This window comes from Phaseolus vulgaris, chromosome 9 (assembly GCF_000499845.2).
Source record: "Phaseolus vulgaris cultivar G19833 chromosome 9, P. vulgaris v2.0, whole genome shotgun sequence".
In the NCBI taxonomy this organism is placed as follows: domain Eukaryota; kingdom Viridiplantae; phylum Streptophyta; class Magnoliopsida; order Fabales; family Fabaceae; genus Phaseolus; species Phaseolus vulgaris.
Genome location: NC_023751.2, coordinates 22320950 through 22384298, shown reverse-complemented (window position 1 = coordinate 22384298; position 63349 = coordinate 22320950). Strand labels below are relative to the sequence as shown.

Below are 63349 nucleotides of genomic sequence, written 5' to 3'. Positions count from 1 at the left end.
ATATATAAAAACCTAACGTTATATATTTTTTAGTGGATTGAGCATTTGCCTAAATTTTAGGCAACCCAACCATTTAACCATGTGCCACTTTTCTTTAGGTTTTTATATTAACTTATTGGAAAAATATCCTTTGACACCTACTTTTCTAGCTACATTCATTTGTCAAATACTTTTCAGAATAAAATATTATATTAAAATAATAATAATAAAAAAAAATATAAATAAAATATAATAATTTATAGAATTTTAATTTAAATATATAAAAAAAGTGATAGTTACAAATCATCATCCCCTAACTTAATACTCGTACCTTTTTTTTTATAAGAGTTGAGGTGACTATTCTTGGGCACTTTCTCACACATATATGAGTGATTCTTCTACCCAGAATTAATTACTCAAATTGATCTATCATAATGAATTAGATGAAATTGAGTTTTAAAATATGAGATTAAAAAAAGTAAGTGAAACAGGTGAATTTATGAAGACTAAATTCAAACAATTAATCCATCTATTTAATTTGATATTATAATTGTTTAAATTTAAAATAAATTGAGAAAAAACATTTGCCAATAAATATGTAGTGCATAAAGAATTAAAATTTGTTTGATTCAACCTTACTTTTATATTCCCCAATCATTTTCCACCAAAAATTGAACATTTTCTGTCTTACATATAGAGATTAGATATAATACTGGGAGTGCTGTTACTTAGCAGTTAGTTTCTGTTGTAGTGGGTTATTTACATAGGCCCTTCCCATATATAACTAAAGGGTTCAGCCCTATGTAATTTTTACTTTTACTGAATAATATTCACTCTTTTACAGTTTCACCTTTACTCATCTTCTTCCTCTTACATGGTATCAAGAGCAGGTTCCTTTTTTTCTTGAATCTGATCATGTCTTCTTCATCTTCTCCTGCTTCCGAGAACGAAACGCCTTCATCCTCTTCCTCTCCTTCTTCTCAACTTCATACCTTTCCTACGTCTCTCTCCCTGAAACTCACCGATGACAACTTCCTGATTTGGAGTCAACAGGTTCTTGCGCAGGTTGAAGGCCTCAATTTACTCAAATTTTTGGAATCGTCTTCCACTCCTCCGCCGTTTCTATCTTCTGGCAAAGAAAACCCTAATCCCCTTTTTCTTCTACATAAACAACAAGATAATCTTCTGGTTGCTTGGCTGTTGGCTTCTATGTCGAGTTCTTTGTTAACCAAAATGGTGGGTTTACGACCGGCATATCAAATTTGGGACAAGCTGAATGTCTATTTTGCGTCCAATACCCGTGCGCGTGTTCGCAAGCTCAAAACCCAGTTGAAAACCCCTAAGAGGGATCGGTCTATCAGCATTTATCTTATTGACATCAAGCGGGTTATCGATTCTCTTGCGGCTGTTGGCTCTAAGGTTTCCACCGAAGATCATCTTGAAGCCATCTTGGATGGTCTTCCTGAGGAGTATGATTCGTTCATCACCTCTGTCACGTCCCGTCTTGATCCCTACACTGTTGAGGACATTGAAGCTTTGCTCCTGGCTCAAGAAGAGAGGTTTGACAAACATAAGTCTCTTGATCGTCCTTTCATTCAAGCTAATACTGCATCCACTCAATGGAACCCTTCGGCCCCTTCACGATCTTCGTTTCGTGGAACCAATTTGCGTGGCAGCCGTGGCTCTGCCCGTCATTCCTTCAATAAACGACAACCACAGTTTCGGGATTCACAGAAGAGTTCATGGAGTGGGGTTTTCGATTCTTCTTCTTCTCAACCTCTTCGGGTTCAATGCCAACTCTGTTTCAAATTTGGCCACACTGCTCTTCATTGCTGGCACAGGTCTGCTCCTATTTTACCATCCAATGTTTCTGCTAATACTGCCAGTTTTCAGCATTCCTCTGTAGGTGACCCTGAACCTTCAGTTTTGGGAACCCCTTCCATCGTCACTGACCCTCTGTGGTATCCCGATAGCGGCGCCACTCATCATATCACGCATGATTCCTCTGTTTTCTCCAAGAAAATGAACTATTCTGGTAATGATACTGTGCAACTGGGAAATGGGTCAGGTATGAATATTCAACATCTTGGTTCTGCTTCTTTGTGTTCTTCTGGTTCTAATGCTTCCTTTCGTTTACATAACCTTTTGCATGTTCCTTCCATTAACAAAAATCTTATTAGTGTCTCTAAGTTTGCACGTGATAATAATGTGTTCTTTGAATTTTATCCTAATCAGTGCTTTGTCAAAAATCAGGATACCAAGGAGATTCTTCTCCAAGGAAACATACGTGATGGCTTGTATGTTTTTCCCTCATTACATCGCTCATTGCTACCCTTTGTGAATATTAGTTCTCACAACTCTGTTATGACTCCTTACGAATTGTGGCATAAAAGACTTAGTCATGCTTCATCTAGGACTGTTCAATGTGTAATGCGAATGAACAATATATTGTGTAATAAAAATTCTCTCTTTTGTGATTCGTGTGTTATTGCCAAAAGTCATCAATTGCCTTTTCCTCTTTCACACACTGTTTATACTGCTCCTCTTCAGTTAGCTTTTGTTGATATCTGGGGTCCCTCCCATGTTACTGCACGTGATGGATCTATGTATTACATTGCTTTTCTTGATGCTTTTTCTAGGTATACTTGGTTGTATCTTATAACTTCAAAATCTCAAGCTACTGCTGTCTTTTTGCGTTTCAAATTACTTGCTGAAAAACAAACTGGTTTTCTCATCAAAAGTCTTCAAACTGATAATGCTAAGGAGTTTATTTCCTTAACAAAAGTCTTGCATGATCATGGTATTTCTCATCGTTTTACTTGTCCACATACTCATGAACAAAATGGATCTATCGAACGCAAACATCGACATGTTGCCGAAACAGGTTTGGCCCTTCTTTCTGCTGCTTCTCTTCCTCTCAAATTTTGGGGTGAGGCTTTTATCTCTGCTGTTCAGATTATTAATCTTTTACCCACGCCTGTTTTAGATAATATAAGTCCTCATGAAAAGTTGTTTTCATCTAAACCTGATTATACCTTTCTTCGTATTTTTGGGTGTGCCTGTTATCCTCTTTTGCGGCCTTATAATCAACATAAGTTTGATTTTAAGTCATCTTTGTGTTTATTTCTTGGTTATAACAGTACACACAAAGGATATGTTTGCCTAACTCAGTCTGGGAAGACTATCATCTCAAGACATGTGATTTTCAATGAATATTTGTTTCCCTTTTCCCAACATGATAATCCTTTTGTTATTCATAATGAGAGCAATACTACTGCTTCTTCCTTTTCTTCTTCACCTATAACTGTGGTTTCTTTTCCTAATTGTTCCTCTCCTACACCTACACCCACTCAGTCATCACCTATATCTACTGCTAATAATCATTGTCAGACTACTTCTCCTATTCCAGTTAACAATCTTCATCCCATGGTAACTCGTGCTAAGGCAGGTATATCTAAACCCAAAATTCTCCATACTGTTGTGACTAATGACTCGTTTCAGCCGTCCACCTACAAACAAGCTATGAAACATCCCCAATGGCTTCGTGCAATGCAATCTGAATATCATGCTCTTGATTAATGATGCATCCATGTATATTTGATGCAGACAAGCATGGTTTGTATTGAAAATAATAACAACGAAGGAGGCATGATAACGACCATCCCAATAGTAGTGAATTATGTTATATGAAGATTAGACAATCATATAATAGATATGACAAGTATGAAGTGTTTAATTCAAAAAGTAGTTGTTAGATTTTTGACAATTTTAATATTGTTCTAACATAATTTTTAAAAAAAAATACATTATATATGATTATAAAAATAAAAAATAAATCCTTTTGAATCCGTTTTTTAGTTTCAAAAAATAATCTAAAAAATACTTGTATACATAAATCTTTATTATCAATTTATATAAATCATAATTATATAATATATAGATTCGTCTCTTTATAAATTTATTTATCAATTTATATAAATCATAATTATATAATATATAGATTCGTCTCTTTATACTATATTTATCCTCCGTGTGAGTCCCTCTCTATTACATAGATTATGTTTTTCATTTGCTGTATCATTCATCTTTCTAAAAGTTTGACTCACTTAACAGAAATGCATCAGATTAAGCTGTGATATTTGTTGGAGTAATCACATTATTCCCTAGATAGCAGCGTTCCGCTACCCTAGCTACTATAAATAAAAGAAAAGAGAGAAAGTTCCTTAAAAATTAATTCTCCTCTCTCATCATATTCTTTTTGTGTTGCTTCCGTAAACCTTGTTCTTCCAATCATTTCCCTTTCTCCCTCTCCCACGTGTCATCTCCTTCTTCCTCTCTCATAGTCTTTCTCCTCCCGCGCTTTCTCTCTCTCGCTCTCTGCTTTTCCTTTCGCAGAAGCCTGCCTCCCGCTTCAGCTTCTTCTGAAACCGTCTTTCTCCTCTGCTCTAGGTTTTCATCACCACTGCATTTCAATTACTCCTCATTTTATATTTTTTTTAATAATTAATCACTTAATTTTGTTCACATGATATTGGAACAGAGGAGAAAGAGGTGAAGTAGAAGACATAGAGCAGGGAACGTCGGGGTGGTGATCCACGATGCCCGGTCTGGATGCGGCACCGAACACGCTGACGAGGCGCCCGTCCAGAAGTGCCGCCACGACGTTCTCAGCGGAGGTTTTCGACAATGAGGTTGTTCCGTCTGCGCTCGCTTCCATTTCGCCGATTCTCCGAGTCGCCAATGAGATCGAAAGCGAACGCCCTAGGGTTGCTTATCTATGTATGTTGTCGTCAATGTTGCTTTAGCTCAGTAGCACAGACTCTATTTCATTTCCTTCAATGTTTTATGTCGTCAATGTTCTATGGCAACAATTCATACATCAATAATTTTTGCCTATCTCCTTCATAATTTATTACATCTAATATTTTTTTCTTCTTTTTTATTTAGTAGTAAAATTTACTGTATGAAATCTCATAGAAAATTCTCTGAATCTGAAATTGGTTTGTTGGTTGTTGTAAGGTCGGTTCTATGCTTTCGAGAAGGCGCACCGGTTGGATCAGAGCTCCAGCGGACGTGGTGTGAGGCAATTTAAGACGCTGTTGCTGCAGCGATTGGAGAGGGTACGTAACTAACTCTTTTCGCTAGCATGTCTCCAACTGTCACGTCAAAAACAGAAATAATACTTTCATACCCTTAAAAAAAATACTACCACTTCACCATCCATTATAAAAAATAATAATACATATATTAAGATTTAAGTTAAAAAATAAATTAAACATAATCAGAACATTATTATTTTAAATTGTTAAAGATATATTTTATTTAATGGATATATGGTATCATTTTGAAAATTAAAAATTTAACTTTATTCAAGAAATAGTATTACTTTTTGGAACATGATAGTTAATTTAATTTATATTTTAATTAAATAATTTAATTTAATATTTTATTATTATATATAGTTTTTTAATACATGTAACAGAAAATATGAAGGGTAAAACTATCAAGTTCCATTTTATTTGGGTAAAACAAATATGCTTCCAACTTTAAACTATCCAAAAACTTATAATATAATATAAAAATGATTAAAATACGTAAAATGATTGTACAGATTTTTTTTTTCTAAAGTAATAACAGTAATACCTTTTTATACACAACACTAGTAGTAATACTTAAACTATGAGAAATTATATTCTAACGATTTTCTACAACTTGTATTTTAAAGCGCAGTCCTTCGCATAACTACCATCAACTCAATGGGAATCGTTATTTATTTTCGTTAAAAAATGTTTCGTCTTTTCCATGAAAAAAATTGGTGAACATTCCAGCATAAACCATATTACATGTAATAAATTTATCATCATAATTACCTTATCTGTAATTAACTTATTAAACTCTTTCTTTATTATTCTGAAATTCGCAGTATTCTTTTATATATATATATATATATATATATATATATATATTATAACCAGACTAATAACGACCAATGGAACACCTTAGTTAGGGTTTCCAACAAGGATTTGTTTAGAAAAAAAATCCATACATTTTTCAGAAGAAGAAAATAACATTTTTTTCTATTAATTAAAATTATTTTATGCAAAATATTTTTTTAAAAAAAAAACTAAACAAGAGAACTTAACTTATGTATACTCTACTTTTAATTAAATTATAAATAAACATATTTCATTCTTTTTCTTATTTTTCTCTCTTAAAAATCATTCATATCCCAAACATATATTTTTCACTTATTTCACACAATGTGAGAGATTAATCCTATAAGTTTATAACACACCAAAAAGCAATAGAAACAATAGTTTTACTTTTACAAAATCATATAAGTTGACGGAATAAAGTTAACCGATATTGTTTAACAAAATTTATTATCAGAAAAAAATTGTGAAATTACTTATATAAGTATATTTATTTCTATAAAACAATATTGTTTAAATATAATAGCATACATTTAATGAGAAAATTAATATTTTAAGTGTTAATAATGAGTTATAAGATATACTAAATTGGGTTACAGACTTAATTTAACACCCTCCATATTGAAGTAAATCGTATAGAATGCTTAAACCTATATGTGCCATTGTAAGACTTACAAAATTAACATAAATAGTTTGTTTAAGTAACCATGTATGTATTGTGGATGTTCTAGGTTATTTAAACTGTGAACTATTACAAAATCAATATAAGTATTATTTTTAAAGTATTTATTATAAAATATAATTAGTTTATCTTACATACTTAACTAGATTACAGTAAATTATGTTATTAATATACTTAAATTAAAATTAACAGTAAATAGCTAAAAAAATTTAAAGATAAAAAATCATGATTAAATATATGCATGTCGTTCTACCAAATCTGGCTTGTCTCTCTTAATTAAACATTTCAAAGTTGAATTCTTGCCATTTTGGCGATGTCCACATCATAACAGTTACTAAAACAATAATATATTTTATGTGTATAATTAATTATTACATATTTATTTTTAAAGTGAATCAATTATTATTATTATTATTGTGGTAATTTCTCATTTAATGTTGTGGTTTGTGAATATTTTTCATATGATTAAAATGAGTTGGGGTCAAATCAAATTTATTATTATTTATCATCATCATCATTATTATTACTTTATATTTATATGAGAAATAAATAAATATATTTTTAAATTAAATTAGAAGTATTGACAATTTTATATTTTGTTTGATCGTGAACTTTATTAACTAGACATATTCATTTCTCATTATAATGCATTACTAATTTATTAGTAATATAAACTACAACTCATCAGTTTTTTTATTTAAATTATTAGTACAATGAAGCATTATGTGTTTCTTAAGAAAAGAAGTGTGAGATTCGGAAGGAAGTGAACTAAAATTTACATTACTATTTTTATTGATTATTATTATTATTTCCTCCTTTACTAAAACGGAGATAGAAAGAGTGCACTTTGGTTCTCCTACTCGAACTTCTCTCACATGATTTATCGACTCTAGGACAACGGACAAAGTCTTGCCCTTCGTGTTAAGAAGACAGATGCAAGGGAAATCCAGGCTTATTATCAGCAATACTATGAGCATTATGTCAGAGCTCTTGACGAAGGAGAACAGGCAGACAGGTACACTTATATATGTCTTGTTAAGATAAGGACACCTCCTTCGCCTCCATGCTTAACATTCCTATGTATCTTTTTTATTTTATTTTCAACGTTAGAGCACAGCTCGGGAAAGCTTACCAGACCGCCGGGGTGCTTTTTGAAGTTCTTTGTGCTGTTAACAAGACTGAGAAGGTCGAAGAAGTAGCTCCTGAGGTCTGTTTTGATTAATATGTACAGTACATTTTCATTTTCATCTTGTGGACAAACGTACCTTGCCGCATAAGTTTTTTTGGAAGTTATAAATGACAGCAGTAATTTTTGTGCATTCAGATCATTGCGGCAGCTAGAGATGTCCAGGAAAAGACGGAGATATATGCACCTTTCAACATTCTTCCGTTGAACTCAGCCGGGGCTTCTCAACCTATTATGCAGCTTGAAGAGGTATCCCTTCTGCCGCGATTGATTTGTAGTGTTTGTATTTTGTTTGGCTTTGTACTGAATTCTTTGGTTATCTTTCCACTGTTTAGATTAAGGCAGCTGTTTCGGCCTTCTGGAATACTCGTGGCCTGAATTGGCCAACTTTATTTGAGCAACAAAGACAGAGAACTGGTGATTTGGATCTGCTTGATTGGCTTAGAGCTATGTTTGGGTTCCAGGTATGTATTCTACTCCCAAATAGAAATCGATAGGAAAAGTGATTATAACTTGCTTCATCTTTTTTATAGCCCCCGCAATTTGTTAATCTTTTTGGTTTATTTTGGTTCAGAGGGACAACGTCAGGAACCAGAGAGAGCATTTAATTCTACTTCTTGCTAACGCTCACATAAGGCTAAACCCCAAATCTGAGCCCCTTAGCAAGGTATGTAGCTATATCTTGCATCTTCTGTACTTAGCAAATCATTTATAGGTTTAATAGAGATAAACTAGAAATAAAGAGAACTCCCGTGTTCATTTAGTTATCAGGTAGCCTGTTTTGCTATTGAGCCTTAGCTAAATTTCACTGTATTTTGATTTTCTTAAACAACTGCAGCTTGATGATCGAGCCATTGATGCAGTGATGAATAATCTGTTTAAGAATTACAAAACGTGGTGCAAATTTTTGGGACGAAGACATAGCTTACGGTAAGATATAACTATATCTCCTTCGCCAAACAACTTTCCTACCTTTTCCTATCATATTTTTAAGAATAAATCTGAAAATATTTATGCTAAAGTGACTATGGTATTCTTTCGTGCAGATATCCTCAAGGTCATCAAGAGATACAACAAAGGAAGTTACTTTATATGGGCTTGTATCTTCTCATATGGGGTGAAGCATCCAATGTTCGCTTCATGCCAGAGTGTCTTTGCTACATATTTCATAATGTGCGTACATATTTTTCGAGTGTTACAATATCTTGTGCCAGAATGTGTTAGCAGATGAACTGTAACGTTTTTATTTTATTGTTAGTTATTTTTCTGCACGTACTAATAACAGTCAACTATAACTTCAGATGGCTTATGAACTTCATGGTTTATTGGCTGGAAATGTCAGCATTGTTACTGGTGAAAACATCAAACCTTCTTATGGTGGTGATGATGAGGCATTCTTGCGCAAGGTTATAACTCCTATATACCGAGTAATAGAAAAGGTATGGTTTTTCTGATATTGGATCGTCAACTTACGTCAGGTACTTTTCTTCTCGGTGATGAGTTATTACCCTGCTAATCAATACAGGAAGCCAAGAAGAGCAGACAAGGAGCAGCTCCTCACTCAGCCTGGTGCAACTATGATGATCTAAATGAATATTTCTGGTTCGTTTGCCTTTGGGTTTTTATTTCTTATTGAAACTGACTTCCTTTGGCCTGTTGGTTTAGCTTCCAATGCATTTGGTTTCAGGTCACCTGATTGCTTTTCACTTGGATGGCCCATGCGCGATGATGGTGAATTTTTTAGATCAACTATGACACAGGTATTTATTCTCTTAGGAGTTGCTTGCCTGAATGCAGGATATATATTTAGTACAATGCTTATATGAATTCCATATCAGGGAAGGAAGGGTGCTCAAAAAACACCTGGAAGAACTGGCAAATCAAATTTTGTTGAGACCCGATCATTCTGGCACATCTTCCGCAGTTTTGATCGTCTTTGGACCTTCTATCTGCTAGGTTTGCAGGTATTTGTTTTCAACAGAAGTGATTATGTCATCATGTCCCTTGATTGTTGCTCTCACAAGATCATAACATTCTTATTGCAGATGATGTTCATTATTGCCTGGGAAGGGATATCATTGTTGGATATCTTTCAGAAAGAGGTCTTATATGATCTCTCTAGCATATTCATTACAGCAGCCATTCTGCGCTTACTTCAAAGTATGATATATTGACTCAAGTTTCTCTGTATAATTTATCATACTATTATCAGAAGCACTAGTTTTAGGAGTTTTTTTTTGCTGGTTTTTGTTTAAGCTAGTAGTTGAAGAATTGACATTGCATTTGTTCATTTTTATTTTTATTTAGGTATCTTGGACCTGGCTTTGAACTTTCCAGGCTATCATCGTTGGAGATTCACTGATGTCCTACGAAATTTTCTCAAAGTCGTTGTTAGCCTTTTTTGGGTCATTGCTCTTCCACTCTTCTATGTGCATTCCTTCAAGGATGCCCCTAACTTTATGAAGGATCTGCTTTCCTTTCTTCATCGTATAAAGGGGATTCCACCATTGTATATATTTGCAGTTGCAGTTTATCTGCTTCCAAATTTACTAGCAGCTGCTCTCTTTCTTTTCCCAATGCTTAGGCGTTGGATTGAAAACTCAAACTGGCACATAGTTAGGTTTCTCTTATGGTGGTCACAGGTAGTGTGTCTTCTGATTTCATATTCACTTCGCATTTAACTATTCCTCTTCATTATAAATTGAAATTATTTTAGTGGTATGATGCTTGTTTCAGTGTACTTTATTGTTTCAATGTTGAAATTAATGCATACACCCACCTGATTACAGAAATCAGTAGGAAGCAATTTTTTTGAATCATTGATTAAATTTCTAACATAAATGGATAATCATCATGCAGCCAAGAATATATGTGGGAAGAGGAATGCATGAGAGTCAATTTGCTCTCCTAAAGTGAGTTTTGCAGAATACTATGTTATCCAAGTTACTTAAGGTTTGTGCTCCTGTTATTTGTTTGAAATTTTTTCATCATCTATTTCTTTTAAAATTACAGGTACACTCTTTTTTGGGTGATTCTTTTGGCTGCTAAATTTTCATTCAGCTTTTTTCTACAGGTAATTATTACTGCGGTTGTAGTTGCTATTTTCTTAATAATGTCTTGTGAATTTGTTGAGCCTCTTTTAACTGTTTTTTCTTCAGATCAAACCTCTGGTTCAGCCAACTAAGGACATAATGAGTATCCGGCATGTTGATTTTGCTTGGCATGAATTTTTCCCTGAAGGTAGTTTTCTTCACATTTTTTTAGTCCATTGCAACTTGCTGTTAACTTTATTGATCTAGTATTTCTGGTCTATGCAGCTCAAAATAACTACGGTGCAGTTATTGCACTCTGGGCCCCTGTACTTATGGTGTGTATGCTATATTTGGTGGTTATACTCACGTATATTAATCTTTTCATTTGCTTGGGATAAAGTTTTCAGTGTAAACATCTCAGATTACATTTTGAATGCAGATTTATTTCATGGACACTCAAATTTGGTATTCCATCTTTTCAACTATTTGCGGTGGTGTTATTGGAGCCTTTGATCGTCTAGGAGAGGTTACTGTCAATATATCTTATTTATATATCTGGAGAGAAGTTACGAAGTAGCTATTTTATTGGTTTTCTTTACTTCTGAAAAACATGTATCCATAATATTTTTTTATGAAATCTTGAAGTTTCCAAAGAGTAAATAATTGTCTGGAAGAACTTGACATTGGAAAAGTCACGTAATAAAATACATATAATACTTCAAATCACATTATTTTACCGACCAGTTAATGTTGTTATCAATTTGCTTACACAGATACGCACTCTTACCATGCTGAGATCGAGGTTCCAGTCATTGCCTGGAGCATTCAACACATACTTGGTTCCTACTGACATGAAGCAGAAGAAGAAATTTTCTTTATCGAAGCGATTTGACGAGGTTTCTATCACATTTTCACTTTGCTGCTAACTACAGTAAACTAAATATAACTATTTATCCCCACTTATGTTTCCGTGTTTGTATAGATTTCTGCAAGCAGAAGGAGTGAAGCTGCTAAGTTTGCTCAATTATGGAATGAAGTTATTTGTAGTTTCCGTGAGGAAGATATCATAAGTGATAGGAAAGGCCACAGAACCAAACTCTTTAATTGCTTTTTGTCATAAATCCTATCTTCTATTCTTTCTCCTCCATATTTTGATTTGTAACCCATCACCTACTAAGGACTAACCTGTGATAGTATCACTCCAGGGAGATGGATCTTTTGATGGTTCCATACTCATCAGATCCAAGCTTGAAAACAATTCAGTGGCCACCTTTTTTGCTTGCAAGCAAGGTCTGTATAATTCAATTTTTAATATGCTTGTAGTTTACCAGTTCATATAATTGGCTCACTGTCTACATTTACAGATTCCTATAGCACTGGACATGGCAGCTCAATTTCGAGGAAAGGACTCCGATCTTTGGAAGCGCATATGTGCAGATGAATATATGAAATGTGCTGTGATTGAATGCTATGAATCATTTAAAAACATCCTGCATGCTTTGATAGTAGGAGAAGCTGAGAAGAGGTAGCTTTCAGTATCTTTCCCTATTGATGTTTGTCCATTTTAGTTTACAGTTCATACAAGAAGCATTGTCAATGTAAGATTATAAATAATCCTAACCATGTTTTTTTTTATGAAGACTATAAATTTGGCTCTTACTATTTCCAATTCACAAAAGCAATGAGTCTTGTTTGACGTACATATACTTTTCATTTATTTATCTTTTTATATTTTAATTGTCAGTCTGGATTACTTGACTCGAGATAAATGAAGGAACATATGGTTCACTCTGTTAAAACGTATGTCATTATCAATAGGCTTAATTCTTTGTGATGGAACAGGACAATCTCTGTCATTATTAAGGAAGTTGAAAACAGCATCTCTAAGAATACACTTCTCACAAATTTCCGAATGGGGTTTTTACCTTCCCTTTGTAAGAAGTTCGTGGAGCTTGTGGAAATCTTGGTGAGTTATCTAAAGAAAACTAATCATACATAACCTTTGTTTGTATTCTTAAACGGTTTCTTGTAACTATCCTGTTTATCTGCTTACATATCCTTTTATGATTACAGAAAGATGCAGATGCATCCAAGCAAGGTACAGTGGTGGTCTTATTGCAAGACATGTTAGAAGTCTTTACACGTGATATGGTGGTAAATGAGAACAGGTTGGTTAACTTGACTGCACTGAATTTGGAATTTAATAATTCGTATCTTTCTTCCGATAATAATAATAATGTGTGCTTTCATACTGTGATGTTCTTCAGTGAATTGGCAGAACTTTATCATAGTAGTAAGGATACTGGAAGGCAACTTTTTGCTGGTACAGATGCAAGACCAGCTGTATTATTTCCTCCTGTACTTACAGCACAATGGGACGAACAGGTAATAATGATAATAATAATAATTATTATTTACAGTTTCCGTTATTATTAACTTTTCAGATACTTATGTGACTTCGAATAATTTTGGATTTTCAGATTAGACGTCTTTATTTACTTTTGACGGTGAAGGAATCTGCCATTGAGGTTCCAACAAACCTTGAAGCACGCAGGAGGATTGCATTCTTTACCAATTCATTGTTCATGGATATGCCACGTGCTCCACGAGTTCGAAAAATGCTATCCTTCAGGTTAGTTGAAGACTGGATTTAGGTGAAATGCTTGAGTGCAGAACCACTGAACAGCAGGAGTATCTGTAATAATTTCGAAATGAGTTTCATTTAAGAGCAATAAAAAAATAAATGTAACTCCCTAGGCAAATAATAAGTCACTATATGTCTATTCAGCTATCTAGACATTAAATCCCTTGGAATAGAAACCATTTCCAATAAGGTCTGATGCTTGTTTTTGTACAGAACTTGTGGCCATTAAGATGTATGCATATGTCATGTCATGTACAATAAACTGCAAGAACATCCTATTCTGGTAACTTATTCATATTGAATAATGAAATGCTTCCAGAGTTTAGAGAATTTGTGGTCATCAGGGTTAATCTCTTAATTCTTATTACGCAAATTATCTTTTCCTGGTTTGTTTAATATTTTATTTCTAAAGCAATTTGTGATGCATTGGTGTTGAATCGATGTGTTCCGAAGTTATCTTGAGCTTATAAGTAGCATTTTGCTTTTTGTTTGCAGTGTCTTAACTCCATACTACAGTGAAGAGACTGTCTACTCGAAGAATGACCTTGAGGTTGAAAATGAAGATGGCGTGTCAATCATATATTACCTGCAAAAGATCTACCCTGGTCTGTAACAACTATCACTATATATCTTGACTGTAATTTGCTAGTTGCAAAAGGACTGGCTAAATTTTAGTTATCTTTTCAGATGAGTGGAATAACTTAATGGAACGTCTTGGTTGTAAGAAAGATAGCGAGATATGGGAGAAAGATGAACACATATTACAGCTACGTCACTGGGCCTCGTTACGAGGACAAACTCTTAGCAGGACAGGTAACAGTGACTTCTACCCTCTCCATCCCCACAAACAGGATTTGGTGATTAATATTTTTCCTCTTGTACGTGTACATCAATGCAGTTAGGGGAATGATGTACTACCGGCGAGCTATTAAGCTTCAGGCTTTTCTAGATATGGCAAATGAAAAGGGTAAATGTGATTTTCTTTTATTCCAAGCTTTTTGAGCTTAGTCTAGTTGCTTGCTACTGTGGCAATCGCAAGCTAGTTTTGAATTTTGGGCCAGGCTTTATGCACAACTATCACTTATATGAAATTTTTTACTTATTTATATTCTTCATGGTGATAGACAAAAAAGTAGTTCGCTACCAAGAATAGATGATTCTATGGTTTTATGTTATCTTGTGAACAGAGATACTTGACGGCTATAAAGCTGTTACTGCCCCGTCCGAGGAAGATAAAAAGAGCCATAGATCCTTATATGCCAGTTTAGAGGCGGTTGCAGACATGAAATTTACATACGTCGCTACCTGTCAGAACTATGGGAATCAGAAGCGTAGTGGAGATCGCCGTGCGACAGACATTTTGAATTTGATGGTTAAGTATGTTCTCCAATTCATGAATTGAGCTTAGTTCAAATGCAATATATATTTGCCTTTGGTTTCTGAAGTCCGCTTCATTTAAGAATATAATATCCGGTTCTTCATTTGTAGCAATCCCTCACTTCGTGTGGCTTATATTGATGAAGTTGAAGAAAGAGAGGGAGGGAAAGTTCAGAAAGTTTATTACTCTGTACTAGTCAAAGCTGTGGACAATCTTGACCAAGTAAATGCCTAACGATTCAGGAAGCTAATTAATTTGTGATTAACATAGAATTTATGGCTTTATTATTTTCTCTGAAGGAAATATTTCGGATAAAACTGCCGGGTCCAGCAAAGATAGGAGAAGGGAAGCCTGAAAATCAAAATCATGCCATCATTTTTACAAGAGGCGAAGCTCTTCAGACTATTGACATGAACCAGGTAAAGCATTATAAACATTTCTTAAGCGAAAAACATTATAAACTTTGACCTGTTGAAACGGTGCAAATTTCTTGAAGGATAATTACTTGGAAGAAGCTTTAAAAATGCGCAATCTTTTGGAAGAGTTTAGTGAAGATCATGGGGTGAGACGGCCTACAATATTAGGTGTTCGTGAACATATCTTTACTGGCAGGTCTGATGAAATTTATTCACATCCAGTGAGCATTTTGTCATGCTAAGTTACCATATTACTTAATTCTATCACTTGCTACAGTGTCTCTTCCTTGGCTTGGTTTATGTCAAATCAAGAAACAAGTTTTGTCACAATTGGTCAAAGAGTTCTTGCAAGACCACTGAAGTAAGATTTCCTCTAGTGATTTCATGACATGGTTGACTAGTAAATACCTGTTTAACTTCTATAATAAATCAGGAACCTACTGCAGAATTGGCTAATACAAGATCTCACCCAAGTTAAAACAGTGATTTTATTTAAAAGGGAAATACATGTAATATAAATGTTTAGAATCAAATTAAGTATTATTCAGATTATACTATGAGCTTTGCTTATTTCTTCCTTTCCCCCCACTATTTTGCTCTTCTTGTTTGAGTGTCATAGGGCATGCTGTTTCAATTTTCGGAGACAATAATTAGAGAACTCTCAAATTTCACTTTAGCATCTTTTCTCCTGTTGTTGCAAGACATTTATTAGAATGAATATAATGCAGAGGATACATTTTGTGGCTTATACTAAATTTGTTGAATTCTAGGGTGCGATTCCACTATGGTCATCCAGATGTTTTTGATAGAATTTTCCACATAACTCGAGGAGGATTTAGCAAGGCTTCTTGTGGCATCAATTTGAGCGAGGATATTTTTGCTGGTACCATTCTTGAAAAATCTTTCTTTGTACTGACATTGGATATTTCCTTTTAAGCATCATATGATCTTTTTTGGTACATTGCATCATGTGCGTTTTTTGGTACGCTGCATCATATGCTTTTGCCTATGCAGGATTCAACTCCACACTAAGACGCGGAAATATCACTCATCATGAATATATCCAGTGCGGAAAGGGTAGAGACGTTGGGCTCAATCAAATCTCACTTTTTGAAGCAAAAGTGGCTTGTGGTAACGGAGAACAGACATTAAGCAGAGATATCTACAGACTGGGGCATCGTTTTGACTTTTTCCGCATGTTATCATGCTATTTCACGACCATTGGATTTTATATAAGCTCAATGGTAATGGCTAATGCATTTAGGATATTACAAAAGCAGTACTTGCTGTTTACTATTATTCTTTTGCTCAAATCTTTGACATTAAGATTAAACCAACACTAACTGTGTATTTAAAAACAAATCAATCCTAATATGATTAATGTATGTGGAAATTAATCTCTTATCACACGAACACTAAACCATTTATGTGTTTCCCACAAAATGAGAACTTGACTGAGTATTGTTACAGTGATAACTGACAATTCTTAAGGGAAGCTATTTAATTTGTCTTAGCTATTTATCTATTTAAATGTCTTTGTTTTTCCTTTTCTTGATTTGTAATTCTGCATATGGCAGTAAATCTTTCTTTTTTTGATTCGTAGATTGTGGTTCTCACATGTTATGCATTCCTATATGGCAAATTATACCTGTGTTTGAGTGGATTTGAGGATGCAATAGTAAAGTTGGCTAGGAGAAAGGGAAATGTAGCACTACAGGCAGCATTAGCTTCCCAATCCCTTGTTCAAATAGGACTCGTAATGACTTTGCCCATGTTCATGGAAATTGGACTAGAGAGAGGGTTCAGAACTGCTATAGGGGATCTCATAATAATGCAGTTGCAGCTAGCACCTGTTTTCTTCACTTTCTCCCTAGGGACAAAGCTGCACTATTTTGGGCGCACTCTTCTTCATGGAGGGGCAAAGTATAGAGCAACTGGCCGTGGTTTTGTTGTTCGCCATGAGAAGTTTGCTGAAAATTACAGATTGTACTCTAGAAGTCACTTTGTTAAAGGGATTGAGCTCGCAATTTTGCTCATATGTTATAGGATTTATGGATCAGCGGCACCAGATCCAACAACATATGGCCTTCTCTCGTCGTCAATGTGGTTTTTGGTCTGCTCATTTTTGTTTTCACCTTTCCTATTTAATCCATCAGGGTTTGAATGGCAGAAGATAGTTGAGGACTGGGATGATTGGCAAAAGTGGATAAGTATTCGAGGTGGTATTGGTGTTCCTTCAAACAAGAGTTGGGAGTCATGGTGGAATGAAGAACAGGATCATCTGCAGAACACTGGGTGTCTGGGGCGGTTATGTGAAATTATTCTTGACCTGCGTTTCTTTGTCTATCAATATGGAATTGTGTATCATCTCAATGTAGCCAGAGGTGACAAGAGCATCTTGGTAATTATGCTAGCTAATTTAATTTCATTTTATGTTTTCATGTCTGGAGCCACACAACAGGGTTTAACTTATTTAACACCAATGTCTATACTACAAACTCCGGTATTTGAGGGTGAGTGAAGCGTTGTTAACTCGGATATATAGAGAACCAGTGTCTCAGCTACAAATTGACTAATATTCAAGCATTTGGAACCCACCTCAAAAACTAGCTTTTAAAAAAGAGAATTCAATACCTAAATATACCACTAAACATTCTATTCTATTTAGGACTTCAAACTGTTCATAATACTCAGATTCTTATCATAATCCCTTGAATATAGGAGAATTTAGCCCTTTTCTAAATACCATGATCTCATTATAAATCACTATCTCCTCTCCCCTCCACAAAAAAGTATAAAAGAAAAATAATAATAATAATTTAAATGAGTGTATGGAGAAAAGTTTTCTGACATGCATTTTCTCTTCAGGTTTATGCTTTGTCTTGGATAGTGATGGTAGCTGTCATGGTTATCCTTAAGGTTGGTATCATGTGATAAAAAAGTAGGTTCTTTCTGCAAGTGATAGATTATGATCTGATTAATTTGTTACATTTGAACTGCAGATTGTGTCCATGGGTAGAAAGCAGTTCAGCGCAGACTTCCAGTTGATGTTTCGTCTTGTCAAATTGTTTCTGTTCGTTGGAGCCATTGTCGTTCTAACTTTAATGTTTACTCTGCTAAGTCTCACAATTGGAGACATATTTGCGAGCCTCCTAGCCTTTTTGCCAACAGCATGGGCACTTATTCAGGTTCGTGCTTAGAGGTCTTGGCCTCTTGCTTCGTTATTTTTTTGTCTTATTTTATCATGCAAAACATGCACAAAACTTAAATTTGTGTCCCACACATTTGACCATATGTTAGAACATTCGAAAGTTTGTCTGGGTGCCTATTTAGTAAATCACCGGCCACCATCTTCTGTATCAATCTTTATTTTGGTTTGTTTCATCTGTCTGACTCGAATATCATGGCAGTGTCTAACTCAATTAATTGTTATACTCTTAAATATTAGATTACAAGTCATGTATAAGAAGTGAAAAAGTGAATATAAAATCGGTTCTTTTTTATTGGTGTGGCGTTATATATTGTGCAGATAGCACAAGCATGCAGGCCATTCGTGAAGGGCATTGGAATGTGGGGGTCTGTCAAAGCTTTAGCAAGAGGATACGAATACTTGATGGGAGTGATTATTTTTGCCCCGGTGGTCATATTGGCTTGGTTCCCATTTGTTTCAGAATTCCAAACTAGGCTGCTGTTCAACCAAGCATTCAGCCGAGGGCTTCAAATCCAGCGCATTCTGGCAGGCGGCAAGAAGGATAAGAAGAACTGAATCAAACCTGTTGCTATTTGTTACAATTGCAGGCACAAAGTTGAGATAAAAGCTCAGACACACAGATTTCAAGGCTAAATCTTTTATGGAGTATATACTGCATATGGACTGTGTGTGAATATATCAGTATTCTATCAAATTCCTAAATCTGGCTCATCATGTTTGTTATAGTGTCCGTGATAAAATATTTGTATACTTACGGATAAGAGAACTATATCCAAATTCCATACTACTGAAATTCTATTCAATTGCCCTTCTTCATGTTATTCCCCTCTCTCTAGTAAGAAGTTAAACTTGTATTAAAAAATAAAATAGTCACTCTCACTCTCCCAACGTTTAAATATTACTTTTACACCTATTTAAAAACTATGTAGCATCTCAAGTTATCTTTAATTTGAAATTAAATTTTCGATCATTTTTTAAGAAAAATCATACTAATTGTATCACAGTTTCTTTTTAAGGATTGTGAAGGAAATAAAATAAAATAAGATTCAATATCATAAATATTTTTTCTTTTTTTTATCACTTTAATAAATGAAAAAAACTAATCAAAAGAAACTAAAGATAGATATGCAGAAAATAAAAATAAAATGCGAATGAAAAAAAAAATATGTAGAAAAAGATAAGGAATGATAACCGAATTCAAATAGAGTTCCTTGATAACAATGCCAAAATTTGATGTGTATCTTTTGCAATTCAAATCAAGATTTTTAAACAATTAAACTTAAACTGTCCAAATAGATTGTTTAGTCTGGTTCACTCTAACAGTAGGTAGAATGTAGTTTCAATGAATTCAAATGTAAATCCAATGAAAAATAGTTTTAAACTATCTCCAAAACCAAGGTTAATGCTAACGGTCAAGTTAAAAAGGAATTTTTTAATTTTTTAACTTTTTAACAGTAAAGATAAAATAAATTATTAAAATAATAAATAAAAGTTGTCGATTCTTCACCGTTATCTTTTTTTTATCAACAAAAAATAAATAAAATAAAATGAGGTACTTCAGGGTACCTCAACTCTTATACAAAAAACTAAAACAAGTTTTCTTGCACCCAACCAGCTAAGGATCCACAGACCTTACATGACATTATCCAAAATCACATATCAGAACAAGATACAAAATTCCCAAATACATTAACCCACCAGTGAAACACACCCTCATAACAAACACAAAATCCAACAGCTCAAGAAGATCTTTGTCAGCAATCTGACCTACGACATAACTAATTGTTAAAGACAATAATCGATCCTGCGTGAAAAGAACATAACCAGAAAAATCTGCACAAATCACAAATAACTTCCAATCGCAATCCAAGACAAACACATCAATTCATCCCTGCCGGGTAGAAAAAGTCAAGGAAATCTGCACAAAACACACCACAACTTCCAAACCTGGGTACAAACATTAAATAAGAAACACCAAATATCAATCTTTCAAATATCTCACACAACACTGAGGTTCCAAACACGAGTCTGAGTAAGAGAAAGCAACAAACATTTATTTTACCGTGATCCAAGATCAAGTCTTCCTTTGTACCACAATAAAGACCTCCACTAGATCTACCCGCCCATTCTAAAAAATAACCCTATTCGTATGATTCCAAATTTTCCTTACAATACCTACCCAAATGCCCCCCCCCCCCCCCCCCTTACAATTTTCCTTACACTACCAAAATAATTAATATTTGATTATTTTATTTTGTTTAAAGACAATGGTAAATTTGTAGTCTTACATTTTACATCTTTAAAAGAATAAAAATACTCTCACAATCATTACATCACTCACAAATTTTAATTAATTTTCCTCACAAATCCACCCTAACATACTTCAATCCAAACACATTAATTTTTTTCACATTTTTCCTCTCAAATCCTCACACATCCACCCTCTTTCACTCTTTCACTCCTCAATCCAAACACAACCTTGGTGATTCAAACCAGCTACTAGTTCAACCATGACATCCACAAAATTAAATAAATAAAAAAATTCAATAAAAAAATTAAACTAAATAAATGAAAATATATTAATAAGTAATACAAGTTCATTGTTGAATATCTTTGTGTACACAAGGATATTCTTGTTGTTAAATTGTATTTTTGATACGATACTAAAATGAAAATTAAGTTAAACCAATGAGATTATTAACTTGGATAAGTAATTCACTCCTTGTCGAGGATTCAATTTTTTTTCTTTTATTTGAGAATTTGTAAAAGGAAGATGTTGTTGGTATAAAATTTGATACATGTAACTGTACAAATTTCTAGAAATAAATTAAGGTTAGTTTGTTAACCCACAGATAAATATAGTTGATGATAGTATTTTTAATTTGATATTGTTTACATGTGTAAGGATGTGTTGGTGGTATTAACATGTTTATTATATATACATGAAATGTATATTTATATGTATGTTAGTTATGAAATTGAGTATAACCAAGTAGAGTATATTAATGATAGAGTTACATGCTCTTGGATTTTAATATCATTTTTGGGAGTATTGTATCGTTATTACTCTATTTCCTTTAGAAGAGATGATACTCAAGCAACAACACAGTTACTTAAGCATTTAATTGGTGTTACATAGTTTTTTAAATATGTCAACATTCAAGTGACACTTTCATGACCAAGTTAAAGCTTTTGAAACTTGTTGTGCATCATCACTTAGATGATGATGGATGCTCAAAATATTTTTTATTTTATATAAAAACTAATTTAAATAAAAATTCTGAACAAAACATCTGGCTGCATTATCTTGTTTAAATTAATTGAATTATAGAAATAATAGATTGTGGGCACATTTATTTATGAAGTGAAGGATGAAAATCCATAAATAAAAATAGGGTGAAAATGAGAGGTGAATGAGATGGGAGAAGTGAGTGATGTGCATGTTGTGATCTCTGAGCCACATACGTAAATGTGTTTGTTTCCAGCAACGCAATAAATGAATTATTTAAAACACATTATCTCAAATTCTCTTCCAATCACCTCTTCTTGCTTCTGGCCCACATTATCATTCTTTTCTCTTCTTCCATTGCAAATAATTCCATGCTCTCTGTATTTCAACTTCTATCAATAATTCAACTCCACAATTTTGGGATTCATAGTATGTGATACCCCCAACAGACAACCTAGAAATCAACAACTTACACATTACAAGAAACGCAGCTAGTGTCTTCCTCAAAAACTCAAAAAACCTGTTTTTTTATGCTTCTTTTTCTTTTTCTGAAACATTTTTAATTCTGGTCATTCTTCAGTGACCATCTAAGATTCCAAATGCCAACAATGAATCCAAATTTTTCTCCCATGCTGCCATTCTCTTTCTTACTTTTGCCTCCACTCCACCTCTCACCACAATCCATGTTAAGCTCGCTCCCTCAAAAACAAAAGGGTCAAACCAAACTTCAATCTTTCATCTTCTTCATTCTGGTTACTGAAAAGAGAAAAAAAAAACTGATAATTTATCTACAATTTATAATCTGTAAATCTAAACCAGATAGTTTAAATATAGATGTATCTGGTTAAATTTAAATAGCTATTAATTAAATTAAATTATATTATATCAGTTAACAAATCAATGAGTTTCCTTATTTAATTAACCCAATGCTGGTGCGTAAAACAGAAAACAAGGCATCCTCAAATGGTGTTTAGATTAAGAGTGAAGCAAAATAATAAGAAGACATTAAAAGTGGAAGCAAACACGATCCTTGAATGGAATGAATGATTGGAATGGAGTGCAAAAGAGGAGTATTCCTTCCCTTATCAACAAGCAAAGTAAAAAGACTCATATATTCTATACTCAAATATTATAATAATACTATTTTCCTAGTTCCCAGAATCATGCTACTTGCGGCTGCCTCATTAAACTATTTGCATCCTTATTATTTAATTAAAAAAAATATTTTGATGAAATAATATATAAATCTCACCTAAAGAGATAAAATAGTTTTACGTGTTGCATCATATCATAATTGTAATTTACATTATCAAAATAACATTTTTCTATTGAAAGCTTTATCTTGCTTATGAAGAGTTATTTATTTAGTTGTATATTACTTCATATTTCTATAGTTTTCACACTCTTTTATATAAAATTTTCTTTTCTAACTCCAATATTCCAAACTCATATTAATTTGAATAATACTTTCCATCACCATATTTAAAATATTATCCATTTTAAAATTTCATTATAATGCACCCGTTTATAACTTTTAAAAAAAAATCTTTCTACATTAATTTATAATTCATAATTCAGTAAAATAAAATATTTCTCTTTTTACTTTTAAAAGATGTAATATGGAGAAATGAATAAGAGTTGTGTATCTTTATACAGGCTTTTACACATATTCTTATGGGGAACAACAACAAAGACAAGATTAGGGAGATCTGACTGTGAAAAAGGGGTTAAAGATATGCATTTAGAAGTAAAAAGATTATAGATTGCATAATAATGAGATGGAAATAATAAAGTGGAGATGTGATGTTGGAGGAGGGAATTAACAGAAAACAATGTTTAGCAATTGATCCATGAAAGCTTTTGCTGATTTTCTTCATCCGACCCAACTCTCGAGGAAACAAACAAAACAAAAATAGGTTCCAATTTCAAGAAAGAAAGGGTTAAAAAAAGCAACACCACACTCTCTCAACTATCATCGTCTCTCACACACACACCCCGATGCTCTTCTTCTGAAACTCACGCACCCAACACAACATGGATCATTTCCAACATCGCCGCCGCCACCGCCGCCGCACGTGGTGCTGCTCCTTCGCCGTCCCTCCCTCTAGCCCCGACAACCTCACCGCCTCCAAACCTCTTCCACCTCGCAAGCCCGAACCCAACTCCAAACCCACGTTCTCCCTCCCGACCTCCCCCAAATCCCGCATCCCCGCTCGGATCGACCCTCGCCGGATCCTCTCTCCGGGAAGAGTCTCCCCCATTGACTCGGATCCCGTCGCCGCTGCCTCCGCTCCCTCCCCCTCTCCGGAACCGCCGCTTCCACGATCTCCTGGGCCGGTGGCCGGCGACAGGGATGTGAGGATGAGTCTGAGAGGGAAGAACGGCGGGTGCATGGTTCTGGAGGTGAACTCCAGGGTTCTGTGCGCCAATTCCGAAGTGTTCGCGGGGTTGATAGAGGATTACAAGAAAGGGGTTGCGTCTTGGAGTGGGAGTAACAAAATGTGTAGAATAGAGGTTCCTGAAGTTGAGAACTTGGGCGTGTTCAGAGAGACAATTGAGCTCATGTTTGAAGCCGACGATTGCCTCACCAAAAGACTTCTTAACGTCGGCGTTTTTCGATGCATTGATGTTTTGGAGGTTCACACTTCACTTTACTTTCTATATACAAATAAAAGAAAACATTTTTTTTATTACATTACATTCTGGGTCTATGTTGTTTTCCTTTGGATGACTTTTCGTGCTTATTAGTTCTTCGGATCTTTGATTGCTGGTTTCAGTCTCTTTTCTTGTTCTTATTTCACGTATTATAGTGCACAATATTGCATAACTTTTTCAAGTAGAAAACCTTGATGAATTTTTTTGATCTTGTTTGCTGCTGTTTATATAACAGGAACTAGTTTCATCCTGTTTGTCCTGAGTCTTATCATTTTTTTGTTCTTGCTTCATTTGAGGATATGTATTTTTCCCTTGGGAAAAGTTCCATGAGTCTGCATGAAATTCGAACAGAATGTTGTATTTTCTGGAAGAAGGTATTAAGACGACAATGTGCTTCAAAATGAACTTTTTACGTGATTTTGGTATTGAAGAATCTTTTTTATTGTTCTCTTTTGTGTTGAGCCTGCACATCGTCGCCTCTTTAGTCTCTTACATGGTTGTTTGATTGCATTACTAGGTTTCAGCAGGCATAATGTTCACCAAGGGTGTTTTGTCGTGTTTACAATACCTTGAAGCTGTGCCTTGGACTGAAGAAGAAGAAGAAAAATTGAGAAGCCTATTCACGAGATTTAAGTTTGATGAAGCAACAACGAGAGACATCCTAGGAAGGCTGTACTTGCAGGACTCGGTAGATTGTTCTTACCAGCCAAATGTAGCTCGACAGCTTGTATGGTCTATCACCACTTGTGTGGATGCCAATGCAAGAAATGAACTAAAATCACTGATGAAGGGTCTTCTTTGCAAAAGCTCAGTGTATGAGAAGAATCACCTTGACCTCAACAAAGAGGATCTGTATTCTGTTTGTCACGCATGTTTGGACTCACTGGTAAGCCTCTTTGAGGAGGCATCAGATACCATCCCTCCTGAAAACTTAACAAAGAAAGATAAGAATAAGCCACTAATTGAACGCATCTCAAGGCAGGTTGATAACATCAATTGGTTGTTGGAAATCTTGCTTGATGGGCAAATAGCAGAGGACTTTGTGAACATATGGGCAGATCAGCACCAACTTGTTAAAATGCATGATAGTGCATCCCCAATGGTTAGATATGAACTAAGTCGTGTGTCAGCGATTCTCTTTATTGCCATGGCTACCAGAAAATTGCAATGCCGGTTGGAGGCACGATCAGGGCTTCTTCAGGCATGGTTCCGGCCAATGTTAGTGGACTTTGGTTGGCTTCAGAGATGCAGAAGAGGGCTTGATATAAAGGTTTTGCAAGAGGCTATGGGTCAGACACTTCTTACTCTACCTCTAAATCAACAGTACATGCTCTTCATGGAATGGTTTCGACACTTCTCAAGCCATGGCACTGAGTGTCCAAATCTAAGCAAGGCATTTCAAATTTGGTGGCGCAGGTCCTTCTTAAGAGGCTCTGAAACTCATTCCATTGAGTCAAGGTAAACTGTGCGTGCCACCATTTGTCAATTGATCTGTTTGTGTACTGTGTAAAGAGTTGCAACTAGGAGAGGGATTGTGGATTGTGTACACTGAATAACATAGATAAACTTCATAGATCTTTGGAGATCATTTCATGCCTAAATAGTAGGAGAAGTTTCCTTGTTTGTTGCTCGAGTGGCTCCATGGCACCAATTTAGTTCAGGTTAATGAGTGAAATGCATTAGTGAAGTAATAAGTTGTCACTAAGTCACGACACAAAGTATTCTTGTTATGCTTCTTGGGACCAGGCCCAAGTGACTTAATTTCAGTCATATGGGATAATGTTTTGGATAAAATGGATAATTGTAAATTTGTCCAGAGTTCAATTGTAATGAAAAAAGGAGAATGGAGTGTTCTTAGGATGATTGAGTCAAATAGAGAAGTAAGCATTTATTAAGTTAGTTACTGTATACGATTCACTTTATATAAGGACCGAAAGAATCACGCAAGCGGTTGAAATTAAGAAGTCTTATGCTTCAAGTCTTCACAATAAGGATTTAAAACTTTGCTTTACCTCATATTAATAAGCGCACGTATTCTGTTTTCTTTTTGTATTCTTAGTTAACAGAATACGTGTTACCTTGTAGAAAGCTGACAGTATCAGACCCAAATATACCAACATTTAGCCCTCAGATTTGTATCACTCCAAAATTCGTGACTAACTGCTTTCACTTGCAGAAACATTATTATTTTCACTAGTAATTACAAAATATCAGGTTTCTCACTTTATTATTTTAACCTAATTATAGTTTTAGCTTTTATCTACAACTTTAATCTCTTCATTTTTAATTTTCTATTATTTTAGTCCATAAATTAGCTTTTAAGATAACTTTTATCCTAAAATCAAACAATCACATTAACTCAATATGAAACACAAATATTTCTTGTACTCAATATAACAAAAACTGTTAATAAGAACTTAATTGAAAATATTCAATTTCATAAGAAACCTCAAACTTCAAGTATTTTTTTAATTTTTCATGTAAAAGACACTAAAGTAATAATGATGAAAAACTTAACAAGTCATTTTAAAAATAAAAAAAAAATCATGTAAAAACACATAAGTAACAGTGATGCGAAATAAGTTGACTCAACTGACATGATCAAATAGCAAAAATTTAATTAAAAACATAAAAATTCAGATTAATCACTCAATTGAAAATAGTCATATTTATCAACTTAAAACTTAGTAATTAATAATTTAAAAAAAAAATAAGTTTAAATAAAAAATCAAAATCAAAGTCATGAAATTAAAAATTAAAAGAATAAAATTGAAAAATAATTATAAAAACAAAAGGTACAGATTTTATAAAATGAGAAACAAAATTACAATTAAGGTTTTATATTATAAGACTTTAAAACTAACACAACATGGAAACCTTATATACATGGAAGCTATTTCTAACTTCTCCTGCACATCTAGAAAATGAAATTATATACATATAAGTTAAAAAACATTTAATCAACATTGCACATGTTTTCCAGCCCTCCCCTCTCTAATCGTGTTGCTTTATGATGACTCTAAGATGATGCTACTGGGACTCCCTTCTCGTGCATCTCCCTTTTGCCTTTGAATAGTCGCTGTTCTTATTGGGCTTAGGCAGTTAGAATGTGAGAATAAAAAACTCAAGGAAGATAAAATATTATGTTATGAATGTCAATTTTCTACTCAAAGACCATCACCACCAAACTCCACCCTCACCCCGAAAAAATGGATCTGCATTAAAATTTCCTTATGTATTAGCATTTTCATATTGCAATTGAGATTAATTAATCTTCAAGGTAAAACATGCAATTAACGTAGATTTTGGAACAAATTGCAGCATAATTAGATTTTAATCAAATATAACACTTGATCAAACATCACTAGATTAATCAACATCCTATCCGTACAGATTGTTTAAATAATTCCAGAAACTAATGCTAAAATAGGCATATCTGGTCATGGTAGTTTTTAAATGAAAAACGAGAATCGCAGCTTTTTCGGGTCCACATTAGTTACTTGTGGCTTTAGTTGTATCAATTTTCTAACCTTTACTTATATTCGCCAGAACTTCCATGCTTATTCTGCCAGGGCTGTGGCCCCGCTAGGTCCGTCAACTCCAAAAAGTCTTGGGGTTCCCAAGACCCAAGCATATAATCACCACCTGTATAAAACATATCGCTTGTAGAAAGTCCGTTTTTCTGGCCAGAGGAAAAACTGCCTTCACCCAATCCAACCAAGCTGTCAAGGTCTCCTAGGTTCTCAAAAATCACATTTGGATCCAAACATGGTGCGCATTCAGCATTGTTCGCCTGATCAGGGTCAACCTTCTGTCATCCCATAATCATAAAATTAGCATAAATAGAAGATAAAGCAAGTATAGAATAAACTGATTGTACATATTATAAGATCAAAATAACAAAATCTAACAAAAACGCCTTGAAATAAATTTATGAAATAGAAAATTTATTTTACATTATATACTCCAACATCATGATTAGTAGCTTCAACTATTCAATAAGAGTACCTTCCAGTTTTCTAAGGTCAGTGAAACATTTTTGCGAGCCTCACAGGAAGCCTACAAGAATGAGCTAAAAATTGGCCAACTACTTGATTAAAACATAATAAAAACTAAATCCCCACATCCCGGAACAAAAGTAGCAGGAAAGAGCTTATTTCTTTGAGAAAAATAACAACCAATTTGCAAGTCTTCTGAGAGAGGAAGAGGAGAAGGGTAAATCCTAGAATGAAACAGGCAACAAGTGTAAAGGAACCCACAGCAAGATATTACAAACCCAGTAATTTCAAAAGATTTCTACTAAGACCACGGTTAGTTCTCACTCATAGATATCTACCAAGAACAAGGCTATTTCTGAGTAGCTGACTGCAAAATGTAAAAGATAAAATAACAAAAATGTCTTGGGGAGAATCTGACACCATCCTTAAAAAGAGAAACAATCATGCCAAGATTCCTAAGCAAATCGACAAATACAAATAAGAAATAGATTTCTCACCTTAATTCCATTGTTTTCATTCACAGCCATTGTGTCGTCATCTTCTTTGAAATAATCTAGCAAAGATAAAATGTTTTCATCATCTTGATGGTTTGGAGATGGTGCCGTGCAAGAGGGCATCAATTCTGATACAGATGATAAAGTGTCAACTAGATTGTTTGGAGCTGAAGCAAGTGGCAAGCAAGAAGGCATTTTTGATACAGATACAGAGTCAACTTCACTGTTTGGAGCAGAAGAAAATGCTGAGCAAGAGGGCATCAATTTTGATACACATGATACAGAGTCAACATCATAGTTTGGAGTTAAAGGAACTGTTGAACAAGAGGGTGTCACTTTTGATAGACCTGATACAGAATCAAATGCACAGTTTGGAGAAAAAGGTAGTGCTGAGCAAGAGGGCATCAATTCTGATACACATGACACAGAGTCAATTTGATTGTTAGAAGGCACACAATATGCTGAGCAGGAAGGCATCAACTTTGATGCACATGATACAGAGGTCAATCCAGCACATCCACTTGTAGAGGGATTGATGTCATTTGCAATAGAAATATGACTTTCACTGGGTTGTATAGGAACAGGTGTCGACATAGAAGCAACACGTTCAGATTGCACAGAGTCAATTTCCTCATCTGTATCCCATTCTTTCTCATCATATGGTTTACCGTATTGTGCACCATTCCTGGGACCAGGACCTTCCTTTCGGAATATCCTACAAATTACATAGGAGTCCTGCAGTACATTTAGCAAACCAGTAGAACAGTTAAATAAATGCACAAGAAGAATTCACTAGAAGAACCACAAAGAAGTAAAAACAAAGTCTACAAACCAAACTGGAGATGGCAAAGTGTACACAACCCTTAAAAATACCAAGAAATGGAGAGTAAATACCTGTCTCTTGGGGATGAGTCTGGAACGGGTATTTATTTACCCACAAATTTTAATGGGGATAGGTACAGTTACAAATACTATAGTACCCCTCCATCCCAAACTTGTTAATATATCAAAAATTAAGGTTTCAAAAAACCTTTGTTCAAATTGGTGTCTTAATCCAGAAATGATCTTAAAGTCCAACAAACCCTTGTTCCAATTGGCATCTTAATCAATAAATGAGGTTTTAAAGACCAACAAACCCTCCATTCCAGTGAATTGCACTTTTCTTTCCCAGTTACATTTAGTTTTTCTTTTTGTCTCACCCACATCAACTTGTGTTTGTTCCAGTGTGTTATGGTAAGGCTTACACAGAGCTCTACCAGATCGTCTACTGCAGAAGGGAATCAGAAAGAATGAAGGACTAAGAGAGAGGAAGAAGGAAATTTAGGTGCACGCACAAAGATTACAGAAAAGGGAAGCCTTACTGTAGGTCTTCACCATAAATTGTTATTAAGAGAGGGAAACGAATACAAGGTATGTTCTGTTCTATCTTTAAATGGGAATCAACCATGCTTTATATAGCAAGTTGATTCATAACACCTAACTAAACAACCTAGTCAATTTGACTAGGGTTAACAAAATTATCTAACAGGTGAGGGTGTAATTTGGTTGTCTACTGGAGCCTCTCTTCCATTGAAGGCTCCATTTGATGCAAGGGAAAGACAAGTCTCCTCCACAATTAGTGAACTTTAAAGCAATGATTTGTTGTCCTATAGATCATTTGTTCCAATTTTTTGGGTTTAGGATTTAGGGTTCAAGCAAATAAGTGGATTCTCATATGAATTTTAAAGTGTTTCAAAATGATTGTGTACATGATTTGTTTATCTTGTATTAAAAAACAAAAATTGTTTATGTGATTGACGAGGGTGAATGATTTGGATTATAAGGGGGGTCAAAGGAAAAAGTTGTCATACATCATATGTTCTATTTATACCTTCTTTATAATAAAATTGTTCTGGCATGTAGAACTGAAGAAAGTCAATGACCCCGGTCATAAAGCAAAAAATTGATAAATTAAAGATTCTTGAAAATGCTAAATAACTTCTTAATACATTTTCCTGTTGTTTATTCCTATACCTTGATGATTTTGGGATCTTGAGAAAAAATGTCTTTCATGGTTGAGTTTAAATTTCCATAGAAGGCATTGTATTGTATCCTTGTAGATTAGTTGTTTCAATGGTTAAAAGGGAATTGTTCAACAAATTTGAAAGTCGATGTATCATTTTAGAACTTTCAGAACCAGGTATGGATGAAGATTAAAGTTGCTAACGCACAAGTATAGAGACGGGCACGGATACTTTTCCTAATTGCAATAATGGCTATCAGTACGTTACTCGAACCCTATCCATTGTCATCCCTAAACCAAATGCAGGAAGCATTAAGGGATGCCAGATTAGTCAATGCATAGCAACAAGCAAACAAAGAAAGGTTGCATTCCATGTCATACAAATTTAAGCACATGCAAAGTATACCTACTGCCATAAATCAGCTGAGGTTAACACAAAAAGAGGAAATTCTAGTTTTGATGTCGTATCCAACAAAACCTGTAATTCTAGACATCCTCACAGATATAAACCCTAGAAACTGCAAATAATCCAATAACAAATTTGCTTAGTCAAAGTTTTTTACCTGCGAACTGCCTTCGTCAACCATCTCCTTGTCATCAACTCTGAATTCATGCATAACCCAATCAGTCCGATCTCCCTTAGGGGCTTTACCGGTGTGAAAAACCAGAGTTTTAACCATCCCCACAACTCGATTCTTGTGTTCAACCGCTCTATCCTTCCCAGTAGTCTTCCAGTACCCAACCTCCGTCGACCGATTAAACCTCCCTCCAGTCGAATATTTCTTCCCCTTCGGACAAAAGAAGTACCACTCCAAATCCCCACTCTGGAGGGCAGATTTATCTGAAAAACAAAACCCCATTAAAACACAGAGAAAAAATAATAACACATAAAAGTACTCTACGAAACAATAATGAAATGCAAACCTGGAAGATCCCACGGAGCATACTTGTACAAGTCAAGCTCAGCAATTACTCCGCTGGGAATTACCTTACCCCGAACCTTCCTCTTCAGAAAAAACTCAATCAACTCAACGTCAGTGGGCCGGAACCGAAACCCTGGAGTGGAATTTCTTCGGGCCATCCAGAGAAAAACAAAAATAATAAGAAATGAAAATGAAAAAGCGAAATATTAAGCGCTTTGTGAAGCAAACCAAAGCAATGGAAGAGAGAGAAAGAGGTGGACAGGAAGAGAAGAGGAAGGAGGAGTTTGAAAGGAAAAATGAGAAGAGAGTGAGTGAATGTATAACCCTAATTGGGGTCAGGTCAAGTCCAGTGGCGGAAGAAATCCCAAGAACGCCAAAGCCTGCCCCGGTTCATGCAGGCAAAATGGCACACGATGGATGACGATCCCTTTACAATCAGAAGAAAAGTCATCGGCGCAGTGAAACCCTAATACACCCAATGCAGTTCATCTCAGAAAAATCATAATCGACAAAAAACAAGGATTCTCGATTAGGGTTCACAGTTATTAGTAGCTCGTTCTTTCTTACCGGAGAAGGTGGAAGAAGTGAGCGCGCACTGAGAGTTCAACAACCTTTGTTGACGTCTTCGGATACTCCAAGGGGAAGGTCGTATTTATAGTGGTCCGAATTATTATTCCCCAAAATTTAATTTAAAAAGAAAATGTTTCTTGGATAAGAGGTTTCTATATTTTGCTCTTCCTTCCTGTGAAAGATTAAGTAACTAGAAACTGAGAAAGAGCACGCGGCAAAGTCTCTGCACACTCAAAAATGTGGCTTTTCGAGGACTTCTACTGATTGTATCACAGCATAACCAGTTTTTACTTTCTGAGTTTTGTGTTATTAACTTAACAACACTTCTTAAAACATTATTACTATAGAAGAAAAAAAAAGTATTTTTTTGATATGGTTTTATACTATACATGTCCGACACATTGTTTGAATTAAAAATAAATAAATACTAAAAAATATTTAATTTAAAATATATGTGTATTGTAAAATGCATTTACATGTAGTCTTATTTTCTAAAAAAATAATCTATTTTTGTTTTATTTGGATAGAGTAAAGAATGAAAGGAAATAAAAATGAGATTATTTACCTTAAGTAAAGAGAAATGTATACAAAATTTGAGACTTTATTTTTATTTTAATAAAAAATAAATATAAATTAAAGTTGAAAAATAACTAATCATAAGTTATTATTTTATAAAATTGGACGTTATATTAAAAATATTCATAAATTTAGTTATTAATTTTTTTCCATATGCTAAATAAAACAATAAAGTTGGATTTTTAAATGAAAAATAAATTATATATTTATCAAATGTATACATCGATATATGTATTATATTATATTAATATTATATTATGTTATACACTATTATATTATATATATATATATATATATTATATAGTGTTATTGTATTATCTCATCATGTTATATTACATTATATCATCTTCAAGGTCATTTGATTTTGCTTAATTTATTTCACCACTAGAATTTAGTAAAATATTTTTTTTAATAGCTTACTAGCATTTTTAAAAATGTCAGCTTTTTGAGGTTAGTCATATTCAATTAAGGTAAGGTGGGGCGTGCTACATAAGGTATTAAAAAGTACAACGAGTTTATTAATTTAACTCAATGAATTCGTTTCACATAATCTCAATGGACCAACAATAAGGTAGGACAGGTCTGCATAAATAAAAAAATAATTATTTTATTTATTTATTTTAAATAAAAAATCATATATCACTCACTCAAAAGTGTGATTTTCTCTAACGTCTTGGTGAAGTGGTGACAATGGAGGAAACAAATTGTTCAATTAGATATGACTCTTGATGTTGTAGCCAGAGTCTTTAACCTCTCATATTTTTATTTGTCGTAAGGATGTTTGTAAGATTGTTACTAGTATTGATCGATTATATATATTGGTTCTACAACTTTGGTTGTTGTAAGTATACTTTCATTAACCTTTAAAATAGTTTAATATATTCATACTTTACTCTAACATTATTTTTTCAATGTTCAAGGTATTTACATCACATCTCTGCATCAAAAAAGAATAATGCTTATATTTATGGATTTCTTGATCCAATTGTCATCTAGAGTGTAGGAAATAAAGCGAGTGAAGTGCAAACATATTTAATAGAGACATTTTAAAATACATGCAAAAAAGTGTATTTAGCACCTTACTTGCATCAGTAAGTATATAATTTTAAATTATAATTAATTAATTTAGAAATTATTTATTATTAATATTATTATAACTTGTAGCAGTCATTGACAGTTGTTGGTCATTATTTCTCGTCATTTTCTCATGGTTCTCTTGTGTTTATTGTATAATTAACACTTTGACCATCAAACATTTACTAGATGCATAAGTTTTTTTATTGTATTATATTTCCTACCTTAATGATTAATATGAATTAACAAATATATACTTTTTATAGGGATTTTGAGACTCATTTGAGATTGCAAGACCTTCCACACTTAGCTAAAAAGAAGATACAATTAATTGCACCCAATGTAACTTATTTGTCTCACCACTATTTAATTATGATATAAAATATATCTTATATTTATATTTTAATTTGTCGTGTTCACATCAATCAGGAAACTATGAGTGAGTGTGGATATCATCTAATGAAGCACATGGACACAATCATATATGCAAACATTATTAACTAATGGAGAGAGGTAATAAAAAATTTACTAAAATACCTTTAATTATTTAATTGTGAATTTCACTTTTTTGTTAATTAAGTCATTTTTTTTTTAGTTATTCAATCATTCATCTCCACTCAAGGATAAAGATATAGAAGACATTATAATGCATTGGACTTTATTCTTTTTAAGTGTTTCTGATAAGATGTAAAATCCGTTAATTTATTTAAATATACAATAAATATTATATTTTTTTTTATGTAATTGTCTGGATAACATTGATATGCAGGTGATTGTTATTAATGAATGAAGAGAAAATTGATCAACGAATGAGTTTGTCGGTAAAGGATATACAATTGTCTTAATAACATTGATATACATGTGATTGTTATTAATGAATGGAGAAAAATTAGTCAACGAATGAGTTTGTTTAAAAAATTATATGCAATTATTTGGATAACATTTAGCGTTAAATTTATCAAAACAAATTAAAAAGAAAACATATTTTAATGTTTTAAAGACAAACTTATTGAAGAAAATTCAATTCTTTTTTATAAATCATAAACTATTTTTACGAACTCAAACATATAAACTCTTCTGAAGAAAGTTCAATTTTTTTTTATAGAAATCATAAACTATTTTTATGAACTCAAACATATAAACTCTTCTAAATGTCCTGGTAATATATCAATTATTTGGTTAAATGTTTTCCTTGGATTTAAAAAAATATTTTTTTTATTTTCTTTATCAGCATATAAAAACTATAAGATAAAAACTATAAGAGAAAACTGTCTATTATTATAAAAAGATTTAAACATTATTGGGTGATGATTTAAAAAGATTTAATAATCTAATAATAGAAAGTAACAAGGATGTGAACCCAACTCCTTTGTAAAAAGTTAACATAAGTTATTACACAAGATGTATTAAATTATTGTAGATTTCTATAAATTAAACTTTGATATAAAATTATAAAGTTTACTCACACCCTTTTAATTTTATTTTAAGCAAAAATAGTCTATCATTAAAAAAAAGTCTGTAAACATGATTTCATTAAGGGAGATCATGATTTGAGTTGGATAGAATTTGCACAAATTCACTATTCAACCAACTACAAAAATATTGGTTTAGTTTTTATTTTTTATTTTTTTATTACGATAAACTTAATCCAACCGAACTTCTTTTTTAGTGAGTTAGATTGGACAGAGTAATTTTGAATTTTTTATTAAAAATGTAATTTTAAGTATTAATCTAATCTAAAAATGACATAATTATTATAAAATTTTATTCAAGACTTTAACTAAGTTAATTCATAATAAATTTATACAAACTAATTAAAGAGATGAAAAGAAAAATATAATATAAATTATTAAATCAAAATATATTTTCTATATTAAATTTATCACCTAACTTGTATAAGATAGAGTTAGTTTATATTAAATTTAATTCAATTATAAATAAAACACAATTCAATCAATTAGGTTAAATTATGTCTGATTGGATTAATTTAACCTAATTTAACGGACATTTGTAAATTTGATGATAATTTTAAAAATATTTAGTAATTAAACAATAAAAAATAAATAAAGATGTGAACTCTACCTAGTTTTTAAACAGGTTAACATGATTTATTGTAGCATTTGTATTAAATGTTTGAATAGACAATTTTTTTAATAGATTTGTATCAAAGTTAAATAATATCAAATATCATGGTTTATGTACCTCTACTAAACAAAAAGAATTAAAAAGAAAATGAAGTCATTAAAAATATAATTCAAAGCTAAAAACATAACTAAGTCATATTAACAAAATTAAAATTACAATAAAGAAATAAAATATTAAAGTATAGTTCCAAGTATTGATCCAATAGAGAGGAGTTGGAATCTGAGTGGGGGTAGTTCTCTTCACCTTGCTTCGTTTTAATTTGCTTCCCAGAGCTCTGAACTTCACCAACGTCGTTTTACTTCAAAGCGCTTCAAGAAAATGGCGTTCTTCTTGAACAAAGCAACCATTGCTTCCCGTTTTGTATCTCACTCCCAGGTATTCCCATACTTCATTTCTATCGCATATTGAATATGTTGTTAATTTCGTTTAACGTTTGGGTTTTGCTTTATCTTATACTGAAATCCCTTTTGAGAAATCAGAAGACTGAAGATTCCGCTTCTTTTCCGCGCCGTCGATTCCACGTTGAACCTGGGCATCGTGAAAAAGCTGTAAGGCTTAATTTTTATTATTATTAGATTTGTTATTGCCTTTCATGATTCAAGTAATTTCGTGCATCTAGATCACATATTTTCTACTTATAATTAATTGGATTTAATTTGACAATAGAATTGGGGTTTAAGAAAACCTCATTCTCGACTTAGTCAATAAAAATGGAGGGTTTTCTTTTGATGGATTCATTTTGTAAACAAATATTGGCATTCGGTGTTAGGCAAATTTCTGAAATATGATTTTGGTCGTGTCTCCACGAATTTGTCATTTGCTATTTGTCGTGTCCTTGAAAGAAATAGAGAAAGTATTTTGTATTTTTTTAATATATTTTCTTTTAGCTTTTTGCGAATTTGTTGTAGAACATAACATGCTCAACGGTTTTGGCACACATTTGTTTGCCTGTGCATTCATCTTTACTGCTTGCATTTTGTTGCAGCTCTTAGCAAAAGATTCAGTTCTGAAACCATTCAAATCGTATAAGAAGAGTGTAAAACAGCTCAAAAGAATCGGGGATGTTCTCACAGTTGTTGTTGTTGCAGGTATGTTGGCTTTTAACTCTGATTTTAATTGAAGGAGTGAGTGTTTGTTTGTGGTATTGTAATTTGGGAATGGAAGTTGAAAGACTTTGATTTGAAAAATGAAACTGTGAGTAGTTCTTTATTATTAGCTCTTAAGGATTGAAGTCGTTTGTTAATGAGCTGGACTTTGTTGTGACAGTTTATGTGTTTGTGAAGCAGTCTGGAATATCAAGTCTGGTAGTTTCTAAATCATTTGAACCGGACTCATGATTTATCTTTGAATATTGTTTTTGTTTCATTTCAAATTTGTTGGCTTATTGTCGTTCACACATCATTCTAAATGTGAAGTTTATCCTTGTAGTCCCAATAAACTAACTTTGAAAACCATAAATTTTTTTAAACAAAACTTAGATTATGGTTTTTCAATTCTTTCTTTTAAGTTCTCAAAGCAGGTACCTGACATGTGAATTTTGTTCCAAAATCAATAGCTTCTGTTGATTCTAAGTTTGCACAAGTTCAGAAAAAAAATCCATGTAATTGCATAAGTTGAGAATTTGATTAAATTTTATCTGATAAGATATTGCAAGTTCTTTTATGATTGAATCTTACCTCGTTTTTTGAGGAGGGCGTGTGTGAGGTGAAGTGGTCTTGGTGGTGTTTTCCAAACCAAACTAACCAGCTAAACGCACATAAGGGAGTCTTTCTTTTAATAAGCTTCAATAAAGAAATAAATTGTTCAAATCTGTGTTTAAAATTGGTTTCTCTGAGGTCAAACCTATGAACAACTTAGTTGGAAATGGTCTGAGCCAGATTTGTTGTTTGGCTTAGGATTAGTCCTCAGTGATTTGGAAATACAGCATGCCTCATTACCTTTGCAGTTTGATTACTGAAAGATGATTACTTCACAAGTAAATTTGGATTAGTGAATATGATAGATTATCAGAAGTACATTATGATTTTTTTTTTCTGAAATAGCAACTTTGGAAAAGAGGACGTAGTACTCTTTATTCCCTTGAGTGTGTAACTTTTGGCTTTAGGATATTGTCATAGTTGCAGGGCTTGTTTGAGTTAGAGCCAATAGGACATATTTCTCCTGAGATCTATGTACATGTTCCTTCCATGCTGATCATTTCCTCAAGTGTTAGCAACTGTAGCATTGAGCAATATGGGCTACTTGCATAGTTGTTTAAAGGTCTATTTATATGTTTCAATAAATAAGATGATAAAATACAGTGTATTGAACCTACACTGCTGTGCTTTTATTGATGTATATACACACACACACACACACACACACTCATATATATACACATCAGTAAATGTGTATACACACTCAATATATATATTTGAGTCCATAGGACTATCAATCGGCTTGAAATTTGTCAGGCTTGTAATCTCCAAAATATCAAAGAGCATATTTTTTGTGAAATGATGACACCTTTTGATTGTGCCACTTCAATACCAAAAATATGTTTTAGATAGCCCAAATCTTTAATCTAAAAGTAAATAAATGCTTTTTTAATTGAGCAACTCTAGTGATATCATTTCCTTAATAACAATTTCTTCAAAATATACCATAAGATAAACACACTTCCCAAAAGAAGTATGAGGTGCGAAACCTATATGAAAATGAAGGAGGGTGCAACAACGCGAGACCCATCCAAAAACGAAGGAGGTTGTGCACATGAGACCCTAATGTGCAATAGCAATAGAAACCCTAAACCCTATTCTCTTAATCTTCTATTATTCATTTTGTTAAAAGGAGTTGGGATGACCTAATTCAAATATTATAATTTAACCTAATACTTTACCCACATCAAAACAACCTCTCCCTATTTCTTGTTCACTCTGGTTACTGCTTGCCAATGTCGTTGCCATTCACGGTCGCTTGCTGCAGCAAACGGTCCGGCTATTGCCACCACTAACACTATTGTTGACACCTCTGTCACTGTTGTCCCTATTGTTGCCGCCACCACCATCGCCACTGCTGATTGCAAGTGTTTTTCTTGTTTCAAATTATTTTTGTTCAGTTCCTAATTTTTTTCTTCTTTTTTTCCACTTCCAGTATAATTATTTTCTGAAAAGTATACAATAATGTCAATGACTATGACACTTCCAGAACATCCCATAAAAATGACTTAGGCTTGAAACATGGTCATCCGATGGATGAATCAAACATAAATATATTTTATGTAATTACTGTTGGGAAGTTATGAAAGGAGGAATTACTAGAGCGAAAGAACATTTGATGGCAAAGAAGGGTAATGTTGTTGCTTGCACCAAGATTCCAAAAAAATGTGAGAGAAGAACTTTGGAAATTATTTAAAGAAAAAACAACCACCCCTTCCATCAATCATGTATATAGTGCGGCTTATTATAATTATGAGAGTGAAGATAAATTTGAGATTTCCTCATCTACTAATTATAAGGGGAGAATTAGTGGTGGAAAAAAGGACCAATATATATGTTTTGTAGAAGTCCAAGTGTTGCAATAGAGAAGAGAAAAAAGAAAATCTAATATCAAAGAAGCATGTGACAAATTTAAATGTATGAGTTAATCAATATGTTGCTTGATTTTGGTAAAAAGCAGGCTTGTCATTCAACCTTGTAAGATTGAAAAGTTTTCAAGATATGATTGATGCTATAGGTGCTTATGGACCTAATTTGCCATCTCCTACTTATTATGAAATTATAGTTCCACTTTTCAACAAGGAGGTTGACTACATTGAAAAGTTGTTGAGAGATCATAAATAATAATGGAGCAAATATGGTTGTTCTATTATGTCAGATGCATAGACTGACCGAAAGCAACAATGTTTGATTAACTTTTTGGTTAGCTCCATTGTAGGGACAATGTTTGTTCCAGTCCATTGATGGTTCTAAATTTGTGAAGACATGGGAAAAAGTCTTTGAGATGCTTGATATTCTTGTGGAGGAGATTGGAGAAGAAAATGTTGTTTAAGTTATCACATAATGGAAACAATTATGTGTGGGTTGGTAAATTATTGGAAGAGAAAAAACTTCATCTCTATTGGACTCCTTGTGTTATCCATTGTATAAGTTTGATGCTTGAAGACATTGGAAAACTTCATTTGATAAAGAAGACAATACAAAAGAAGGGTTGGTCTTGTTGATTTTATCTATAGTCATTGTAGTTCCTTGAGTTTGTTGAGACAATTTACAAATAAGAGAATTGGTAAGACACCCAGTTACAAGGTTTGTTACCTCTTATTTATCATTACAAAAGTTGCATTAAGAGAAGGAAAATTTGAGAAAGATTTTTACTTCATCAAATGAATAAAGCAAGAACAAGTTGTCTAAGGAAGCTAAGGGGAGGGAAGCTACAAAAATTGTTCTTATGCCTTCATTTTGGAATCATGTATTTACTTTCAAAATCATGACTCTTCTTGTTCATGTATTTTGTTTGGTAGATGGGAAAAGAAAAACAACTATGGGCTATATATATGAAGCAATGAAGAAAGTCAAGGAAACAAAAATGAAGTCATTCAATAACAATGGAAGTAAATACAAGGATGTGTTTACAATAATTGATAATAGATGAACATGCCAACTTCATTGCCCCTTGCATGCGGTTGGGCACTTTTTGAATATGATTTGGAAGTTACCAATAGATTGTATGATTGCATCAAGAGGTTAGTGTCAAATAAAGTTGTACAACAAAAAAATTTAACTGAGTTGCCTCTTTATAAGAATGGAAGTGGACTCTTTGGTGATGACTTTGCCAAATAATCAAGGAAGATCACAGTCCCAAGGGAGACACTTAAATACTTTTTAAATTGTATTAAGATATAAATTATATCCTTTAATGGTTACATTCTATGTTATTTTCTTTGCTTTTATAGTTCAATGGTGATTATAGGCACGCAACTCCACCTCATAAAAGCTAGCAATCAAGATTTTAAGTTTGACGTGTAGTTCATTGAGATGTGATGTGAGCGCAACTGGAGTGTATTTAAGCAAGTTCTAATTATTGTTCATGATATGACTCATGTTAATATTATCTTTTTGGTAGAATGTAAAAAGAAAGTAATTCACATTTTACTTATTCATAATGCAACTTCATTAAAAAAAACGGGAATAGGTTGGATCACAAAATGTTGCATGATTTGGTTTACATAAAGTATAACTAACAACTTGCTCAAAGATACAATATTAAGGATGAAATAGAATCTATTGTACTAAATGACATTGGTGATGTAATGAGTGGTTACTGGGACAAGTAGATAATGAAGATGAGGGAAATAAGTTGGTTTTTGATGATGATCCCACTCTTAATTGGGCAACTGTTTATGAAGTTAGTGTTGGAGAAACAATAATTTATACAAGGAGACAAGCAACCAATAAAAGAAAGCAACCATCAAGTGGTGGTATTGTTATTGAATATTACGATACTTCTAAGAAAGGTTCAGGTGGAGTGCAACTTCAACCCAATGTAAAGAGAAGATTCAAGTTGGGGTTTTGAATGGGTTGCATGATAGTTCTTATTCTAAGTTTGAAAAATTACTTAACTTTGACAAGAGTTTATCTAGAAGGGAAGAGGAGGAGAGATGTATCCTATTGGATAATATTGAAGACAATTATGTTGGGATTGAAGAAGAATCAAATAATTAAAGATTTTAAGAGACTTATTTTATGTTTTGTTGTTATTTTAAGTTTTGAACTTGAAATTTGTGGTGTTTTGATTTGATGTTATCATGATTTGAATTTCTAAACATAATATTATCATTAATTATGGTTGTCTTTTTCATTACTTTTGCGTTACAAATATATTTTTGTATATTTTTTAAATTCACACACACATATATATATATATATATTGCATTGTATTTCTTTTGATCACAATGTTTCCACCATAACTCGTTATGGTTATTGTTATTGTTATAATTTCATAAAAGATTTGTGGGGTCCTCGATATTTTCCGTTATTCAATGTCGATAACACTAGAACATGTTGATTAATCTAATTTCCCCGGAAGATAAGAATGAAGAAAACACAATAGAAAAATATTCCTTATTATTATCTCTTTTGAGAACTTTATTTATCTTTTCAAATTGGTTTTTAATTTCATTGAAGAAAGACATAAATATGGATAAAAGTTCATATTTGTCTTTCATTAAATAAACCTAAGTACATTGAGAGAATTCATCAATAAAGGTTATGAAACCAAAAGAAGTGACACGACTTGATCCCCGAATATCAAAATAAATATTAGAAAACCAGAATTACATCATGTTTGACACTTTTTGGGAAAAGAAGATCTAACATGTACTCAAAATAAATATTAGAAAAACCAGAACTACATCATGTTTGACACTTTTTGGGAAAAGAAGATCTAACATGTTTTCCTACAAGACAAGATTCAGTATCTAAAACTTATCTTCAATTTTGATGAACTAGGGTGATCCAAATGATTATGCAAATGTTTTGGGACTGGAGTTGAATCAGAAAACTTTACATTTCAACATATATAATCACTTTCAGCCATGTCAAAATATTCTATTATTTGCTATCTGTTAAGATGTTTCAGATTTTCTTAAATTTTTTTAGCTTATTGAAATCTTAATTTCTCAGTTTCTTTTCATGGACACCTTTTACTGTGTTTTGGCATTGTTCACAACTAGGAACATGTGTGAATAATAATATAATGAGAGCACTCATTAATTGACGATTCTGCGCACACTAATATTTTGCATTACCTATATCCATGTGTATTTGAATATATGCTAGTTTGTAGTATGTTATTTCTCTTGAAACAATCTTACTAATTTCTCTTCGTGTTCCATCTTTTCAATGTTCTTGTTTGCTTATTTATGATGTTTCAGGATGCTGTTACGAAATTTATGTTAGAGCTGTTACACGAGAGGAAGCACAAAAGCAGTAACATTCTGAAAGTTCTTGACAAAGCAAATATTGGGAGTTAGTTGTATTTTGTTGGATGTTTGTGGCAACAATTTGGGCTATTATTAGCCATTTTAGAATAAGCAGAAAAGTATTTGAACTAAAATTATCTGTGCATCAGTAGTTTTTTCACTATTTTAAGTACTGTCTAGTGATTATAATTTGATGGCTTCATTCTGAGAAACAGATAGGATTCCTTCAACCAAGTTTGAGGGCGAGCAATTATTTGAGGTGTCCGGTGTGATGAAGCTTTTCCTGAAATGTTAATGAATCTGATAATCATATCAATTGGAATTGAATCTGGTGTTGGTCAAATCGTATTAATGGGACTGCAAACTGGTGCTTGACCAATATATTTTAGCATTTGCCCATCATTGTTAGGAAAGGCTGGATTTCTGCCTAGCCATTTTTCAGGTTTAAAGCAAGTTTTCCTTTTTAATATTGTAAAAATGTTTTTTTAAAAAATTAATTATTAATTAATTTTAAGTGAAAAGAGAAATAGAAAAATTCAGAGCTTTACTAAAACAACTGATTTTTCTTTTACCAGAAAACTCCGTTCAACAAAAAACATACTGTTTGTTGGATATGGTTATTATTAGGTTTAATTATGATTTTAATCTCTAGCTATTGTTTTAATCTTCAAACAATAAATTTGAATGATTAAACAAGATTCTTTTTAGAATTTTAAGATTTAAATTTTAAAATTAGAGTTTAAGACTGACTTAACTACAGTAATTAAGCATTTGTGTACCCTTTATCTAGGATTTAGGGTGTCAGATAGATATTTCTAGAATAATGACTACCTTCTCCTAATACCCAAGATTGAAGGTTAGATATTTCTATCATCAAGCATTATTTTCTTTATATATCATCATTAAAATTCTATTATGTAATAGTCCTCTTTATTATATTGTAGATATTTTTGTTGAATTTCTAAATAAAATATTCCAAAACCAAATATATCGAATTGAGGCATCATAAGCAATTTTTTGAATGTCCTTGAACCTGTTACGGAACTTTGTTTCTAAATAATGATTGATTTGCCAAGTGTGCATAAACAACAAATATAATTCCAAAACAGTGTGCTTTGTGAAATCAAAAGTTGTAAATATAGTTTATTATGATAAAGGAAAAGTGAAAAGTAGCTCCAGAGACAGTATGCCACGAAAACTTTATGATAGATATGGAGGTGAACAAATTTCACCGTGATAGTAAACAGGATCGATTACACATGATACAATCAAATATCATTAAAGAATTTTGAGAACAATTTTCCAGTTTAAGCATTGAAGAATCAACTCTGGGAAGACAGACGTCATAGATCAGCTGAGATCAGAAAAGATAACAGCAGTTTGCCTACTGATGGTCTGCCCATGTTAACAGATATCCAAAATGATAACAGGTTAGTATATGCTGAGCAGCTCAACGCAACCCCAAGACCTTGATGAATCAATCAAACAGTTTACAAAGAACTCATATCCACATCCAATATAAATCTGGTCCGTTTTCCCGCTAAAATATCTGTACAATTTGCACCATCTCAGTATTTAAGGGGCTTATGCAATTTCTCCAGGCAGTAGAGCTTCATTCACAAGAAACAAGGATGAAAAAATCAAAAAGATTCTGCTCAAGTAAATTTAGCATAAGACTGGAAAGTTTTGCGCGTCAGAATCTTCCTCCCACCCTCACAAGGAAAATAGAAGCCGCACTCTGCCACCTATTAATTCTTACTTCTCAGAAACTCTAAAGCCATAAGTGAACCAACCATCCTCCAATGACTTATAAAAGCAAATACTTAATTGATGAACAATCACCGTGCGAGCTTTAGTCAAAAGGGAACAAGCAAACGATCACCATTGACAAACTATTTCACAAAATCCCGTTCAAAACCCTCTGGTAATAGTCATACTGCCTTGTCCGCCATGCATCCAGGCTGCTGCTAATGAGGGAAAGCACCAAAGATACACATTGCTGCCAGGAGAAAGAAAAAGATATAGCAAACCGGCAAAAACACTTATTAGTCAAGAGAGCAACTAATATTAATATTAAAACCTCTTCGGTTAAATTGAGATGGAAACGCTTTCGTAGGTTCTGTATTGTCCGTGGACCACCTTTAAAGCAGGGAAAATCAGAGTCCTGATAACAACATTAGAAAGCTATTAGCTTAGAAAATCAAGCATGAATGGGAAAGCATTTTCCTGATTTTCTCCTCGCATGCCCATCCACGTTCATAATAACAACAAAAAATGTACACATAATTGAATCCCAAGACTAGAAAAAGATCGGCTACAATATAGGTGAAATCCGGGATCATGATTTAAGATTAATAAATAAGGCTACATCCGGCTACAAAGGCAAGGACATATGGAACCTCGAACCTCTATCTCTCTAACCTTAGATCAAATAAATGTAGGAGCCGTTGTTTAAGCTGCCACAAAAAGTGTTTATCTGATGCAACAACTTTAGGAGGCACTGTTCAGAAATAGCTACTTTTAGCTATTACTATTTTTAACTTCTAGAAAAACACTAAAGCAACTATGCTCTAGTTTTTTTCATGAAAAAATTATTTAATGTTATAATTTTGAACATGTTCTTTAATTAAAAATAACTTTTCTTTTAAAAAAAGAAAAGCACAATGTAATGGGTCAAAGGTGTAGCCTTTTGCACAATATTTTATTAGAAATAGGCTGTTTTTCATTTCCAGAATGTTTGGGTTGGAGGGAAGAACATTCCCGAGGATACAGCAAACTTTTTCTTTTAAATTTTTTTTCTAGATTAAACTGTGACCTCATAAATCTTGCATACACAGCCTAATAACTATATGGTTTATTCAAATGAGCTAACAGTCATGCTGGATATTACTGATCCACCATTCCTTAACCCAAAAATTTAGAACATACACCATCTACAGAGAATTGCTAGATTGATTCTCATCCTCTATCACAAAGCTCTACTCTAAACCCTAAACCCCAATAAATAGAGAAGATTTGATACCCTCTAATAATGAAGATATGATCATAGAATAATGCAAATATGATCTTGATACTTCTAATTATAAAGATACGATCCTTATTTCTGTTTTTATAACATTCTTCCTCCAGTTGGGGCATAAAATTCATGTGATCAACTGGCTGCAAATGTGATTAATCCTAGGTCATCTTAGAGATTTGGTGAATATGTAGGTCAAATGTTCACTAAAGTTGACAAGTCTACTAGTGATATCTCACTCTAGTTTTTCTCTTATGAAATTACAATTTACCTCTATGTATTTAGTTCTTTCATAAATGACAGAATTAGAGACAGTGTGTGATGATGCATGGAAGTCACTTACAAGATGCATTTCGGAATTTTTTTCAAATAAAAGTTCTTTGAGAAGTTGCTTTAGCCATGAGTTCACATGTGACTAAAGTCGTTGTCATTTATTTTGCTTCTACACTTGATCTTGCACAACATTTTGTTTCTTGTTTTTCCAAGATATTAAATTATCCCCAACAAGAGCAAAATACCCATAAGTAGGGCATATATCACTAGGTGAGCCTACCCAATCAGCATCAAAATACCCAACAATTTGAGTATTCCCCTCATTTTCATAAGTAAGGCCTTTGTGAAGAACATTATTAATAATATTTGGATTTGTAAAACTATATCCCAATGGTTTTGACAAATTGACTTGTTACGCACCTTGCAAAGAAAATGTCAGGATGAGTCACATTCGATACGATACGACTCGATATTGATCTATGGGTGTGTCTACCGACTTAGCATTTAACATCCTTGTTTCTTCTAAAATATTCAAAGCATATTTCCTGTGATATGACCAAACCACCCTTGGACTAAGCAACATCAATGCCAAGGAAATACCACATTTGACGAAGGCATTTTGTCTGAAATTGAGCAAGATACAATACTTGTGATATCAATGTCATCTACATATACAATTAAGTAGATACATTCTTAGGGAGAATGATGGTACAATAATGAATGATTAGCTTCACTCTGTATCATTCCAAAGTTTTGAATGACAATTAGAAAAACATCTAACCAGGCACAAGACAATTATTTAAGGCCATAAAGGGACCTGCAAAGACAACACACCTTTTTAGGCGCCTCACCGTGAACAACAAATCTAGGAGGTTGCTTACTCATTAAGATCTACATGGAGAAACACATTTGTGATACCAAGTTGAATAAAGTCTAATGACTATTAGTTATCATGGAAAAGAGAAGGCAAATAGATGCCATTTTAGTAACAACGGAGAATGTCTCAGTGTAATCTTGTTCGTAGATCTGCGTATATCCTATGGCAAGCAGATGAGCTTTGTAGTGATCAATGTTCTTATCAAGACCAATTTTAAGATTGTACAACCATTGACACAACAATTGCTTTATCAACTTGAAGAGAAACCAACTCTCAAGTTTCACTACTTTGGAGGGCTCATATCTCATTGATAGCTTGTTGCCACTCTGAGTGAGAAAAATCTTCAGCTAGGGACTTAGGAATTGGGAGAGACAATGATAGCTTAGGTTAGTATATTGGAGGAAAGTGCCCATGACTATTGCTTTGTGAGAAAATGTAGAGGTGTCCCCAACAAAAGAGTTATGAGTCTTCATGTTAGCCTTTAGAGGAATACCAAGAAGTGCAGATGGGCAGAAGCCACAGTAGGAACTATTGGTGATCCCAAAATTTGATCATGTGTAGCAACATACTCTTGAGAGACAAGTCATACAAACCTAAAGTCATAAAGAAGTACTTTTATTCTCATGTTCCTTCTTTAAATTTGTGAAGGGTGGTAGGAGCTCATTAAATCGTGTAATGCAACATGAACTCGTCCATGGTAAACAAAGGGTGGTAGGAGCTCATTAAAATCATGTAATGCAACATGAACCCATCCAAGGTAAACAAACATAGGCCATCAAATCATGATTATTAGGAATGACAATGCGGGTTGGATCATACGGATCACTCCGCCATCATGTAGAAAAAAGTGCAAGGTGGACTTAGTATTTTAACTCAATGGCCCGCTTAGGCCCGTTTTGCATAACCTGCAGGACGGGGTACGTTAGCCCGCATAACCCGCAGTAATATTTCAATATTATTAAAATGGAACAACAACAATGATGCTTTTGAAATCAATACACGGTGATAATTAATAACTATAGTTTTTTAGTAGCTTAGACAATAATATTTCCTTCTACATTTCCTTGTTCATGAAAGATTTAACTTTGACATATTTATTTGACGTAGATGTTAATCTTATGTTTATTTAGCTTATTTAAATTTTATTGTCAATGATAAACTCATGGGTGCAACAAAGATGTAAAACATTAAAACAAAATTATTATTGCATATAGATTCTTCTTAAGGTTTGTTTATGCAGGCTGCCCAACCTACTTTTTGTAGGCTAAATGCGGGGAGGGTCAATCTGCATTTCCATTCGGAATAATGATGCAAGTAGTGTTAGGAGGTTTTGGCAAACACAATATAGGTGTTGGGTGTCATTGGTATAGAGGGCATGGACCTCACTCTTAACTGATGCACATGCCTCATGAGAACGTTAGATAGGTTTGAATGAGGTCTGGATATTGGATTTGAGAACACTGCACAGTTGAGTTAGAAGACAATATGGTTAAAAAAATGGGAGAATTTGTTGGACGCATGGTATTAGAAGAGATTTTTCCAATCTATATTTTTTTTCATCAGATACGAACAAAAAGTCAAAATAATCACAGGAGAGAGAAAAATAAGGGAGAACCACCAAATCAACTTCGATGGAGCCACCATTACAAGGGTGAGGGCGCACAAAGAAGGCGAACTAGGAGAGAGGTGGACAAATGTTAGACACCACATCTGCCAGCAAGGCTAGCATACTGCATTGAGTTTTAGCACGTGAGGGAGTTGGATGGGTACTTCGTGTCATGCTTTGTATGGTTGGGCAGATAGGGACGATGCAACCTGGGAGACATTAAGGGATAGTGAGCGAACTAAGGGTTTGCCCAAGAAATCTCCTATAAGGATAGTGATCCACGAGGAAAACACAGGTTCCAAAAGGCTCTAAATGCCATGTTAAACTGTAAAGATAAATAGAATCATTGGACTAAAACCGTGTGTCTCTTTGACAGCACAAATGGTTTATTAATATTGAGAAAAAGAAAATTATAAAATAAATAGAGGATATTTGCTATCCTCTAATAATAAATATATAGATATGATCTTGATATTTCTAATTATAAAGATACGATCTTGATATCTGTAATTCTAAAGGTGTGTCTTATTTCTTAATTACTACAATAGAATATAACAGCCAGTTGTTCCCTTACGAGAAATTGGAACTTTGTCAATGAACACAGGCATGGTAAATATTGGACAACAATTGGCCACATGGAGCTAATATTTACATTACCTGCAACATCTCAACAAGAAGAATAACACGCTCAGCATGCTTACGGCAGGTAAGGAAGCCTTGAATGCATAAAACCTGGATTACATCACGAAACAGAACCAGACAAAATTAAGAGCCAGTGCAACTAAAAAACCATAAATCTTGACCACAATTAAAATGGACAGATTTAACCCATATAATCTTAACAATCCATGTATGCTTTTAATGCCAAAATTAACACTTAACTCTCTCTATCTGTATATACACACACACACACAATATAATATACATATGCATTATATACTCTGTGTGTTGTGTGTGTGTGTGGGCGCGTGCCTTACCTTGAAATAATCAAAGAACTCGCTGGGAATTCCCTCAGCATCAGAATCCATGACCTAGCACAGTTATATTATTTCTGTTAGGTGCATAGAGGAAAGCTAGCAAGTGTCTAAATAATCAAATTGACACTCAAGTATAGGTGTAGATAACCAGCAAACAATTTCACTTTTACCTCAAGAAGCTCTCGGGTCAATTTGAAAGGTGCACTTTCAAAATTAACACCACCAGGTGAATTAGAAAGCATGAAGCCAAAATCAATATGTATAATATGACCTTCTTCATCCATTAAGAGGTTCCCATTGTGCCTATCCTTCACCTGGTTTAAATTAAAAAAACAGCAAAAGATGAGAAGTGGGTACAAAATCTTCAATAACAACAAAAAGTAAAATAATATGATTTGAATTGCAATTAACCAGGAAATACACCAGTTTTAAAAAATGTATGCATGTGCATAATAAAAAGTTTCAGACCTGCAGAAGGTAGCAAACCAGGGAATATCCAGCCATACTTTCTACAAAGTTCCTCTGAAACAAAAACACGTAAATAAATCATTGAAGATTGAATCAAATGATATTGTCTCCTGTATTTTTAACATAAAATAGAGGTGTTGTCACTATATAACAGGCTTATTAAATGATGAAAGGAACAACATTCAAAAGAAAAAGGGGAGTACGGGGATAACCCTTTAAATTAAATACCCTAAACCCTAAACCCTAAATTGCACTAGAAAATTATGCCGGAGGAAAAAGGGTAGATGGGACAGAAGAAGTAACAAATAACGGTACAATGCATTTTGTAAGTGAATGTACTGAAAGAAAACTTACTATAGTACATCCAAGACAGGATTACCTAGGAGAAGAAAAGAAAAAAAGGAACACCACTGGTTAATAACATGACTGTGATTTTGTTTTGGGATGTTTGTCAATAGAATCCTTTTCTTAAGACAGATGTACATATGGTAAACTAAATATTTGTGCAAAGTTAGTATTTTGGAATTTTTAGGTGACCAGGTTAGTTAGGTTGACTTGGAATTTAATACCTAGCGTATGCATTAGTCATGGATCATGAGGTGGATTGGGATCTTGTGACAAAGAAGGATAAAAATCCTCCCCAGATAAACTAATAGGAAAATGAATAACCAGGATATACATATTTCAATTAAGCTATTTTCTTTATGTGAAAGTTTTATCTGTCTACTTAAGAAAACATGGAATTAAATGACAAACGGTATTTTAGAAAGTGGAACACAAGCTCAATTAAGTATTGCAACTTATAAGATGAACAAGATCATCCGCAATAATACAGTGAATCTTTGAATCTCTACATTACCTGGGCAAGTTTAAAACTTGGAGAATCATCTTGATACTTGGCAATGAAAAAATCACGTAAACTTGAGATGTTGGGATATCTACTCTTTATAGAATGTAGAGAAGCCTAAAAAATCACATACATTTAATAATTAGTGAAGACAAAAAGTGTAAAAGTTTAATATATATGAAGTATGTAACCATGGAATCACCGTATCTGGAATTGTTTCAATTAGAGCAGTGTAAGAAGAAGTACATAATACTTCATATGGGCGCAGCCAGAGAGGTAGGCCAGCTTCTTGGAAAATATCTGGCATAAAATGTAATGATAGTAAGCAACATAACAAGAAACACAGTGAAGAAACTGCTGCATCATTCTGAAGTAACCTGGTATAAGAATATAGTAAAATAAGATTCAATAATGCATCATCAACAAATCTTAGGTGCAACTACAAAATACCATTCTTGATTTTACATATTTCCACATCAATTCGCAACTACTGCATTGACAACTATAATCAAGTGCATTTAACATGTCTCAAGGTTCACATTGAAAATGGAACTTAAACAGAGATCACAATGACATACATTTGTTTGTAGAAGAATAGGATCTTCCATGACTTGGTTTTAGCTTGATTTCCTATATAACAGTCAAATGGAAAGAGAACGAAAGTTCTGAAGTAAAGCAGGTTCAGCTGCTTAAAGGCTTGCTTTGGATCCAGAAAGGAGTGTGAATAGAAAGGAAACAAAGGAGTAACTCAAAATGAGTTTTATAGTTTAGGTATTTTCACATTCCCCTCTCTCCTCCTTACATCGCAAGGTCATTTTACTCATGACATGCTCATAGCAAATGCAGAAAGCATAACCAATGAAATAACAGGTTATTAGTCAGAAGAATTTACACATGCTAAACAAAGATCCCTATTTCTGTCATTCAGAGCACACTCAATACACGAAAGCATAGGCAAATTATAAATCAACAGATATTAAAAATGAAATTTTATCCAAAAAAGGAAGCCATGCTATAAAGAATCGGTATGCAGGGTGCAGGGAAATATAAGATACATTCTAAAACCATATTCATAAATAATATTCTTGTCATGGAAAACAAACACCAAAAGACAAAATAGTTACAAAAGGCAAAAGTACTTGTCATGCAGCACAGCGAACAACAGTGGAACAGGAATGGTGAGTTCAGAATATGAGGGGGCATAGGAAAAGTCTGAAAGAGACCACCTACCATAGAAGTGTGAAATAAGTTGAACTGCCAGATGCTCCTGCCTACAATCATCCCCGCTCTTTACAATAACCTAAGATAAAGTGGAAATTTTGCTATCATATTCAAAAGTTTTGTGATCTTAAAGCACACATCCTCAAATCGAATAATCAAATAACTCATCTTGAAAAAAGCTGATCACAATTTACTCTACAAAACAATGTTGATATATAAAGACACGAATGTAATAGCGTAGCCTTCAACAAATTGGAAAAATCAAAGTTTTTATTGCTATATAAATATATACTCTCCTACTTGCTTCGAATGTGAATTCTGTCATAATATGCATAAAACAGATTTCACAATCTCTAACAATACACAAAGAATGAAGGAAATATTTCTTTATTGCCAAATGTATAGACATTTCCATGGCTAGCCCATTGTCCCAACAAGAGTCTTCAGTGCCAGACTAATTTTTTTGTTGAGAAACCATGCAGAATTTGGTACAGTTAATCATTAACCTTATCACAGAAAATTGATAAAGAAAATTTCATAGCAAGGTTGAATTTGGTGTGATACATGATTATTTTCTTATGGGGACCAATATAAATGGTTTATCACAATGGATACTGCATGATTTTACTGCAGAGAAGCCAAATTCCCACTCAAAAAATTATGTTTACAAAAAGATAACTTGTCAAGAAGTTGTTGAACTTTGTTATAGTTGCATTGCACATCCATAGATATTCATTTAGATTATTCTTTCATTGATAATATTAAATCCAATTTTACAAACCATTTATTTGGTATAGGACCGCAAGTATCTTCCACAGTAAGCTATCATGTTCAAGGTGTGAACATTTGCAGCATGATGGCAGTTAGCTCTCCAAGCATAGATTACTTGTTACACAAGAGTAAACCCAATACTTTGCTTAAGGGAAATCCATAATTTTGAGAGAAAGGGTTCGTTATTTTAGAAATTTATTTGATTGAAATATTTTTCAGAAAAGGATTAAATGCACTACACTAGGTTAAAAAATATAATGTATAGCAGTACAAAGTTCTCAGCCAATATTATCAAATGTGAATCACGGAAATGGTGGAAAGCCAATACATGTTACCTCAGGCAAATAGCAGAAGTCAAAGCAAATTAAATAAATTATATATATATATATATATATCAATTACATATGTTAAAACAGATTTTGTTTTATGCAAATAAAATAAAATGCATAAAAACAGGCAAATATTAACTCAAGTTCAATGGGAGAGAGGTTCGCCAGAGATGACAATAGGATGCAGAATGAATGTCACAGCCAACAATAGTGGACAGAGTTGCAATCACAGAACCGCGGAATTCCACAATGCAAAAGCAGCAATAGTGGCTATTTAGCAACACTGTAACCAACCTTGCTAGAAACTATAATTCATACACAATTACAATTGCAAAACATTATTTTCTGACTTGGATAACAGTTCCAATAGAAAACTAGTAAATAAAGAAAACACTTTTCTTTGGGTGATGTGTGTGGCCATGCATTTCATTTCTATTTTATTAAATTCAGGTCTTCATGACATTACAAAATAATGAGAAATAAAGCAAATTCTTTGGATTGATGAATATACATACAGATCGCAAGTCCCAACCAGGTACATTGCCATGGACAGAAGCATTACGGATCCTCTCTTTCTTTACCTCCCAAAGTTCACCAGACAATGCATCACTAGCTTTAGGGATAATTCCATTAGCCTGTTTAGAGGAATCATGTTATGCATAACAACTTCGTACTTCTATGGCTAAACAAAAAAAACTTACAACAATATTGTCCTACCCCTGCTGGTGCATCTGATGAATCTTCTTGACCAGCACCTTTCAAAGGGAGTCCAAGGGGTGCTTCTCCCTTTGCTGCCGCAGCCTAGCAAATTTAAAATGTTAAAAAAATAGTAATTTGAAATGGGAAATGCCAAATAAAGACATGAACAATCAATTTGTATTTCAAATATATCATATTTATATTGTATAAGTTTGGATTTGATTAGTTTCAGAGATTATACACTCTCTCTCTATATGTGCGTGTCAAATCTATCATATATTTATATTGTGTATGTATGTGTTTATACACACACACATATATGTAAACTGTTTATAATCGTATTCTGTTTTGTTTGGTACCATTGGTGAAAATTATATAATTAATCTTAGATTATTCCTATTACAAAGAAAAATGTTAACTCAAATAAGCAAGATTTGGGAGATTAAGACTAAAAGATAAGGGATTATTTTCTAATTAACTTTTGCTTTCCCATTTTATCAACAATTGATTAATTGATTAATTTAAATACATACAACTAACTTCTTACCCCTTCCTGTAATTTTACTATTAAAAAACAATTATTTTAGACAACCCAAACAAAATAGATTATATAGATTTACTTTTCACCAATATATTTAAACCTAAACTTATTTCATATAATCAATTATATTTATAATGGGTTACTGAAATAACCACTAAACATAATCCAATCCAAACATACACTACACGTCATGGTGTGAAAAGCAGAATCTTTCACTGAACAGAATGACTTTACATAATCCATACTTTTGGTTACTATATTACTAAGAATTTGTGTCTTGCATGCATGCATAGTTTAATTTATCATGTTCTTGATTAAATTATCATGTAATGGGATATCATCACCAATATCCCTAAATTACACTTAAAGACTCACCTTTATTTCTTCTATTGCCACTGTACTTGGAACACGTCGATGTTCCTTCCTCCGTTTTGGGGTTTGATCCCCAATATCTTCCATTTTTATCCCAGGATCAGCTTTCAACACTACTTGTACCCACTCCATATCACTGTCATGACCTGACTTTGCCACTTCTTGTATACGGTCTCTGTAAACTGAAGGACCACAGAGATCTGCTTCAGTATTCTCTGACCGACTACGAAATGGTGCTTCCACAAAAAGATTCACACTAACAAATTTGACTTTTGCATCAGGCATATGGGTCATTGCCTGGTCAATAGCCTCAGCAGTTGATCTGGACATTCTATCATTGCTATTGCGATATGCTTCTTGAGCTGTCCATAATGGATATGCCCAAGGGGGTGGTTTTTGAAAGAAAGCATCTCCATTTGCCAAAGGAATCCCCCCTTTTGAAAGTTTCTGAGAACTAGATGTCTCCTTGGAATTGCTATAACAAGTGTTTTGCAGGAAGGGCAGTGTATCAGAAATATGGTTTGTATTTTACAAAGCGCAACATTTTCCACAAGGCATGAGGAATATTATCCAAGTATTACCTTGGCATTTCACATCTCAAAACTTCAACACAGATCATGTAAGGTGCCTTCTCCCTAGAATTCAAGAGAACAGCTTCATCTTCAGGTATATGAAGCACACGATACATGCCCTTTCCTAATGGAAAGCAAACTCCTAGGAATATTGGAAAAACAAGACTCATATACAAGCAAGAGGATAAATGAAAGCTGAAAGCAAACCAGCAAAGGGAATACAAAACAGAAATGATACATCAAAATTGCATACTTTTAGGTAATGTTAGGTTATCTACTGGTGAGCGACTGAGTGGAATGGAATATGTTTAGATTAGAAACTTTGGTCATTTTACATATAACAATTAGGTTCAAAGATGATACTTCATGCTTAGTAATTAGCTCTTGTCCCAGTTTTCAATAGTTATTGTATTTGTTTGCTTCCATTGATTTTTATTTTTTGGTTATTTTGTTAGTATTTTCTTCATCATAACTTAAGTTTAGATATTTTATGCTTTTGAATTTCATACTTATGTTCAAGAAAGCTAATTATCAAAGAAAAGGAAGGAAGCATGATCCAGTGCCATAGGCCATGACAATGAAGACTTGATGTCATATCATATTGAAAATTTGATGTTGAAGCCTAGGATAGTCTTTAAATATTCAATTGCAAGATGCTGGAGCACTGGAAACTGAGCACGAAATTTACTAGAGCATGGGAATCCAGTGCAACTGCAGTAAAGTTGTGAATCCGACTAGTAAAAGAAAAGTTATAAAAAGGATTTTTTAAGCCTCCTAAGGAGTGTTTACATCCTCGAAGGCAGAGGAACAAAATGGAAAAAAAGTTACCAGTCCATTTTTAGGATACTTTTATGGTGAGCCAGAAAATGCTTTCACCATATATCCCCCAAAATGGAGAGAGAGAAAAAAAAAAAGGGTGTTGGATGGAATGAGATGGAATGTATTCCATTATATTTTAAGAAATTCTAACAATGGAAACTAGTATCACATTTGACTCCTTTGCACCAATCCAAAGTCCAAGCATAACAAGTAAAAACTATACGAGACAATTATTTCCAGTACATAATATAAAATTATATATCACTGGTTCCTCTAAGAAATGGACTCCTAATAAACACTGGTTCCTCTACGAAAAATATATATCACATTAGCTTTTGTACATTAACTCATAGAGATATGAAACACAAAAAGTGATCATGTATGGAAATTTTCACCATTTTCTCCACCACACAAAAAGAAAAACACTGCCAATCTGCTTGATTTATCACGGTTATATTCTAATCAAAGAAGAAGACAAAAACATAAAAGCTCTTTCGATCTTTCACCTCGAAAGGTGGCATCACTGTGTTCGGAAGCAAAAGACAAATTGGTATGAAATGATGTACTATTTACTGACTATGACCAATTACAAGAGTATCCTCCTATAATCCCCAGAGCATAGCTCCTTCAGGGGTGACTAATACCTCAGCCCGGTTATAGCTAAAAAGATAAAAACAAAATTGTAATCAATCCCCCTCCCCCATGATGCAAGCAAACTTCCTATATTTCTTCATTCCCTGTAACCAACTCTCCTTGACTACCTAGTGCAATCTCTCATTTACCCTGAGCTAAGTGTATCAATATATCTTCTTTGGGACTAAAATACTGCCTCTGAAAATTTTCAAACTCTTTGGCAATAACATGTAATATGCTAAGATGAAAGGCATGACAAAATATTGGTGGAATCCGTTTAGTTCAATTAACATCACTAAATACTACCATTAAGAGTTAAGAAGTACCTCCAGTATTGTGAGCATCTATTAAATGTAAATTGATCTCTGCAAGTGACTTGAAAGACAGGAATAACAAAGAATATGTACGTGTCAGTAGCATTAGATAAAAAAAAACATTAAAGGAAAATGTAAGGAGATAACCTCGTGCAGGGCATCTTTGCGGTCTTCTACTGGAAATACATCTACTAGCCCAAATGATGTCTCACATAATGTTAGCACAAAATCCAATGATTCATGGTAAGCTCCTTTCCGGAACTGTGATGGATTAATTGGAAGCGGGGGTTTCATTCTTGATTTCTCATTTTGATGCTTTGGCGATCCAGGATGCTTCTGCCAAAGTAATATAAAAATTTCAGTGAAGGAATAAAATTTATATGGAAATTACCATGTGTCTAATATTAAAAACACCAAAAGTATGAAGAATGTGAAAACAGAGTTCAGGATGCATTAGTACTAATATTACACTTCTAGGTTCTAAACCTAACCCACAATTACAATCATCTCTTAAGCACCCATCATGAATGCAATGTTGTGCACCCCTGCCCACAATATGACTGTTATTGATAAGGTGTGCAGGTAGCCAATAATGGGGTTGCTAAAAATGTAATGGATGTTCAAATTGAAATGGATACTGTAAAATGATTTGTATCAGATGTCATATTGGCATTAAGCAATTTGTATAGCCTAAAAAAAGTTATTTGGGGTGCCTTAAGATGTGTTCAATTAACAGATTTTGGTTTTACATTAAACTAATACACAGATAAACTAAATGTTAATGGTTAATGTACGTTCAACACACCTCTTTCTGCTTTTTTGACCCCAATAGCTCAGAGTCTTCAATTGATCGGTCACGGTCTCTAAACAATTTGCGGAAAAAATTCTCTGTACCTGGACTACTTTCATACAACCCACCATTGTTTTCACTGGCTGAACTACTTTTACCGTCTTCAGGATGCACACGGAAAATTCTTTTGAACAAAGAAAATTCAGAAGGTTCTTCCTCAACATTGGTTGTACCATCTTCAATTTTGTCACTAGTATCTTTCTTGTCATCAAATTTATCCTTAAAGAATTTCCTGAAAAACCCTTCTTTTTCATCATCTTCAGCAGGCTTTGCACACTTCTCTTCAGAATTTGCAATATCTACTTCATCATTCCCATCCTTCTTATCCTCAGATTTCTCTTTGAAAAACTTTCGGAAAAAACCCTCTTTTTCTTCATCCTCCATTACCTTATTGGGTGTTCTATCCTCAGAATCATTCTTGCTATCACGAAACAATCTCTTAAAGAATCCATCTGAACTAGAGGGCAAATCCTCATCCTCACCTTTACTGTCTCTTAAGAGCCTTCTAAAGAAACCATCCCTTTCAGATTCTTCATCATCCCCTCTACCATCCCTTAAGAACCTTTTAAAGAAATTATCCTTTTCAGAATCTTCGTCACACTTCTCAGAAGACTTACGGAAGAGAAAAGCATCACGAATCTTCTGACCCAACTCTTCTTCACCCTTGCTATCTCTTAAAAGCCTCTTGAAAAAACCATCTTTTTCAGACTCATCGTCATCTTTCTCCACTGACTTTCTAAAGAGCAAAGCATCTCTAACTTTTGGACCTGGTATAAATTTCTTAAATAACTTGTTTTCCTCAGGAGATTGCACACTACCATCCTCCTGAAAATGGTTCCCTGATGAAGGTGAGAATGAGAGAGACCTCTGAGTAGGCGGTGAAGATGTTAGTGACAACAATCGCTGTTTTGATGAGAATATCTTATTCAAAACTTGGTTCCTGCCAGCAGGAGTTGTAGAAGCAGTGTGAGGCCGTATCAAGGGCGGCCACTCACCCATTAAGGTGGCTGCAATTTGGCACTTTTCCTGAATCCTACTAATTCCTTCATTATCATCGGAGTCCTCAAGCTCCGCCAATAAGAACCAATGCACCTTCAAAGCAATCTTAAGCGACTTGCAGCACACGTCTATGACAAACTTATCCAAAGATGGACTTGGCTTATGTATCATCATGTAACATACTTGGAACAAATAACTCTCAATTCCGTGCAAGGGAAGTGTGTACATTCTATTACAGAGGTAATCACGCACCCCGGAGTGGTCATGCTTGTACAGATAGCTAACAGCAATCCACTCACAGAAGAACGATGAGTCAAAGAACCTGATGAGCCATCCATTTTCACTGGACTCACTTGTCAAATTAGACCTCGACACAATTTCCCTGGGTTCTTCAACCTCCCCACGAGTCAATCCTAAGAGCCTCACCATTCTCAACCTACCATAATCATTCCCCCCAAGGGGAAACGCGCTGATTTGAAGTAGATCTCCAGCTAAAGCATACTTAAACCCTACAAATGCTAAAACCTTCCCCGAAAACCCTAATCCACACACGAATCAAAACCACCACCCTCGTCGGTTATCCGATTCGGGCGTCTACTGCAAATTCCGAGAAACCCTTGCATCAATCGTGAAAACGAAACTGCAACACAATCCACGTATTTTCGTGATAAAATTTAATCAAGGCATCGAAAATTGAAGCTGTAGCAGGTACAATCGTGGAATCTTCCCCCCGAAATTGCAACGGAACTTCAATTGGAAGAAATGAAGGTACCTAAGTTGCGTGAAATGTGAATCTGGCACTAACCGCACGAGAACGTGAAATTGAATCAAATGCCGCAATGAATCTCCACACCACGTCCAAAACGACGGCGTTTTGATCGGTGGCAATGGTGCGGTGGTGGTGGTGGTTGTCGTCGTGTCTTTGTTCGAGAGAGAACGACAAAAGGGAGGTGCAAGTTAATTACTAAAAGAATAAAAATGAAAACCAAAAAAAAAAGAAAAAATAAAATAATAAGTTGCGCTTAACTGTAACATGCACAGTCCTAGTCCTAAGATCGTGGGGCACTAACTTATTTCCCTCCATTCCCAATTAAAGTGAAGTTTACGAAAAACAAGGAGCTCTATGTTCATATACTAAGTGTGAAACCATTTATTTCCTAATAAGTTAAAACAAAGCTTCAAATTATTTATTGGTACTCAAAATTGAAAGCGTCGGATATACATTTTGTTATATTTAAATTACTTAAAAAATAAATGTTATTAATAGTATTTTTTTTTTGTGTGCTTAAATGATATTTTATTTTATTTAAAATAAGTTTCTATTTTTTATTACTTACTATGTGATTGTGAATATACGAATTAGAAAAAGAAAAAAGCTGTGACGTGTTCATCTTTGGTGATGTAAGGAAAAACAAAAGAAGTGGAAATATTTGTCATTTTTTTCACTACACGCCAAGACAAATTATTATAGCGTATTTATTTATATCACGTGTATTCTTCAAGCGCGATAATTTTATTCTAGACAACAAACTTACAAAAGCTTTCCTTTTATCCATAACAATGTTTTTTTATGTGAGAATTTAACTTACAGATTTTATGTCAACCTTTTTCTAAAATTGTTATAAAAATAAACATGTTTATAGGATTTTTTTAAGTTTAAAAGTTCTCGTGTCATACTTTCTTTGTTATTTGCATGTTAAATTTTGAATTGATTTAAAAAAAATAAGTGAATATGCTTTTAAATAAATTAGCCAATATATATTTATTTATGATTTTAATTTAAGTATAATTTCTTACTATAGTTTAAAATTAAATTTAATGTTATTAACTTATGCATTACATTATCATTTTAAATGAACTTTTTTAATCAAATTATATTGTTTATTAAGTGGATGAACAATACAACTTTATTTTAGAAGTGATGAAGTGGATCGAACTTGACGGAATGATCCGCCAACTCATCATCACTTAGGTGAAATAGGTTAACATTTTGAGGCAGATTCTCCCTACACCATACCACTTTTGACCTACACCCAATCGCACTATGTAAAATGGTTGTGTGCCTTAATGAACTATGTGAAATGTCTATTGTATCATTAATGAAATGAAAGCTAGGTTTCCACTACAACAATGCATCCCCTATACTCAACCTTATGCACTCAACATTCACTAACTACCTAAGGCACAACGACATCCAACACACACCACTGAGTTCCTAAGGCATGACGACGGAGAGGAGGAGAAGAGTTGTCGTTCACGAAGGAGGAGAAGAGTTGTGGTTGCGGGAACTGATATGCAGTGCAATAAATTTTCACAAATTTTGTGACTTCTGGATATCTATATCCGAAACTGTTTTTTCTATTCTGGACGTGCATATTCGAGGTTGTACCATATGCTTATGTCCGGAAGGTTATAGTTAATTTTTTGCTCTGGATATGGATATCCACAGTCAAATAGTACAATTTCGGATGACAGTATCTGTAGGCAAGCATGACACTTCCGTGTACCAATATTCGTAGGCAAAACTATCACTTTCGGATGCCAATATCCGTAGGCAAATATGTGACTTCTGGATATTGACATTCATACGCAAATATGTTACAAGGGCAAAGTTGGGTTTAAAAACTTATGTTGGGTGCATGTAAAAAATGATATAGTTTAGGGAGAAATTGCCACATTTTGAACTTGTCAACCTGTATTGGTTCCTCAAGCCTAACTCGCCAACCCGTTGGGCCACAAAAGTGGGGTGGGACAGGTCAGTCCACCAGTCCACCCACCTTTATTTATGGTGTTTTTTTAGGAGGGATGTCATATTTTGGTACTTAAACTTGTTAGAATGGATGACTTTAAACTAGAGGGGGGGTGAATTATTTAAAGAAGATTTTCGCAAACTTTGGAAACAAAAATGAATTTATCTCAGGAAACAATTGATAAGAAATTCAGTTTACCAAAAACAACAAACAAAACAGCAGTACCAGAAAAACAATCAGTTGTTTCACATAAACAATCGGTTGTTTATACCAGTAAACAACAAACAAAACTGAATTTAAAGAGATAGGGATAGAGAGATTGTACACAAATGTTTATACTGGTTCACTCCAAACCCAGAGCTACATCCAGTCTTCTCAGAAACCCTGAGGAAATCCACTAAGCAATCACAACTTGATCACTTACACAACAACCAAGAGAATGACCTTGAACACCTCAAGACACACACTCTCCTTGGCCAACACACCAACACTAAGATTGCTGATCTTGATCCCCTCAAGAACACACAGCCAATCTCAGCAAACACAAAAACGAAATTTGTTTCACAGAGTACAAGGATTAAACTTGTTACAGAAGATAATCTGAAATCAATACAAGCAGAATCCTATTCCACAACTTTGATCAATCACAAACTTTTAACAATCTCAACTTCTTTGAAAAACTCAAAAACTCTTAGCAAAAACTTGTCAAAGATTTTCTGTCAAAATCTGTTTTTCTGAATTTATTCAAAGATGTAGTTAGTTATCAAATCTTAACAAACACTTAAATTGCATTAAAAGATTGGTCAAATCATTTAATGCTCAGTCAAACATAAAACAATTTTTCTGTTATGGTCCCAAAACAAACAATCGGTTGTTTCTTCGAATCAATCGATTGTTTTGGTTCTTAACAATTCAACCATTTTAAAAAACAATTTTCAATCTTTTCTAAAAACATCTAAGTATAAACAATCGGTTGTTTCGACAAAATAATCGGTTGTTTTAACTTAGTTTGAAAACATTTTACTTTCACAAAGATTGAGATGCTTATGCTTTAGATTCGATCAATGGGTGGATTACAATATTCAAACTACCCCAGAACTATACTAAACCAGCACAACAACACCAAGCACTGCAAAGGCTTCATCATCCTTCAAAGGGTTTGGATTCTTCAAAGCATGAACACCACTTGGTTCAACAAAACTTACGTGTTCAACATTTTAAAAGCAAAACACACATGTGGAAGAAGGGTGTTTGATAATAGAAATGCAACTTCAAGTATGGCTAAAGATTTGATTAAAAAAAATATAGGCGACTACTCCTAACATTAACT

General features: G+C 33.6%; 5 protein-coding genes and 1 non-coding gene across 11 annotated transcripts; 4 read left to right on the top strand and 2 right to left on the bottom strand.

The window, feature by feature from the left end:
• Nucleotides 1-4523: 4523 nt before the first annotated feature.
• Nucleotides 4524-19282, top strand: LOC137822558 (callose synthase 5-like). Its single transcript, XM_068627462.1, has 42 exons — nt 4524-4758; nt 4999-5099; nt 7488-7609; nt 7705-7801; nt 7919-8029; nt 8116-8244; nt 8355-8447; nt 8619-8710; nt 8827-8953; nt 9082-9219; nt 9306-9382; nt 9468-9540; nt 9619-9744; nt 9826-9940; nt 10088-10422; nt 10640-10692; nt 10793-10853; nt 10939-11020; nt 11098-11147; nt 11252-11338; nt 11586-11708; nt 11795-11890; nt 12019-12102; nt 12177-12337; nt 12655-12778; nt 12886-12980; nt 13080-13197; nt 13293-13444; nt 13952-14061; nt 14144-14269; nt 14355-14423; nt 14644-14833; nt 14945-15056; nt 15134-15253; nt 15331-15446; nt 15528-15611; nt 16021-16133; nt 16265-16494; nt 16854-17651; nt 18119-18169; nt 18253-18438; nt 18780-19282. Exons 1-42 carry the CDS (start codon nt 4578-4580, stop codon nt 19014-19016), a joined length of 5745 nt encoding a protein of 1914 aa, XP_068483563.1. The 5' UTR covers nt 4524-4577; the 3' UTR covers nt 19017-19282.
• LOC137823240 (small nucleolar RNA J33) lies at nt 14352-14430 on the top strand. Its single transcript, XR_011083093.1, has one exon. It is a non-coding gene; the product is annotated as a small nucleolar RNA J33 (small nucleolar RNA).
• A 4083-nt stretch (nt 19283-23365) lies between the features above and the next one.
• Nucleotides 23366-26205, top strand: LOC137821254 (BTB/POZ domain-containing protein At2g13690-like). Its single transcript, XM_068625759.1, has 2 exons — nt 23366-24327; nt 24863-26205. The coding sequence occupies exons 1-2, from the start codon at nt 23725-23727 to the stop codon at nt 25805-25807; spliced, it is 1548 nt and encodes a 515-aa protein (XP_068481860.1). The 5' UTR covers nt 23366-23724; the 3' UTR covers nt 25808-26205.
• Nucleotides 26206-27125: 920 nt separating this feature from the next.
• Nucleotides 27126-32571, bottom strand: LOC137820549 (NAC domain-containing protein 78-like). Its single transcript, XM_068624690.1, has 6 exons — nt 32330-32571; nt 31764-32228; nt 31403-31680; nt 28841-29572; nt 27876-28156; nt 27126-27560 (listed from the first exon to the last, which is right to left on the bottom strand). The coding sequence occupies exons 2-5, from the start codon at nt 31918-31920 to the stop codon at nt 27878-27880; spliced, it is 1446 nt and encodes a 481-aa protein (XP_068480791.1). The 5' UTR covers nt 31921-32228; nt 32330-32571; the 3' UTR covers nt 27126-27560; nt 27876-27877.
• Nucleotides 32572-36261: 3690 nt separating this feature from the next.
• Nucleotides 36262-43412, top strand: LOC137822928 (succinate dehydrogenase subunit 7B, mitochondrial-like). Its single transcript, XM_068627953.1, has 4 exons — nt 36262-36502; nt 36607-36675; nt 37113-37215; nt 43038-43412. The coding sequence occupies exons 1-4, from the start codon at nt 36446-36448 to the stop codon at nt 43094-43096; spliced, it is 288 nt and encodes a 95-aa protein (XP_068484054.1). The 5' UTR covers nt 36262-36445; the 3' UTR covers nt 43097-43412.
• Nucleotides 43413-44272: 860 nt separating this feature from the next.
• LOC137820097 (phosphatidylinositol 4-kinase beta 1-like) lies at nt 44273-60401 on the bottom strand. 6 transcript variants are annotated; one of them, XM_068623906.1, is made up of 17 exons: nt 60297-60401; nt 58226-60189; nt 57568-57756; nt 57433-57481; nt 55664-55796; nt 55086-55557; nt 54188-54271; nt 53986-54105; nt 52380-52449; nt 51352-51449; nt 51162-51266; nt 50303-50356; nt 50005-50148; nt 49835-49888; nt 49515-49589; nt 45166-45249; nt 44273-45084 (listed from the first exon to the last, which is right to left on the bottom strand). In XM_068623906.1, the coding sequence occupies exons 2-17, from the start codon at nt 59696-59698 to the stop codon at nt 44983-44985; spliced, it is 3306 nt and encodes a 1101-aa protein (XP_068480007.1). In that variant the 5' UTR covers nt 59699-60189; nt 60297-60401; the 3' UTR covers nt 44273-44982. The 6 variants fall into 6 exon arrangements, 5 of the variants coding, with proteins under 5 accessions (XP_068480007.1, XP_068480005.1, XP_068480006.1 ...); XR_011082540.1 differs by lacking the exon at nt 60297-60401 and having other exon boundaries at nt 51396-51449; nt 58226-60256; XM_068623904.1 differs by having other exon boundaries at nt 44273-45249.
• Between the last annotated feature and the right edge of the window lie 2948 nt (nt 60402-63349).

Excerpts from the sequence above, each read along its gene's own strand:
- LOC137822558 (XM_068627462.1), top strand. The coding sequence starts at position 4,578 with ATGCCCGGTCTGGATGCGGCACCGAACACGCTGACGAGGCGCCCGTCC. Across the intron at positions 4,759-4,998 it reads CCCTAGGGTTGCTTATCTAT|GTCGGTTCTATGCTTTCGAG; the intron begins GTATGTTGTCGT and ends GGTTGTTGTAAG. Across the intron at positions 15,612-16,020 it reads GTTCTTGCAAGACCACTGAA|GGTGCGATTCCACTATGGTC; the intron begins GTAAGATTTCCT and ends GTTGAATTCTAG.
- LOC137820097 (XM_068623904.1), bottom strand. The coding sequence starts at position 59,698 with ATGGTGAGGCTCTTAGGATTGACTCGTGGGGAGGTTGAAGAACCCAGG. Across the intron at positions 55,797-57,432 it reads AGATGCTCACAATACTGGAG|GAGTTTGCTTTCCATTAGGA; the intron begins GTACTTCTTAAC and ends CAATATTCCTAG. Across the intron at positions 55,558-55,663 it reads TTGAGATGTGAAATGCCAAG|CAATTCCAAGGAGACATCTA; the intron begins GTAATACTTGGA and ends CACTTGTTATAG.
- LOC137822928 (XM_068627953.1), top strand. The coding sequence starts at position 36,446 with ATGGCGTTCTTCTTGAACAAAGCAACCATTGCTTCCCGTTTTGTATCT. Across the intron at positions 36,503-36,606 it reads GTTTTGTATCTCACTCCCAG|AAGACTGAAGATTCCGCTTC; the intron begins GTATTCCCATAC and ends TTGAGAAATCAG. Across the intron at positions 36,676-37,112 it reads CTGGGCATCGTGAAAAAGCT|CTCTTAGCAAAAGATTCAGT; the intron begins GTAAGGCTTAAT and ends ATTTTGTTGCAG.
- LOC137820549 (XM_068624690.1), bottom strand. The coding sequence starts at position 31,920 with ATGGCCCGAAGAAATTCCACTCCAGGGTTTCGGTTCCGGCCCACTGAC. Across the intron at positions 31,681-31,763 it reads TGCTCCGTGGGATCTTCCAG|ATAAATCTGCCCTCCAGAGT; the intron begins GTTTGCATTTCA and ends TTTGTTTTTCAG. Across the intron at positions 29,573-31,402 it reads TTGACGAAGGCAGTTCGCAG|GACTCCTATGTAATTTGTAG; the intron begins GTAAAAAACTTT and ends AATGTACTGCAG.
- LOC137821254 (XM_068625759.1), top strand. The coding sequence starts at position 23,725 with ATGGATCATTTCCAACATCGCCGCCGCCACCGCCGCCGCACGTGGTGC. Across the intron at positions 24,328-24,862 it reads GATGCATTGATGTTTTGGAG|GTTTCAGCAGGCATAATGTT; the intron begins GTTCACACTTCA and ends TTGCATTACTAG.